We start from the raw sequence: 71388 nt of genomic DNA, 5'->3' as shown, positions 1-71388 counted from the left end.
CTAGTTAACCCTAGTTTCGGTGTGTAACCCTAGCTAACCCTAGTTTCGGTGTGTAACCCTAGCTAACCCTAGTTAACCCTAGTTTCGGTTTTTAACCCTTGTTAGCCTTATATTGATACCTGTTGCTATTCACACATTGAACAAATTATAACTCTCAACCATGAGATTGTTTTTCCTTCCTTAGGCTTCAGAGGCCGTTGGTGTAACCGTTGCCGCTTCACCTAGCTTTCTTGCACTCCCATCCAATCATAGTGAGAGCCCAATATTGTCTACCTTCTATGCTCGACCGTAGCTCGATCTCTTTGAGCCTTGCGATGGACCTTTACCGCCATCCACGCAGTGATATCTGCTGCCAATGCCTCGTCGTCTGCCTTCTGTCCCACCTTCTCTTCAATCGTTTCTCCTATCACTTCTAGAGTGTCCACTTCGTTCGGTACACTTCTATTCTTCCATGTAACCATCACCCTAGAATGCGTTGCTTGACATTCGAAAGTCAGCAGGAGCCTTACACAGGGCTAGAGACGCGTTACAGATGTTATCTATATTCTGACTCATGTTGAAGTGCACACCTTCTACGTAATCTCCAGTTGTACAAAATCAGAGGTCAAACCAGATCCCAGGGGAGAACATGTATATGAGTTCCGGAAATATACCATCGATGAAATCAGGATCCTTGGCACCACGCATCTTTTCGTCTTTGTAATACTTCAGAAATATCATCTACAGGATTTCTGGAACCTGTAATTGCCAACTGCCTGTCTGAAGTCCATTGGAGCCTTCTAAAATGCTAACAGAAAACAATAAATCTTTACCGAATACTTGTCAGGGTCACTAATGAAACCGTTCTTTTCGAGTTAATATGTGACTTTGTTGGCCCATTTATCACCAGTAAGAAGCAAATTCATACCATAGAGGATACCCTCCGCCATATAGTATTTGATAGCATAAATAAGGTGTAATCTCACTTATAAAATACACTTTAAACCAAGTCGCACAAGCAAGGGCTCCCAAAACCTTCTAGAAGGCTTTAAACGTACTCACGTATGTTCTAGAACTTTTAGTCAGATTTGAAGTTGTATTAAAATGATTGTTTGCTTCTGGCCAAAATTTTCGAATATTAACTATAAGACAGTCTAGTTGTGGCCAAGGCTCCTCAAGCAGTATATAACACTTGAAACGCCCCCCGGTGTTTTTAATCATTATTTTGTATTCTGACAACGTTTCATCTGACCCGCCAACTGACTCTGGTACAGGTGTTCAGTGTTCAATAAAGCTCGTGAGTTATGTCCCTGTAGAGCACCCAGAGAAAACAGTGCAGCTCCAGAGGTTCAAGGGAGTAAGCGAGACACGAAGATCCACGGGGGATTTGAGGAGACAATTCACCTTAGCAGCTGTCTCTAGAGACAAGTAGAAATCTCTGGAGACATACGGTAGCTTTCTGATGTAATCTGATTTGTTGATAAACTAAAATTTCAAGTTCCTCTTGATAATTTATAGTTTCAGTTGTAATCATGCTTAGATAATTGGATTGATTTCTGCCCTTTAGACTAATATCCAGAGGGTACACCACTTGCTCGCTTTTTTAACCTTACTCCTCCTGTATTACTCCCGACTGCCCTGGTTGTCCCGAGGATAGATTAAGTGGCCTGACACCTCCTGACTTTGCCAGATCAGGTACGTTGCAAGCTGCCTCACGCCCGATGTATAACTTCCTATGTGTCGGTGCCTCATTCTCGCCTGATACAGACCTCTTCACTTAACCAGCCTCTGGTATTCACGATTCTCCCATGAGATTACCAAAACATCATTTAGAAGACTATCTCTACTGCCTCCATAGCATACTCGACTGCACCTTTAGCATTGGTCTATTCAAGACCTTGATACTCCACCTAATACTCAAATGATATGCTATTTAAATATCCTAACTAACCCTAATACCGTATACGGAAAAGAACAAATCCTCCACTATCTGCCTTATCACTCGCGATTGTTCTACACATCCTGCTCTCCCTTTTTTCCTAATTTCTCGCGACAGGTAATCCCGGCTACTCCTCTTACTCCTCCCCCTCCTCTTCGGTGTCAATACCGCGAGGTTGGGCATTAATCACTTTGTATTGGGTACTGTCGGAACCAACCCGACCTCCTGAAGCACTCGTGGGTGTTCTTTGAGCATCTTGGAATTCGGCAAGATCCGCAGCCAACGCTTCATCGTCCTCGTTAAAACCCTCCTCCGGTAAAACCTCAATAGTTACCCCCTTTTTATCTCGTATCTATTAGGGTCATCATTTAGAATACCACTCGCAATACCGGCATCTAGAAGTATCATTCCTTTTCTCAAACATTGTCTTTGATTAACTCCAAGGTGGCCTCCTGGTTCTGTTTATTCCTCACCTTCTAACTGTTGCTCATACTGTTGAACGTTTCTACTCGAGTTTGGATATCAGTTGGGCAATCCCGTATAGCCCTAATAGCTTCCGGCATTACTCCCAAGCCACTCGCCATACCAATGAGGGCATCGGGCCATACTTACTCACAACACTCTCATTCTTTGACTGAAAATTATCAGACTTCAAGTAGCTCCCTGTGGACTACGGCCGGTTGCCGTGCTAAATCACTGTCGATATCAGGCAAATAAGGGTAGGGGTTATGCGCTCTAGGAATTCGGGATCCCTAACTCCTAGCATTCTTACCCCATCGAAGTATTTAAAATAGAATATATCGATAATTCCCGTAACGGCTGCTCACAGAGTGCTTGCCAATTCCCTCGCTACTCGGTAAAGAACGATATGTCCGGTAAGTGGGAGACGACCTTCCGTTTCGAGAGTGCATGAAGGAAAAATTGATAGAGCGCATAGAAGAGGTATACTCATGTAGATAAATAAGTGCAGATCGCCTAGACTGTCAGGGTGTTGGGGGTGCTCTCTGGGATGCCCAGAGTGCTCTCTGGGATGTCGGGAGTGCTCCCTAGCATGCATTCTGACTGGGTTCTAGAGTGGGTGCTGCTCTCCTTTGTTTACGTATTACTTTAGCGCCCCGACGAGTTCCTCTCTAAACCGTTAACCACTAATACTAACATGTTGAAGAGCATCGAGGGGCGAGATAGAGTCGAACCTGTACCACATCCACCGATACGTCAGAAGAAGCAACTACCCCCGCTACCACGGCAGTTGGTTTCCTTTGAGCGTTGCCCAGTGCTCTGGCATTGATTGATTGAACTATATGAGGTCTCTTTCCGACAGTCAGAGACCTCTGGATGGAAGATTAAGGGGAGGGCTTGAGGTTTATCCTACGGTTCATCCTCATCCTCCTAAGAGCTCTCATGGCCGTTTTTCGGAGTATCATAATAGTCTGAGTCACTAGTATCAATTATTTGTTCCACCTCAGGTAACTAAATTGCCTCAGGCTCCTTTTGTGCTTCAAAATTGTCAGTATGATCCTCGGGGAAATGAAATTCTACCCTCCAAGGACTGCTCCTCCCAGTGGAGATTTCGGAAGAACCGAGAAAACCTTTCCAGGTTATTTGGGTAACAGTTGTCAATTGACTAGTCCGAGTGCGGGGCTGGCAGTGGGGTTAATAGTAGGAAGATATCTCACACTCATCAGTCTCTCCATCTTCTTCAAGCCGTGTTGGGAGTCATAGGCGCTTTAGTACAGGAGGTGCTGTACTGGAGGAGTGCTTGGAGGGAGACATTTTGATGACTGGTAGGAATATCCGCTGTGCTCTACAAGCACTCGCGATATCTTCAATTAGAAATCAATTATTGGCGAAAAGATTTGCGCCGCTGTATTCATATGACAGGGATCATCCGGTGTTACCATTATTTCCGAACTCAACCGAATCATTTATCATCACTCGTTCAAGTTTTACTGCACTTTCTGAAGAGGTACCGGGTACTCTTAGAGCAATCTAGGAGTTTGATTCCACTTTGAAATAATAGTAATGTAGTTACTACCTGCACTAATCTAACCACAACAGATAGTTCAGGTCTATTCTGGTGTTTGATTCCTAGAGGACAACCCTTAAGTAGATGTAGTAATATCGGGGTGCGTATTGTTCATTGTATGGGGTGTGTTCTGCGAGGATGAAGAATGGTTCATTGTTCAGTTGGATTTGTTCGATGATAGTAGATGGAGTTGATTGAGCTTGTTGGGTTTCGGCGAAATGTGGGGGGGCAAGAATTCCTGTGGTTAGGATTCTCACGAAGCAGAAGTTCAGTACGCCTTGTTGGGACATGACGGATATCCCGGATCGGTTGGGGGTAGGAGAGACTTGTGAAAGTCTTCTTTTCCTGCCTGCAGTACCCGGTGGGGTAGAGGTGCGTAAGGGGGTTGTGTATGCCAGGTTATGAGTGTTTTACTCCGGTTACGAAGATTGTTTCCATTTGTTAAACAAGTGGTTTGGGAGGGATAAGAGTTCACAATTCAGGGACCAGAGTGTCAATAACTTGCCGGACAAATAGATATACGATAAGATTTTAGTATATTCTGCGGTCTACTGACACACAGGATCGTGTTCCAAAAAATTTTATCGGTGTTGTTAGGATTGTAAGTTGTTAATATTATATATCAGAATTTAGTTTATGAGTATATTTGAAAATTTTCTTTAGGTTTCGGGGTTAGCGTCCTTCAGACAAAACTAAGATGTTTCAAAAGAATTCGGTGTTTGGGTCGGAAAAAATAATCCAGTAAGTTACCAGAAGTAATCCATTGCCTTAAAATTTTGAGCAACCCTAACAAGGGGATATATAAAACCAGACTGCAACAATACACAATATGGAATGTCGGTCATGGATTGTCACTCACATATTGGGTTTCAAGTATTGCGAATATCAAGGTCCGAGATTGAAATCCGAATTACTGTTAGAAAACACACCCGGGCGGTAAGCTGAAGATCAGAATCCGAGTCGGTGCAATAAAACACACCAGGGTCAAGGAGTGTCATTCGCCCGATGCGGTAACCCGGAGGTCAGAATTCGAAATTCATGTATTCCATCGAAGCGGAGGATGGGGAAACGCGGCATCGTTAAATTTCGAGCGCCGTCATGATCGTGGGTTCGAGACGGTGCATTCGGTACCATGGAGGCATCGATCGTGGTACCCGCCGGGTGAATGGCGGTGCCGGGAGTGAACCAGGACAGGTCGCCAAGACTCACAGGGAGTTACCCTACCCAACAGCTCCCAACCACCACCTCCACCCCTGCCATCACGACCACGACCCCCTGTACCCACATACCTGACGATGGGGGTGGACTCGGGGCGTCCTGTTCGACCCATAGCCACGGAATCGGGAATTGTAGGGCGACGGTTCTTGGCCAACCTCGAAATCCGGTCCGAGATTGCCCTGCCAGAGACTGCAACAATACACAAATCTGTATTTGATGGGGGTTGACATTTGTATTTGGGTGGTTAGGGTTATGAGTAGTAATCTGGAATTGAAATTCAGAAATGTGTATTTGGTGGAGATTCGAGCTGGGCTGTGGGTAGTTAGGGTTACGAGCATCTCTCTGGAATGGTAATACAGAAATGTGTATTTGTTGGAGGTTGAAATTGAGTTCAATTTGGGGCGCTGTCATGATCGTGGGCTTGAGCCGGTGCTTTCGGTACCATGCTGGCATCGATCATGGTACCCAACCGGTAAGTGACGGCGCCGGAAGTGCTCCAGAACAGCCCGCCAAGACTCACAGGGAGTTACCCTACCCAACAGCCCCCAACCACCACCTACCCCCTGCCATCACGACCACCACCCCCGGTACCTACATATTTGACGATGGCGATGGACTCTGGGCGGCCTGTTTAATCCGTAGGCACGGAATCGGGAATTGTGGGGCGACGGTTCCCGGGCAACCTCAAAATCCTGTCCGACATTCTACTACTAGAACCCTAACTAACCCTAACGCGGTTGGCCAGCCAACTTAGTGCGCTGAAACAGTCTTAGGTTACAGTTTCGTTGCAAAACCCCTAAACAGTTTTTCTCGGAAAACATAGCGATAAGCTATGAACGAGCGACGCCCGACCAAGCTCAGGTTACAGAGGTTAAAACCCCTAAACACACAGCAGCCTAGGCAGACAGCACCCGGGTTCTCAGAACTTAATCACCAGCAAAGCCCGTCTTCAGAAGACGCGGCACGAGAGAATCACCTCTGTAAACCGCTACTAGAGCAGACGGACCGCCAGAGGATCGAACCACAAGCCTTAAGCTAATAAGACAAGTTTGATACCGCTACGCTATCCGAACATGCTTTACCAGTCGGTGCAACCACTACTGAGCACAGCTGTGGTTAGAGTGACCAGGTACACGTTTAATGTTAGCACTAGACCCGACACCGTGGCCTGGCAACGTGGCCGGGCCGGATAGTATCGGCATCCGAACAGTGAAAACGTGTTCCCGGCACGGTGGCCTCACTCGGGTTTGGACAAGTACCTCACTCAAGACACTTTAAAACTGGACGGCATTTGCTCTCCTCTTCCTCTTCCCCTCGGAGATATGCTACACGGAGCCGTGTCACTGAAGCCGCACACCACCCGCGGTGCCGGGTACTAACAAAAACCCCTACTTCCGGTGTACCCGCTTTATCACCGCTACCTTTGATCACCCTTATTGACATCCGGCACTCTCGGACGTCTGGCTAGATACCATATAATTAATGCTTAGCGGTAACCTTCTTACATGTCCCTCAAGACCATTAACCGTACATCCCCCAAGACCAGGCACATAGGTTCGGAAGAGTAGGTTAAGTTCATGTTAAATAAACTGGTGCTATAAGCGAAGCGACCGTAAGGAGTTCTCATATTATATGCATCATGACAAACCTCTGGAGATATACCGTGTCTAATCAAGAATACTTGTGATCCGTGTTTCATTAGCCCTCTCTAACTCCATCGTACCAGAGGCGAAGGAAACAGCGAACCGGTTATTGAAGGTTAGGTGCCATCTTCCAGCTATCGGAGGTTCTCTTAACTAAACCTTACCGAAGGATGGTAATCTGATCAAGAATTTGGATCCTCTACTACATTCCAGGACAGATGGTAGAATGCTAACCTAGCTTTATGGTTGAATGAATACTCGTCCCTATAAGCCGTTGTTGGATGGCACAGGAATTAGTAGGGATCGGTTTTCTGGAATAGCTGATTCAAACGGCATCGCTGCTCTCTGACTGCGCCCCGGAACGGAAGATTAATGACAAAACCGAGTTTAGTGCCCTTCGCGAAAAGGAGATAGGGATTGAGATGATGAGAGGTAAGAAAGAGCATGCTCGAGAGTATATGAGGACATATTACCGCGATTGCTAACACCAGGCTTTAGGACCCGAAGATACGGTGCTGAAGTATTTTTTGTATGAGGGGTGTGGGATGAGACGGGAGAGGAGAGAGAGAAATTATAACAGTTATGGGATTTGTTATGCCCGCGATACGTATCACCTAAGTCTGAGCAGATGAGGCCATATCGTCAAGTGGACCTCGTGTTATTTTTAGGATGATTGATGTCACGCTGACCTCTTCTTTTTAGTGTGTGGATTTACTCGGGGTTACCGGAGGTCTAGACCCCCCCCCACTAAACCTTTGCGGGATCTCGTTGAAGTGGAGCCTAGTAGAAAGCCTAACTTCATCTTGCTTATTACCGGATAATGGGCGACGCGCAAATTCAGTAGGAAGGATGCCTCCTTTCCTACCTTGTTTCATAGGTGGCAGTAACTGCCTTTGAGTGTAATATACTAACAGGATTTGGCTAGGCGTTCATAGTGGTCATAAGGAACCGGAGATTTGCCTTCTAACTAGCGAATACTACCTTACGTCACGGCGATGAAGGGAATGAGGCAAAAATTAGAGTCCTGTGAACCTCTATAGACCTACGTTCTAGGTCTTGATACTGGTCGAGGTTGTACTTTCAAAATTGGCTTCCTGTAGCCATTTACTTAGTTGTGGCAGTAGTCTCCGGCCATTTCTGGGAAAGCCCACATCAAGAATACGGCGGAAAACTCATGTGGATATGCCATATATTACACCGGAGGAACAAGTTAAGGTATCCCTCGCAAGGGGTTCCGGCCTTATGCTAACGACTATAGGACGCTCTAGATACAGTAAGGTTTGGGTAGGTGAATGTTTTGAGCCATTGAGATGGTGTTACATGTTTAGGAATCAGTGTATTCCTCACAAGCGGAGAAGATATGCTGTGGCATTTCCCTGTTCTATTAATACTTACAGCTAAGGGAAATAACGCTTATGGATCTGGTAATATGAAGCACATTGTAAGCTGTTCCCCGCTGTTCGCCGGGGTCTAGTCGAGCCCGCCCATGAACCGAAACATATCACGAACGAGACGATGACGGAACCTACTGTGGGGGAGGACGACTTGATGGGAGGAGACTCGTCGACTGGGACTAAGGTACCGGGGGTTGAGAAGAATCTGATAAGGGAATCTTGCTGCGAAATAGGTGTGTTTATCTATCAGATTTTCGGTATTTATGGTTCACCCTAACCCACATTGTTTGTCTATCCTATCCGCTACTCATTCCGACCACGTTTTGCTCACTACAGTACTGTGGCTTAACCAGCACCACGCGTCAACGTGCCTCTTCACCGGGTTTCAGGACTAAATTGGTATGTTCACGCGTGTGGTTGGTCCCTTCCTGTCTTGTAGGTGATCATGGCATTGACAGAGAGTCTGAATATTGACAACCCCCGCCCCTCATTCAGAGGTTCTTCTGTTTTTCTTGAGTGATTTCAAGCGTGTCTGATAGCTTTCAAGCTCAGTGAGCCATGCTGTGGTGGTTTTCAAAGATCAGCTACTGAGTGGGGTAGTTATTTGTTCGTCTACTTTCCTGACTTGTGGCAGTTCGTGGCCGAGAATTCGAAATCCGCTAACAAGGTGTAATTAGTGGTTGATGATGTAGTATTGTCTCTACTCACTACACAAGGAGGGGAGTCTTAAAAATCTTTGTTAAATGTATTACGACATTTCGATGACTTTTCCCGGGCACAATTCCTTGGTCGGGAGGTCTGGTTAGTGTGGGTTAGGGTTTATTCCCACTTATGTCGCAATGCCACAAGGCCTCACCAGCTCGCTCCCACATCACCTCTCGATTCAAATTACTCTCGATAAATCAAGATTTTAATTCGTATGCCTCAGCAAATTTCTCTGGACTTTACTAAGATTCATTGCTTATCAGATTATGGTTCTTTGGTTAGGGAATGGCTGTTCGAGCGTTTTTACTACATATAACGACACCCGTATCAAGAGTTATCTACAATAACGGTTAGTGACGTATGCAACCTATGACATATTTAATCGATCTATAAGAATCCGCTAATAAATGACCTATTTCAAGCAGCACCACAAGTCTCTATTATGCTTCAAGCTCGGTACACCCGGGGCAACAACAACATGCGCGGACAGGGTTAGGGTTGGTGTGTTGTCCACTTCCCCCTTACTCTTGCTTCAAGCTACGAATATTTAGCCATTGTGCGCAGCAGTAATACTACATCAAGATTAAATTGTTTCTAGCGCCGCCCGGGTATCACTGGCACCTTCCTAGATATAGCGGTGAACGGTTGTGGCTTATATCCAACCTCTTCTGGGAGTCTTAGATTCCTACTTGGGGCGATCGCCAGCTCTAAAAAGTAGAGAAAATCCCGATGGCTTAAGGGATGCGTAATGGTACCTACCCAACTCTATTTCTGGACATCGCAGGTGGCGGTTACTAACCATAGCGTGGGGATGTTTAGTGGGGAACAGTTCTCCGCGGTCATAGATGATTCAATCTCCATGTGTCGTTGGATGTCGCCTAACCGAATGAGTTCAATCATTTAGTTATTATCTGATTCTTATCTGGCACGAATATTGATGGGAATTGTGAAGCGAATCGACCACAGCAGTGAAGGATGACTACCGGAATAGGCCGATACAGGCCCAGGGCTTCATGGCTAGACCTGGGGAGACGTAGCGGTACCCAAAGTGTCGGTAGCAAAACTTTTAATCCAAGTACGTAATGTTATCGCCCTCCTTGATTAAAATCGTATTCCCTGAAAACGACGGAAGGAATATATATATAATGAATCTTGGCTAACAACACTCTTTCGCCCACAGAGCAGTCTCAAAATTCTCCTTATATGATTTGTTTACTGTGATGGCCCACGTCTGTGAGGTTACCGGAGTCCGGGGTTGAAGTCCTTACCGCGGAAGGTCTTATACTGAGTCAACTTATAGGAGAATAAATGCTCTCGGCAATATATGGTTACTTTTTCAGTTTGGGGGTATTGTGGTCAGTTCCATTCTACTACTAATGTGCGTTTGGGGGAATTTATGTTTAGCAATACATTAAGGGGAGCCTCCTAAGCACATTACTAATTGAGAAATATCAAAGTTGCAGTCTACCAAACCTGGGCCAGGTGGGTGATTCCGCAACGGCCCGGCGGGGGCAGAGTGAGGGATTCCCGCGGCAATGAGAAAGAACATAGCCAAGTCCTTCGGAACTCCGTTATTGTAAGGAGGTTCCCTAACAAGGTGGCTTGTCTCATAAGCTGATTTTTGATATAACAGAGCTTTGGTAAAACTGTGTTTCACTACGGGATTCGGGGTCCTTGACCTCCATCCACCCAGCTACCCAACGCACCGCATAATGAATGAAAGATATCAAAGGCTCCCCACCTTTAAAATGAGAAATCAATGGGGTTTGAGGTCTCCGTATAACACCCAACCAACTTGAGGGACCCCTAGGTAAATTTCGATTCCTTGGTTCGATACCCTGAGACGCGAGGATGTGTTGGCCAGGGGAGCTGTCGGGCCTCTTGGGCAAGAAGCCTCGAAACAGCGATAGAGAAGAGATGAGGTATATGGTCCGGAGTCTCTTTGGCCTTTGCGCTGGATTGTTGCTGTGATGTCACGGTGAGATCAGTGCGACGGCATGAGGGACCCCCCTTTCACTGGATGATAAGACCGATGGCAACTACCCCATTTGACACATGCCGGTATGTTTCTCTAAAGGTGATTTCAGATGTCAACTAAATTAATACTTACGCAAAGAAAACATTAGCTGACTGATCTATGAGGGGTGTACGTAGTGGAAACATCAACGGGAGGAAATACCTGAGGACTCTTTTTGAAAAAACCAGTCAATGCCGGGGCGGGAGCTTGGCCACCGACTGAAAAAATAATCGGGAATAAACCTCATGGTAAGGAAGAAACTCAACGCCCAGAAAAACGGGCGCTGCAGCCGAATGGGGCCCAAATCTAACCGGAAGGAATCTCGTTAACAATACAACACTAAGGAGGATTATTTATTTAGAGGTTTTTAGAATATGTACTGCGGCTTCCAAGCCACCGTGACACCAGCTCCTCTAGATGGAAAGCGAATGTTTTATAATCAGTATCGAACTATTACGGGAGTTATGGTTTTGTGGTTGTGACGATTGCCAGCGCTAAAAACAATGAGGCCCCCGATTCTCAAAGGATTTGATTAGAGCTCGCCGGAGGAGTCTTTGTCGCTGTCTAACTGGTAACTTGTTGCTTTCTGTCGCACATTATAACAGAGGCCGAATCGAGGGAGTAATATTAGTGAGAGGTTAACGAATTACCCCTAACCCTACCTTCGTTACCGACCAGGGCCTAGCAGGAAACTAGACATTTATACTATATAAAAGGGCTTAAGCGTTGCCTGTTAATAGCATGGAGGACCAGGAACAGAGAAAAGTATATGGTTTTTCGGGGGATTATGAGTTAGGGCCCCTTAAATCTTCTCGGTATCAGATATTTCCCTTAGGGCTCTCTGTCGAGTGGCGGAAAAGGAGACTAGTGAACCCGTGGCTGCGTTCATATCCCCTCAGTATGGGTACCTTCACCTTTGTCCCGATATATTGATGGTTTAATTACTTTTTAGTACTACAGTGACCGACACAAATTCGACTGCCCACTTGAGATCGTCATGTATGGAAAACATATGGTACGATCAAAGACTTTCTGGTAAATAATACAGGCTTTATAAAGTATTCCGGAGATATATACCCAAACACTCCACCACCAAGTACATTGAGAGGTACTGATAAGAGACGAGGGATTGTTGATTCGAGTATATATACCGAGGGGACTACTCAAGAACCTGATTAACAGCATATAGCCTCGGTATGTAGTGATATGTTGTTGACAAAGGCACCCCGTATTACTAGACAGTATCAAGTACCATTGAGATGAACGCATATAGACACTTAGGAACGTAGTATTGACAATAATACAAACTAGGATAAAAGCATTCCGATTTAGAGCGACCTTTTGGGCGTTAGGGTTGTGCGGAGGGTTTTTGAGACGAAGGGATGTTCTCGGTGCGCAAATGCTCCTATCGGTTTCTGGTATATCCTGCCTCGATATAAGTACCCTCGCTTGAAGCTTTAACTTCACCAACTGTCCATTCATACATGAGTTTCCGCCCACTGTATCGCAAAATCGACATTTTATTGCGATCGTTACGGAGATTCAGCAGCGAGCGATTATTATATGGTGTAGGAGGAGGAAAAGTGCGTGAGCTGTGACCAATAGGAGAGGTAATTGCGCACTGAGCTTGGCTTTGGGAAAGCACTGGGACGGTGGGAATTGTTATAGAAGTAAAAAATTGAAAAATTTTCATTTCGCTAACGGACCTGTACTTTGGTGATGGAAGAGACGCGGGGAGAGTGCAGCGGAAGATGCCACGATGGACTGCCCCCACAGGTTCATATTGGTATAGGTAGCGTTAATCAATATCTTTGAGAGGGAGCAGGACTGTGTAAACCCTTTACTCACGAACTCATTTACTTTACTCTCTTCTCTGTCTAGACGGATGCGGGGATATTCCTACTTTTGAAACCGAACCAAAGGCGGGCTACATGTCATATTTCCCCCCCCATTCACCGACACAGATGGCGGAGGACTGCAATCGACTACATATGACTGTATATGACATGTATCCTTCTCTTTCTCTGCAATGTAAAAGATCAGGACGAGGGATATTCGCAAATGACAGGTGATAATTGGCCTAGTGCGTAACCTTACACACAGGCTCGCTACATAGAAAGTTAAGGGTTTCCTGTAATACGCCGGAACACCGCCCTAATAGAATAATCTGTTTACCTCACACCGGAAAGCTCTCCCAAAAGCAAAGAAATTCCAGGCGTGATTAGCAGGGAACAGAGGAGTGTAATGCTTTGCTTGATTCACCAATCCCGTTTGAATTGGTGGCATAAATATAAATCGAGGTAGTCTATTATGAAATTATTCCGGTTGGTAATGAACGGGAGAACCTACAGTAAAAGATATAAGGATAGGCTATTCAGGGATGTGAGCCACCCTACCCCAGTATTATTGTCTTACGCGGGGACTGTTTGCCGGTGTGCTAGCCGTATGGGGGGTTTGGGGGGTTTGTTGGTAGTGCACGTTGCCTTTTTTGCCGGCCAGAACTTATGACTGCAGATGAACAACCGGTTTATAGCGGTTATAAAAACGCACATACTATGCTTTTGCAAGCAGTTGCAACTACGCACGGCTTGATACTGAGTCTATCTGGCCCCGGGGAGGGTAAATATGCAGGTGCAGGTATTCCCAAATGCCCAGGGCTGCAAGATATAATGTACAGATATGAATTCAACCAAGCGGGGTAACAGGAAATCAGGCTCTCTTATTATCTTTCTAGTTTGACTGGGAGCCTTGCTGTTTTTCTAAGTTTCATCTTATATCTAGTGTTCTCCATGAGACGAGACGGCTTGAAGTCTTGTCTCGAACAGCTCGACACCAAATATTTTTTGTCTCGAGACTGGCTTGAAATTTGCCAAGATATATATTAGTGTCTTAGGGATTGGTATTAAAATGGTTAGTGAATGAAAATTGGAAAATCTCTTTTTACTAGGAGTAAGTACAGTCGAATCTCCCTATAAGGCTACAAAAGTGGCGCGAACTCGTACCCTTATAGGCCGTGTACCTTTATACACAGGGTGAATTTGTACCTACCAAGGCGATTATAGCCTGAGAACCCATACCTTTATAAGTTGATTACGCTTATAAGAGGTGCTCTTATACGGAGATTGGACTGTATCATGCAACCGGTTCTTTCTCCACTCCTACGGACTCAAATTCAAGATATCAAATCCTGGAATATCTCGACAACCAGGCAGCGTAGACACGATCCGGTTGGAGATTTGGAATCTGCGCAAAATCCGGTCTCAACACGCTTATTCAATGTTGGTAATGATGAGCTTTAAGTTTCCATATTGTGGGATCGAGATGATATCTGATTACAGATTCGGAATCTAGGCAAAAAAGTCGTTTTAACGCAAGTCCTCAGAGTATGTAACAACCCTAAATTTACATTTTCTCCGGTATCGATTCGCTGATTTGAAATGGCCCGGAGGTTCATGAGACGCATATCCTATAGTAAATGTCTACTTCATTCTCGAATCATCTCCATTCAAGCCCGCCAGCAATTGCTTTGTATGAGGACCTTCTATAGGATACTCCACCAAATGCCCCGATATTACAATGGAAGATGAAATACAAAGTCTGCGGAACCGTTTAGCAGGAAGTTGGGGTAGGACCAAATTTCCCATAGAACTCTGCCCGTTGTACTGAAAGATTATATAGATAAATTGCAATCTACAAACACGGTATCGGGTAGGCAGAACTCGCATGGGAGATTCAGTGCATATATATATTCGCGCAGGATGATTATCAGAGAATCTTGAATTTTACCTGAACCACACCTAAGAGAATTTCCCACAGAGAGTGAGATGGCCCTCAAAAGACACAGAATCCAATGCTGCCATTGTAAAATCTCAAGGGGCGAGTAACGAGTATTCAGCAGGGTATGTGGAGTGGAAGTAGAGGCTGGCAGGTTAGTCCTGTGATAGCAATCCGAGTTAGGACTCTAGTATCGGTGAGGGTAAACGGGTCAAGGAAATAACAGTGTGATGGTCTCCTTGAGATGATAGAGGAAGTAGTAATTGTATAGTGATAGATAGCTTAAATACAGAAGATAGATAGATAGATAGTTTTTATATTGCTTTGAAGTACAGGACCTGTCGCATGCCCTCCTCTGCCAAAAACAAAGGGAAAGACAAGGGAAAATCGAAAGAAACAGAAAGGCAAAGAAAGTCGTTAGATATGAAAAGTAGTATCATGAACGCGAGCCATAAGGAAAACTAACCCTCCTCTCCTTCATCCAGTTCGTACCAGTTAAGTAGTTGTGTTTTTGTTGCGAATTGCAATATTAGATCGATGTTTTGATTTGTGAACATCCAGTGTTCCAATGTAGCTGGGCCTGGGATTTTGTCGATGAGTGGTCTCAAATTTGGGACCATTGTGGACACTCGAGGAGAGTAGGTTTGGCTGACTGTTCTATCCCACATTGGAATGATTCTGGTTCGGTATATGCTGCATGTCTGTCCATCCCGGTGGTTGATATCGGATTCTGCATACGAGTTTTGCTTTCGATAAGGGGAGTTTCAAGATTTTGTGGTGTGGTTTTAGGTTCAAGTTGCTGGAGTGGTTGAAGTTGATGGTAGGGTGGAAATTTCATTCATCCAACATTCATTTGGCATGGAGGTCATTTTGTATCCATAGTTCACTTCTGTTTTCTGCTTCCTGGAATGGGAGCATGAGGGATGCAATTTGGTAGAGGCCTGTGCCTTTAATGTTGCCAGAGGCTCTATTGGGTGGTAATAGGCTCATGAGGTTTCGTTATTTGGGTTGTCTGCTGGGGAACATAGTTTTCTCATGTCATATTTCTTGGATTTGTGGTGCAGGAGGTGTTCTAGTCGGGGGAGGGCTGCTTCTTTGTATAGTGGGGAGAATGAGTGGATGATGTGGTCTGTGCCTGTCCAACATGCCCCTGACCCACAGTATAGTTGAGAGGAATCTATGTCTGACCAGGTTATGGATGGTCCGGACGGTGCTCCCTGGGGAGAGGGCAATATTTCTGATTTTATAAAGGCTCGGAGGCCATTCAAGTTTGAAATAGTTTCTTCGATATGGGTTGGAATGAGAAATTGGCCTCTAGCCACACTTCCACATACTGGAGTTTGTTTTTTGGTTGTACCGTTGTTTTCAAACCAGTGACTGTGTTTGTTGTTTGTCGGGCTTTTGATGGTTTCAAGAAGACCAGCCTGAGGTCTGATTTCTGGTTCGTATTTGATATTTAGCGGTTTCGCTTTGGTGATTCTCTCTATTATCCTCTCTTCTAGTCTCTTGGTGATGAAAGTTGGGGATTGGCTATTTGCACAAGGGCATTGTCATCGATGTATGTTGTGTTGAATTCTTTTAGTGATGTTGAGGGTCGGTTATTACTCCCGCGTATATCATGAACAGTACCGGTGATATATATAGACGGCTTCTTGCTGAATTTATAGTGGATACAAACTCACCCTTCAGCATTCTTGAGTCAAAGTCATTCCGATCTTTATTACAGTACTGTAATTCTCAGACGGTATCTGTCAGTTCGAATACTCTTCGCCGCGATATACAAAAAATGCACGACCAACTCCTATCAGATATCAAAAGCAGACTTCAACGACATGTTGGCAGCGGTGGTAATGTCAATTTGACTCTCGATGCTTGGACTTTAAGTAATAAATACCATACCTTGGTATAACAGTTCATTGTATGGATTCGGCCTATAATTTATATGACTGTGTTCTCGGATTCCGACGTTTGAGAGGGTCACATACAGCATATAACCTGGCTGAGGTTGTGGCTGATGTGTTAAAAGAATTCAATCTCACCGGGTATCTCCTATGTATAACGGCGGATAATGCAATAGTAAACGACAAACTGTTTAAAGTACTAGAGAGATTACTTTTTCGGAGATTGGTTGAGGAAAGATGGCCAAATACGATGCATGGCTCATATTATTAACCTTGCTGCGCATGCATGCAATTAATGAATTACACAAAAAAAACAAAAACCTTGCCGCGCAGAAGATTCTAGTCATTCTGAAAGGGGAAGCAGATATACCTGAAGTTGTTCTAGCAGGAGGTGGGGAAATATCCCAGTTGAATCCTCCCCCTCTGGGGTTTTTAAAAAGATCCGACGTATTCTTTCAAAAGTTCGGGCTTCCAATCTGCTATTAGAAGCTCCACAACGGGGTGTCTTGTTATGAACCTCAAAAATCTAAAGCCACCATTGGATATGCGCATGAGGTATATCTATTCTTATATTATTTTACGAGTACTTTTGGAATGATATTTACTTATCGTTTGACAGATGGAATTCTAGATATACCATGTTGGAACGATTTATTTACCTACGTCCTGCTATCGATCGAATGACAGCCCTCGAGTAAAAACTGAAACCATACACACTTATAGAAACCAAATAGAATACAGTAACACAGCTACCCAGGACCTAAGTGGGAAGAAGTATCCTACTTTAGCTCTTCAACTGCCATATTATGAGATGCTTCTCCGGGATATCAAAAACGCGAAAGATAGAGAGGGAACATCAAGAGACAAATCTCTCTTTAACGCATGCTGTGAATCATGGAAATTATTGAACAACTATTGGAATAAAACTGACGACCAATCTGCACCCGCTATTGCAATTCTTTTTGACCCCCCGCTGCAAGACTAGCGTACTCCGTCAGCTTGTATGGTCACAACCATACATTAATATAACAACAAAAAATCTAGAACGAATTTACACAGCAAAATACTCACCTCAGCCTGCTCCGAACGAGAAAGAAGACCTAAGTACCCGGGAGTCTTCAGTACCTATATGATCAAGTATAGGTCTGTCCGATCTGATAAATCTTAACAGATCTATCAATATCCTAATATACTTTTCAGGTCTGAAGAAGAGGATGAATTTGATGTAGCGGAAATAACTCTTCCGGAATCCACTCAGTATTTGATTGAGGCAAGAGCAGATAGAACAGCAGATCTGACAACATGGTGGAAGGTACATGAGGGCAGGTTCCCCAATCTGTCTTAAATGGCCCGTGACTACCTCTCAATTCCTGCCAGTAGTGTTCCAGCGGAGCAGCTGTCCTCAAGATAAATCTTGCATTTAGTTCCGTATCCTCATCATTTCTAGAAACTAAATTATAGAAATTAGAGCCGGAGATATTATCACTAAGAAGAGGAATAGAATGGAGGCATCAGCCCCAGCTCTGCTCTTAATCAAAAGTTGGCTGTGTTACCAGGGATACAAGCTTGGGAGATTGAGGAAGAGGGATTGGATGATGCAGATCTGACCCGTATTTTGATAGATGAGTAAAGCCTGACATCTATTAGCGGAATGTTATAGAATCTATTACAGAAATTGAAGTTCTCTTAAACTAACTTATGAGGTTTGTGCATTGCCGCAGCGGAATAATCCTTATCATGATCGAATTCAGCTCATAAAACGGGCCATAACAATATAACGAAGCATTGGGGCCTAGTTGGACAGCTCTGCATAACGACGATCACCCGCAAAGTATAGGATCATACGCGATGTATATGTTCACAGGGTCTCACTGGGTTTCTCAAGCCCATCTCGAGACGGGCAAGATGAGACGAGACCGGGCTTTGGTATCGAACAGTGTTGTGGAGAACACTACTTATATCATACATCAGCTGCAGCAGGGGAGCGATTCGGGAATGTGCACCTTAGGGGGTTGCGATTGATCCCAGGCTTATCAAAGGTTTCGGGGACAGCAGTTAAATACTGGAGAACTTGACGATGCAGGAATAACCTTCTCACATTATTAACTCGTCAGACTACCTCACTCGGCCAGTTGAGGGCTAATGTTTCTTCGATGCATTGTTTACAAAAATAGGTAAAGGATTCATTGCCGGAGCTGAAAAGTTATAAAAAGTACGCGATTTACAATCCTGACGGAGAGTTTGAAATATAATTCATCTAGAACAAGATTTACTGGAATCAATGAGAAGAACCCCAGTTCTAACCGACGAACTCCGTGTAATATCTCTGCCTGGGTGTGATATGTAGCCCGTCTGTATCCCTAAACGCAACTCCACTCCTATTCATACCCAATCCACACCCATCTCTTATCCACAGAACCCCCCCTGCCATCGCACACATCCGCAAAGCGTGCAACAGAGCTAAGCGAGCACTGTCTGAGCTTCGATATCTTTGATGTAAACATTCTTCTTCCTGTCAGATGAAAGAAGCCGCTCCCTTGTTGACAGCGCAGCTATGTGACCCTCCATATACTTTAAGGAATCCGCAAGTCTCTCTTCTGATAAAGCCACATCATCTAGTTGCAAAGCTCCACTGAAAGATTCAACCTGGTTTCCCTCCTCAAAAGCCATGATATCTCCTGGAAGCACCTTAGGAGAGGCCCCAATGCTCAACTCTTCAGAAAATATAACTCCCTTCTCGCCCCGCACACTGAGCAGACCGTCAATACTGAGCGAAATGCTTTTTTTGGAAACGGGTTAGATTGCTTGGTCGTTGTGATATCTTAAATTTAGTAAATATTCCTAGGCGGGAATATGTTGCTTACTGGTTAACTCTCCTCACAGACATGGAGTCAGTATGTAGAGCACATTGGATAAGATGCATGTATCTATCTGTGCAATCGCCAAAATAAACTAGGGAGTTATTTCCTATTCGCAGGGTAGGTTGAGAGAACTGTTGAGTTGCGGGCGTTGGCTGCGTAACACTAGCACTGACCCCTGCTACACGACATAATAATTCATCGTTTCTTAATCTCCCTATTGCGGAGAGCATGGAGGCAATAACCCCGTATATTGCCGGACTGCCGGAGAGTAACCCGCGGTGAATATCAGTTGCTCCATCATTATAGGATCCTCTGATTATCATGTAGTGCTCGCAATAGTCAGGTTGGTTGTTTTCCCACATAAATAATAATGGTACTCCCCCGAGGGCTATAACGGCCAGTGTTTGTAATCGTAGAAACCAGTATAAAAACGTCATCGTACTTTACTACCTGTACCACGAGGGACTCCAATCGTACTAAATGTTTAGCTACCTCTCCCAAAATCGGTACAGTCGACTCTCCCTATAAGGGTGCGAAAAGTGCGAGAAATGGGGTATGGCGTTACCCTTTTAGAGGGGGTACTCTTATAGGATGCAGGGTTAGGGTTACCTAACCAAAAGTCACGAAGCAGGTTTCTTTTGGGAATATCTCAACAACGAGAGGAGCTATTGATTAGCTACGAATTAGGAATGATCCAGTAGGTATTATAGAATTATATGGAGGTGGTCACTAGTAAAGCGAAATTATTCGTGGTTATTTATAAGGGGTAAAGGGTGTTGAAGATAAGGTAATGCTGGTATGAGCAAAAGCACGGGTGGATTTCTTTTGATGATAGATGAACAAAAATAGAAACTATGAATTAGCTGATATTTGTGAGTGATTCAGTAGATACTAAAGGTGTATTTCGGGTATCTACTAGCTAATTATAACTATTATTGTTTGTTAGTAGAGGTAATATCAAACTGTATATGCATTTCTGCTTGTATTTTCCTTACCAGTTCTAACTCCCGGCCACTATTAAGCTTTGAAAAAATTCGAGATTTTCTTCTGCTCCTGCGCCCCCATTGATTGTAACCGCATATTCTCAGTACTGCGCTTAAGTTTCTTAGATGTGTGAGAGTCGGGTTATTGCCATTTTGCTTGTCATGGTATGGGTCGCCATTCTTGGTATAGAATTGCTCCAAGTGCTCGAGTGATTCAATTGCTTCAAAGTGATTGATACAAGAGTTGGTGGATTGCAATTGATTGCTAGTATTTCCTGTATCAGGACTCATTTCGGGTTCAGTATTGACTGTCGTTGTAAGTTTTGTTGAATTGTTTGAGTTATGCTTATTGATTGAACCGTGAAGTTCAAGAACATATAACTAATATGATTAGCTGATATCATTTTTCATTTGAATAATTCTGTCTTACCTCTAAGTCCTCTATGCTATCATCAAAAATCTCTTCGGATGGATTTAGAAAATGATTTAGATTGATTTCACCTTCCTCGATGAGATTTGCTTGTTGTAGGATTTCAAGATTTGTCTGTACCTCGTTCCGCAAGTGTTGCATTTCTTCATTTGCTGATGGATCTTCATCTATATCCAAACTTTGAGTACGGAATGAAGGAACAGGTGGCTGTTCGTTCTCAATTTCCTCTTCTTCAAATTGTATGAACTCTGTAAGGATTCGGCCAGGATTGGCAATTTTGATTGATTCCAAATTCTCGGGAGAAAGAAAGGAAGGTTCAAAGAACTTGACAGTACTTTTTGTGAAGCAGTTAAAGATGGTCGATGCTTTGACGTCAAAATTCCATGCCTCAATAGCCCACCGAATAGCCTGTAGGATATTGACTTTTGGCAGCTCATCAGATGATGCTGGGCCTCCTGGTAGTTTGTGAATCTCTTTGACAAGATAGCGTACATAGTAACGCCTGGTATGTGCTTTCCATGAGTTGATGTCACCTTGGTACAAGGGTTGCCAGACCGAAGTAGTATTTGCTGGAAGCCATACAATTGTTGTATTGCGAAGTGCATGTTCCCCTAATTGTTTAACAGCGAGTTCATGTGCCGAAAAGTTATCCATAAGTAAAACCACTCTTCTACCGTTCATGCAACTCTCAAACCATAATAGATACTCCATCATAATTTCATGCTTCATCCAAGCAGTCTTGTTGTAACGATAGAAGACACCAAGCCATTCAGCAGTACGTGCAAGTCCTCTGAAGCAATATGGGTTCTCCGCTGTACCAATCACCCACATTTTCATCTTATGGGATCCGGTACCATTGCAGGTGAACCATACAGTAATTCTTGATTTATCTTTTTTGACCCCCTCCAATACTTCAGTGCTGAGACGTCTATCTGGTTGCATGCGGTAGTAATAACCTGTTTCGTCGAAGTTGTAAACGTCTTCCAAGTCATATGATCTCAATATTTCCCTGACGGAATTCATTTGATTGAGGCCCAAAACACAGCCTTTTGCAACAGCATCGCCCGATTCACCATGTTGTACGAATTGTTTGATACCATGTCTTTTTTTCCAAGTATCGAGCCAGCCTTCTGAAAACATAGGAGGTGTAACGCCTACCGTCTACAGTCAGTATCTGAAATAATTTCACTTTTGCACTTTATAAACATACCAGGGTAAAGAACTTCAAAAAATTCCCGAGCCTTTTCCTTTAAAACTAAACCGGTTATGGTTGTCCTTCTCTGTAATCTTTCATACCATTCAAACAAAACCGAATCCAGTTGCGGCCAGGCGACATTCCTGCGCCGTTTTATTTCTGGGCCAAAGGCAGGTTGACTGAGCAGAGCTGAATCGGCGGAACGCTTCAACAAAACACTGCTAGTCGTTGACTGAGAGATGATCTTTCCCTTATATTTTTCTTTAAACTATTGAGCAATACACTGCCATGTAGGTTGTTTCCTGGTTCTGGCGTACTGGTCATTCACTCAAGCGCAAATAGCATTTTTTTCCCCTTCCGTAAAGGCTTGCCTTTTTTTGGCCTAATTCGGTACAAAGGTGTCCCTCTCAATAGAATTGGCGGGAGTGACAAAAGAAGACATTTAAAAGAGCTTTGGATGTTGAATGCGGCTTTGAAATGATGTTTTACTTCTAACTTTTTCAATGTTTAACACTGAAAATATGTTGGGCTGGGTAATTTCGCCCTCTCTCAACCTAACCTACTCTACTTATAAAGGTAATCACCAAAATCCGTTAAGGTACTCTTCTAGCAAGTATTTGGGGATTTACCCTTCTTTTTACACAGAAAATATATGAAACTCAAATTTCTACCCTTACAAGACGATTACCTTTGCAACCAGTACCTTTATAGCGAGAGTCGACTGTAATACTATTTATTTGAATGGTATGTGGGTTAGGGTTCTTGACGGTTGTTTCAGGGCAAATGCTCTTTTGTTTTTTTGTTTAATTCATTAATTGCATGCAACTTTACAGTTATGGCAATACCCCTGAACTGCCCCTTCTCTTCCGTCTCCTCTCACGTATTTCTAACATAGGAAATGAAAACACTAAAGCCCTCTTTTTGTTCTATTCCTCGTTTCCCGCATCTTTCAGCGTCCCCACCGTACCTAGTTCCCTTCTCTCCTCTTCTGCGCTCTAGTCTTGTCAGTTTCTCTCGAAAACTGTTTCCAAATTTTTGTAGCTGCTTCTATGCCACTTGCCTTCCAAAGGAGTTTAATGACCGTATTGTGTTCTTTAAAGGTTTTGCGGTTTCGGCTGCTGCATCACATTCGGTGAGTATGTGGGCCACACTCTGCTCTCCTTTGCCGCATTCGCATTCGGCGCTTTCGATTTTTCCTATTCTTTTTAGGTATCTATTGATGGCTATATGGCCTGTTCTGAGGCGGCTGATAATGACTCTGTCGGTTCGGTCCGTCAGGGCAAAGGCTTTACCTAGGGCGGCGGAAAAAAAATATTCCGTACCATCCACTCAGTTGGTTTTGTACGGGTTTAGGGTGCATCACCATTGCCTAAAGCTCTAACTTTACTAAATGTCTATTATTTAGTTTTGTCCCGGTTTGTACAGCTAAACCTACGCCCTACCGCAAACACAGATAATGGTATGACCCACCCTGTTCACAGACAGGTAGTGACAAATGGATAGGTTGCACGTTTACCGATATTAGATGAAATACCTACCCGGTTCGCAGATGCAACTTATTTTTGTGAATCACTGATGCTCCGTATGGTATCAAGAGCTATTACATCGTATCCGTCCGGTCAGGACTTAGTTTGCGTGTCCATTCAGCAACAGTGAATGACTCGGATATATAAAATATAAACGGAGATCTAGATGTCCTTTTCCACGCCACCAAAGATCGCCGGTCCAAACTGTAATGTTATCAAATCCTTTAATATCGCCCTCACCGTACCGCGTGTCTGCTTCAGGATGCGCCGCCCGCTGATATACACAAGAATTACTCAGCAGCCACCCCCGCCGCCTTTTGGACACCCAAACGGTAGTTAATCTGGCGACGAAACCGAACGAGGGTTGATACCGTACGGAGCTTAATGAACTTTGACAATACGGGCCAGGGAAAACCTATTGGCTGACAAGACAAGACCCGATTTGGAAGTCTCGAGGTAATGCTCGGGACCTGTTTTGACCCGTGGATTTCTCACCTCGTCTCATGCCCATCACTATTATATTGACAATGACCAAAAACCTACTGTGCCACTCCCGACCCAGCCCCAATGACCCCAACAGAGGCGTCATCTTGGATAAGAGCATGTTAAAGAGAAAGCAAATCTTGTTTTTTCTGGACCTCGTATTGAACAAATGGGTAACCCATCCACTCACTATTAAATTATTGCGTTGCCCATCCGCCCTAACTACCCATTGGCGAAGATGTAACGCTATCTGCTTATGATAGTCAATCGGGTGAGCCTATATCTCGACATCAGTGGGTGAGGGGCGACGGGACGGACTATATGGTCGTGCACAGCTAGTCCCCCATTCTGCCAGGACCATAGATAAGTCGCCGGACTATACATATCTAAAGGGTCATAGGCTATCACTCGGTTTTGGCGACTATACAGTTTTTTTCTTCTTTTTTTCTTTCTACTCACTAACTGTATGCAGACCGTAGTCTATGACAGTACCACACTTCTCAGTCTCTTCCCGCAACCATATCGGTGTACAAGTGTTGGAGACTTAATATATTGGGCTTATATACGCAAATTGTGCGTTGGAAAATTGTTGAGCCTTGCAGACAGTAGATAAGTACTAGGACTACATGTGGATATCAATCCGAGTTTGTAGATGTCTATGCAGGACTGTAGATATCCAAATAGCAACACCGTACTCTATGCCAGGCTATATCCCTGTAATCCAAGTAGTCCTAGTCCCATAGTCAGTGGTCCTAGCCCCATAATCAGTAGTTAGTCTCTGGGACCTACTTAAGATTAAGTAGGGTTTTTAGTAGACCTGGCTCTGACCTCTGGGACCGACGGGACCGACGGGCCGACGGACTACTCTGTTGCGAATTCTGACATTGCCCTTGGAGATATAGATAGTGATGGGCACGAGACGAGATAGCTTGAGACTTTATCTAGAGACCGAGCCCATGTAATACCGGCGAGAATAGCAAGGAGACAAAACTGAAAAGACTCCCACCCAGTTTTGAGACCTACCACAGGACATAAAATCTGCCCAAATAACTCGAGAATAAACTCAAGCAACCCTAACCCTGGCGGGCACCACATGTTCAGTATTTTTCGATTGTTTTAACAGATGATAACACTGGGTTGAGGTTTATGGATTTACTCGCTCTAATCGACGGGATTCCTCTGCGATGTTTAACATCGTGCAGTTCAGTTACTGAAATACTACTTTGTCAACATACAGTCCTTCCGGGAAAGCTTAGACCCCTCCCACCCGGGGCTGTTCCCTTTTGTTGATATCCCTTCCAGAATGCGAACATCTTTGTCTGAATATGACCACATCCTGCCGCAACAGTCACTGTAGCGAAACGATTTCTATGTTTGAAATTCGAGTGCTGCTCAGAATTTCAAAACCGAGTGAGACTTGAAGATCCAGTATATTCGAGTGATACTCCATGATCCCTTTTCTCAGGACATTGTAGAGCGAAATGAACTACTAGTATAGCCACTGAGAGTTCTTGACTCAAGCCGTGACTCTGTTAGAGTCTGTATAGAAGCGGAAACATAATCAGAATTATTAGGACACCTTATTCGCAGTTAGTACATTTCGGTATTTCAATCATTTACACTCCGTGCGCCCCCCCCCCCCCCCCTTTTTTTTTTAATTCAATAAGAACCTCCGTAAGCACAGCTAGAAGAAAAGTTTTAATGAGGCAAGAATATTAAGAGTTGCCGCCCTAATTTATGGTTCATGGACGATATTTCCTGTTACTGCGAATCGTTGGTTTATTGAAGGATATTCCAGCTCCGAGGGCACAAGCTAACTTATTCCCGCTCTGTGATATTATTAATATATAAACATGTTGTCCTGGGTTCTGTCTGTGATAGGTTGTACTATTGAGGTATGCTCGTAGGTAGATTTTTTGGATATGTATAGCTTTATCCTTTTGCCTTCTTTCCCTTTGCCTTTGCTGTGTGTTTTGGCCGCGACCTCATTTGTGTGCTTTTTGTGTTCATTTACCGTTCATTTGCTATTTTCCGTCTGAAATTCCTTTTCCTTATACTCTATATTGATTCTCCTTTTCGATCACTGTTTGGTACTTTGATATTATTTCAGCGCTTGCTGTGTTTGGCGCTCAGAGAAACCCTGACCCTGAAACTGTATCACCCCAACAAAAAGACACCGACGATATCCAATGCCAACCGCTAACGGTAAATGTCTAGAGAGGAATCAACGAGGGAGTATTACTGGGCATTATCAATGGGCTAGGTAGGTATTTTGAACAGGTGGGGTGGTCTTTACAATCGAAAGACATTCGTGTTCTCATGGGGAAAAATAGATGCAATTTAATTGATGTAGGAGTTGAGTATGCATTGAAAGGTGAGCCACTACTACTTCTAATGCCCTTACAGCGTATGCTGTCTGCTTGCCTCTTGCTGGAAAGCGAGAGGTTATGGGTTCGAATCCCGTGTCCCCCACCCCGGTATACCCATCTTACCGATAGGGCTAAATTTTAGAAAGTTTTCCCTGTCACTTGCAAAGGTTGCATGCGAGTATGAGAGATTATTATTATTACTATTATCTAACTCCCTTAATCTGTTCGCGCTCTGGAGCGATTGGTTGAGAACAGAAACCCTAACCCTGAATAGCAACCTCCCCACCTAAAACGCCACCCAAAATGTCAACCTCCAATGGCATACCTAATTCCACTCTAAATTTAAACGATATCAAACGCGTAAAGGTTTTAGTTCCCTTTGAGTGGTAGACTGAATAAACTTTTATAATATACTGGATGGTATTGTTACCTATCCAGTACTATCGACCGAGTGTCGAAAGTAACAGTTAAATTATAAATCTGTAGAGGTTAGCTCACCTAACCAATCAACTAACCGTCGGGACCCAGCCCGTTCCTGTTTGAAGAGTGCAGGTAGGGCGAGTGGATGATCATGTTGACACCATCGAGTCAGGTAACCACGCAAGCTAGCGTCCCGTCCCCGGGTTCGTGTAGAGTTCACCGGGTGTCTGGGCGTCTCGCCACTCGACCGAAGGCAAGTTGGCAGTATCGTCGTACCCCGTTCCGGGCGAGGATTATATTATCTGCACCACTCGGTCGAGCGTTGGCTGCTTTGTTGGCGATGGCCCCAAATGCTTTTCGATGGTAGTCCCATCCACTCGCCGGCAAACCATCGAGTAGTTTTACCAAACCCTGTCGTTGTTCGGTTGAGAAAGACTAAGCGAGATTGTGTACTCGCCTCGTATCCTTCCAGTTCCTCTGCTAAGTATCGTCAGTTTCAATTCATTTAATTTCGATGAAATAAAATAATAAAAGAAAAGGCTCGATTACTTTTAATTCAACTAGTTGCCCTGTCGGGGTGGTTGAGGCGTCGACCGTTGAATCGTCTAGCAGGGAGAGAAGAGTATTCTCACGATAATTGTTCTATACTCCGGCAGAGGGTGTCACCATGCCTGGTACTAAACCCGTGTTGGTGTTGAGTGGGTAGTTGTATGAGTGTTGTAGGTGGGATGGTTTCTGGATCCACGGTCGGATAATTGACTCCTGTTGTACTCTCTGTTGCCTGCGGTCAGGTAACAGCATGTGCCAGGACCGAGTGTATTGTGGCCGATTTAGGACTTGCCTTGTAGTACATGTGTCAGAAGCTGAGAACATGTTATACCGCCAAAACTCGAAAAATTGGCTATCTCCGTCCAGGGACTACCGCTTGAATAATTGGTTGGATGGCATCGATTTACATCAGAAGTATCCCATACAAGTAATTCTGATCTAGCTAATTCTTCGAGTTATGGCTCGAGAAGCTATGGTGGGTAGGTGTGTAAATTTCGGCGTTTGCAGCCAATCAATCTATAGGAATTGAGAGATCCACCCTCATAATGGTACTAGCGCCTAGCCTGACGGTGGAATTTTCTCTAATTCCCATACAAAAAAAGTTCCTCTGAAGTTGACACCCCCACCCCCTATGCCTTTTCGCGCCATATGTCGGTACTGGTTATGATATGCCGACTGCACATCCTCTTTCAAGGCAAACGACAGAGGAATCCGTATCGAAATTAGCCCAAATGGGGCTATAGACCGAACCTGAACTGAAGGAGCCAGGACGGAGAGGAGGAGGAGAAAGAGGCATCATTAGAGAAGAGGAGACCGAAGAGGAGGAGGTTACTTGGTCTTGGCGAGGTGGGGCCGAGGAGAAGTCTTTGGAGAGGAGTGACCCCACACTTCACCAACTCTTGGCGGAGTTGAGAATGGTTTGTAGCCATGTGCCAGCTTTTGTATAGGAATCAAATAGATGGTGGTGCATCCTAGACAAAAGCATGTACCGTTCTGGTCTCCGCGCGGGCCTCTGCTGTATTTTATTATTCAATCTTATATAATCTCTTGGCGTTTGGCACTACCTATCCCTTGTACGGATGTATTACTAGCCTTATATGGTAACTGATGCTGATTTTTGATTCGCCGTATTGTTATTACCACACATAAAAAGAAAAAAAGTTACCTTACTAAATGAGTGCACGGTCCATATCGCGAAGTTGAGAGTTTCATCCGTCCAAGGGATAGTAAATCGTCCACTTCCAACGCACTCATCACACTGGTACTGTTCGCCGTACATATACGCCTAACAATATCTCCAACGGCCGCTTAAATACAAGTTGCACCCTCGTCACCTTGTTTAGAAACTCGAAATCTTTATTAGTCTGAGACTTCAAACCTTGCAGTCTCAGACTGATTATAGCCACTCCGGCATTCCCCGTCGCGGGCTGTTGTCCACCAAAGTTCAAAGTCCTCATCAAACTATTTATATGCAACTCTTGCCGAAATAACTTTCGGGTCTTCTTCTCCTCACCTCTTTTCCATGCCAATCCCTTTCCTACCAGCGAATTGGCATATCACCAACGGAGTATTCAAAGTGGGGATAAAATGAGGAGGTATATTATTAAATGTTATTACTGTTTGGTTTTGATAAATGCTTTGGGGAGGTATCATTAACGAAACCAGAGAGGTATTATCAAAGGGTAGAGATACATAAGCGGTGCACCAACCAGGTTATACCGTGAGGCCCAGCAATCTGGTACGAGATATTATTAAAGGGTACAGGCTCAGGATTAGGGTAGAGAGTGGGTCCGGGAGGGATGGTATATAAGCAAGTGTATTAGTTGGAGGTTTTGGAGATAGAGATCTACCTCGCCGGGAGATGTATAATTTAGTCCCGGTCGTGAGGTCCGCCACTACAGTCTGTTATATTCCAGGCGTCAGGATTGTGGAACCCTAACCCTGCACATCAATCAGTATACCCGGTGAACCCTAGAAGTGGGCTGCTATTATAACAGTTCTCCACTGGGATACCCGTTATCAACCAAGAACGAGGGACTAGTTATACGTAAAGCAGTGGACAATTGCATGTACTTGGGGTGGATGGGTGCTGGATAATTCCATGTACTTGGGGTGGATGTGTGGTGGAGTGGAAGGCGGAGGTTGGGGTGCGGTTGGGGTGCGGGAGGTAAAGTGGCAACTATTGTACGTGTACAGGAGGTTGGAGGAAGTTGACATTCCTTGAGTAACGCCTCGCGGTCGCGTTGGCTAAGTTCGCTTAATCTTTTTGCGCCTCGGAGGACTAGTGGTCGAGAGCGACAATCCTAACTATGGCGTTTAACTGCATATCACCAAACCTGTTACCTCCGGCATATATAATTCCTCCCCCAAATTGAAATGGTATGTCAAATCTGTGGGGGGTTTCCCGCATTAGGGGGTTGAGTAAATCTTTAAGTTACCCGATACTCAGTAATCTTGAAATGTATTAGGACCTATTATATTTATTACGAGATGTACATACATGAAGTAAGGTAGTCGCAGGAGAATTTTAAAGCGGGAATCATCTACGGAGGTTTTGCACACCCGTACCTGATGTGAGGTATGTCTATATGCTCTGGGACTTATGCAGAAATAAATATTCAATAGCAATGAGGTTTTGCTCTTTAAGTGTACCTACTTAGCGTCCGGATATGTGACGAGAACTCGATACCGGCGATCATATTTATTGATATGATATCTGTTTCAGGTTTCCGTAGTTGAGGGGCGATGATAACGAAGTAAGAAATAATTGGAAAGTGAAGTTGAATATATAGTGACTAGAGAGTTGTACTGCCGCTGCTCTCTTCCGCTAAAGGTGAAGATAGAGCAAAAACTATACAGTATATAACAACCACAAAACGATCCAAATTATATCGATGTATCACAATCACGGCAATGTAACCTTTGTTTTTAGCAGACTCGTTAGTTAGCTCTAGAAAAAGAAGTACCAACTCAGCAGAATAAAACAATTTAAATTCATATTGCTTACCCGGTATATCTACATAGTTCTCTTATGTGTTTGTAAATCCTGTAACAACGGTGATTATCGGCACAATTAGATTTGAGCTGGATTGTGAGATTAAAACTAACTGAACAGGACTCACAAACTCACGCACACGCAAAAAAAAAACGGATTTAGCTGATTCAAACGAGACTTGTCCCTTTCTCGCCAATGTACGGCCTGTACTATAATACGTTAATAGAATTGATATGGGGTACTATCAAGCGATAAGGAAGGTCATGGGATCTGTTAATTAAGCAACACATAATGTTTTTTTTTTTTGGATTACCAGGGGTGTGGCAACCCATAGCTCTATATTAATTGTATGTTTGCATCTGCATATGCCTTTTCTAAATGATCCTTACGCGTAACAAACGAGGGGTAAAAGAGTTCTAGATTTTTGAAATATCATATACAAAATCAACAGGGCGGGGTAGATTAATGTGGTCGGTGCTTCCTAGGTTATATTGCATATTACCAAAAGAAACTCCGGTTTTGGCTCGCAAATTGGAAAAGTATTGAACCTTTATGTTCATGGATTATCATTAGGCTCATGAAAAATAGCACCCGCACGTTTTTCTTTTTCTTTTCTTTTTTTGTTGAATTGATTAGTTGCATACAATCATACCATAACTCACAGCACACTCGACAGGTAACTTCTGGTTTAGAAAGTGGATATTGTTTATTTTTCCGGACGTGGTTGAAATTTCTTGAATTGTTTTTATTCCTACATTCTTCTCTTTGGTATTACGACACATTGGGATGGGCACTATCTAACGGTTACTTTTATGACAACCAGAATTGAATTCTTTTGATGCATGTTTACATGTGTCTTTCCCGCGCGGAATTTGATTGAATTAATATATATACACGCCTTGATAAAAGGATCTGTAATCTCATTTATTGACTCAGGTAGTTTAGTCTCTACTCGTCATGGGTGACGGAGAGTCGAATTTTGTGATATATACTAGTATATATAGTTTCTGTTGATTGCCGGAAGACTAGGATCGATACATTCCTACAATAGGTTAATCCGTGCATGTTGTTTCCACTCAGGCCTACTGAAATTCTATAACTATAAAGCTCAAGTACGCTGAATCTATTAGGAATCCTTCCCTGGAAACCTGCGGGTTGTGGGTGCTCTACTCGATGCTGATCAGGGTAAAGAGCAAGATATTAATTATTAATGAGCATGTTATGGGAGGAACATTGAAAGTGGGATCGAGGTATTAATTCACTGAGAGGTGAGAGGATATGAGTCTATGAGTATACTTGATCGAGCTTACAAAACAGGACGATACTTAAGAATATTCATAATTTCTCGTGAATTACAGGAGTAGGTTTTGGAACTGACAATACTTAGGCTATCTATTGTGCAAAATCTTGAAACTTAGAGTTAGGGGTTAGGATAATCAGGTCCATACATGATATGATCCCTTTACAGAACCAGATTTTCCCCAAAATAGATTTTTTTACATGACGGAATTCCCCTCTGGAAAACCAGCAAAAATGTATAGCTTGACCTTCAAGATATCAAGATCACAGACTATAACCCATATATTTTCGCAAAGTTTCGAGACTAGACACCCCGCGTTATGTATTGCCCCGCCCTCTCTCATTTCCGTAATGTTTTGTTTTACCACTGCTAGTCTTTCTGATAGCGCGGAGAAGGTCACTAAGAGCATTATGTCCGTGAATTGGGAACGGTATTCGAATATGGTACCAGGAGTGGTGCCGTGGTAAAGAAATGCATGAAGAAACGCACCTGGTAAATGCCTCAAATCAGCGTGTAAATGAAGCATATCTCCTCTGTTGTCGGTAGACGTATTCTTCAGAAGTGAAATAAGTATGAAAAAACCTGTGATAACCCAAGCCCGTTATGGTCGAATTTCACGGGATTTATTGTAGGGGTGGAATTTAGAGAGAAGTACTTGTTAACAAACTACAGATATTGTTTCCTCCAACCGCTGGAGGTTTGGTAGGGACGGAGCCTCAAGAGCCTGAAATTATGTTAGGTTTCTCTGTATCTTCCGATTTCCAAAGCTGGTATAAATCAAATATACCGAATATTTCTATTTCTTGGGAGCTGTTTACTCAGCCGAGCCGGCGCAGGTCAGCGGGAGTGTGGGATATGTCTATTATAAAGAACCCTAACCCTAAAGGCGTTGAATTAGGGAGTATCATTCGACGTAGAGAGAGCGACATCTGTACTGGGAAGTCGCGCCTTGGGAATTATATCCCCAAAGTGTCTGGATGGGTATCAGGAACAGACAGGTTAAGGTTGACTCCTGTCCGTTGCAGTTTTCTGTAGATGCTTCAGGTTTATAGCGAAAGTTTGCTATAACGGTACTTTCTATAAGTGTAATCTCTCTATAATGGTACCAAATTCCGGTCCCGAGTGTGCCGTTATAGCAATCTTTCGCTGTATACAGGTAGCATTTATAGAAATACGGGAATCAATGAAAGTTAGTAGGAAGTGGTAGTAGTGCATTCAAGTCAGGTGAACAAGTACATATAGCTATTTTTGAGTCTATACTCGGCTGGACGTCAATATCGTACTGGCCTTGATACAGCGCAAAAGGACGGTTTGTATGTATTTACATAGAACTTGGGTATTCAGATTTACAATGTCGTGGCAATCCTGTATCCCTATGTTATCTCTCTTCATTCGGTGTGGCTGTGTGTATGGGCCGAACGAGTGATCGTAGAAGATTAGTCGGGTGTTGTGTTTGACAGTGTTTTGTATGTTGTATGAAGGGGATGGAAGTGGTCGGAAGGTCCTACTCCGACATTTGTCAGGCGCGCCGCAAGGCGGCACACTGGTGTCGTGAGTAGGGCGAGTGATTTTCCATGATTGCGTGGAGGTTGCACAGCTGCTGATGTCTTAGGGCCCGTTCGGATAACCCAATAATCTAGGTTGTTAGCGATAATCTGACGGATTATCTACTTTTGGATTATCATAATAATCTATGCTGTTCGTGCAATTGAATAATCCAACATTCACAACTCCCGATTATCCCAATAATCCGCCAAGAAAACAATCACCTTGGGAGGTGATTATTCACATACAACACAGATATCCTGACATGTAGATTATCCACTGATTATGAGTATTATAATTATCATTTTCGCTACCTGCCAATCGAGTCTGTCCAATAATCTGAAGAAATAATCTGAAGTTATCCGAACGGGCCATTAGAGACAACTGTTGAGGCGATACTGCTGAGGGAATATGGTAGGCAAAGCGTATGTCAACGTGTAGTGTTGTGGTCGGATTGGGTGACATGTCAGGTTGTGATCTCTGTATATTACCCACACATTTACAGTGACAAGTAATAAGTCATTGAGAGCCCGAGATGCAGCTATACCTGCAAAACACTGTTGGTGGCGTTTTACCCAACTCAGGCATCACCAAGTGATACATGCAACACGCCGTTGGTGTTTTACGGGATTCAGGTATCACTGTGTCCGTTCCATCACTTATTACCGCCGCAAATTGCGAGTTACCCATAATATGTTTCGCGTTGATCGCCAAGAAACGATATTTTCGAAACACAAAACTACTACTTTTGGGTTTCGAAAATATCGTTTCTTGGCGATGGGCTTAAATATTTGGAGATAAAAGAGTAACGGCTAGGTCGAAACGTTCGCGTAACGTGTCTTTCTCGGCAGAGAGGAAAGATAAGTGTAGGTATGAAACAATTATTGTTTCGTGAGTGATAGCCTATGCCCGAGTGATAATTTGTGACCGTGAATGGACTCCGGCGCGCAGGAGGTAAGTATTTAATGTCGCCAGAAGAGATAAAGAAGCATGGAGGTAGCCAAATGAACACTAGAATCTTGGAGTATTTTACTGTATTTACCGTACACAAAGCGAAATTCTGCGGGCACTTCTATACACAGAGGTCCAGCGCATTGTTCTCCCGTAGCACTCCAGCGGAGACTGACTATCTGTAGTACTCACAGGAAAAAATTGACTGACTGTTCATTCCGGTGTACAGTGTATAGGTGATTAAAACTCGGTGAGCCAGAAGAGGTAAAGACGAACGGATTACGTAGGCCAATGAAAGCTTAAATTTTGAAGAATTTTACTATATATGCCATGTACAAAGCGAAATCGTTGGTACACCTCTCTGTGCGTGATTCTATCCTCTCCGTTACGATTTGGTGAAACTGAGTGACTATATACTGACTGTGGACTCCGGTGCACAGGGTAATGTGAATAAAATCTATTGAGCCAGAAGAGGAAGAGACAAACGGAAGAGGCTAAATGAAAGCTAAAACCTTGAAAAATCTTACTGTATTTACCGTATACAAAGCGAAATTCTATGGAACTTCTATACGCAGAATCCGGGCAGATTCTTCTCTCCCGTAGTACTCCAGCAAAGATTAACTGACTGTGTATACACTGGAGGTAGGTAATTAAAATCCAGTGAGCCAGAAGAGTTAAAGAGGAACGGATGAGGCCAAATGAAAGCTAAAACTAAAAATAATTTTACTGTAGATGCCATATACAAATCGAAATCGCACAGGCACCTCTGTGTGAATGATTCTGCCCTTCTCATGACACTCCGGTGGTAGATCCGGCGCGCAGGTAGGTAGTTGCAGTCGAGCTCACCAGAAGAGATAAAGGAGAACGGAGGAGGCCAAATGGAAGCTAAAACTTTGAACTTTTTTACTGCAGGTGCCATATACAAAGCGAAATCGCATAGGCACCTCTGTGAATGATTCTATCTTCCCAGTTACCATCCGGTGCTGCTAATTGTGGACCCAGCGCGCAGGATGTATGCGTTTAAAGTGGAGCTCGCCGGAAGAGATAAAGTAGAATGGAGGTAGCCAAATGAACGCTAGAACCTTGGAGTATTTTACTGTACATACCGTATATAAAGCAAAATTCTCGGGGCACTTCTGTACGCAGAAGTCCAATGCATTCCTCTCTCCCGTAGCACCTGCAGGCACTGTCCACGCACTGGAGGTTGATGATTGAAATGTTAGAATGCAACAAGAAGAGTTAGAGAGAAACGGAGGCGACCAGATGAAAACTTAGGTCTTGGAGGATTTTACTGTAGATGCCATATACAAAGCGAAATCGCCTAGGCACTTCTGCATAGATGGTTCTGTCCTTCCCGCGACGATCTGGTGGGACTGACTATAGACTCCTGTGCGCAGGAGGTAATTAAATTGAATGAGCCTGAAGAGCTAAAGAGGAACATAGAAGGCTAAGTGAAAGCTAAAACTTTGAAGAACTTTGCTGTAGATGCCATATACAAAGCGAAATTCTGGGGCACCACTGTGCGCAGGCATCTCGTTCTCTCCGTAGCACTTCAGCAAATACTGTGGACTCTAGGCCCGTCTCAACCTACGGCCCATTGACACCCCTGGTGATCTCATTCTGCCAGCAAAATACTAGCGAAACCGTTAACCAGGCCAAAGATACCATTAGCGCGGAGACATATCTTGTCGCGACAACGTCTTCGAGGTGGTCTCCTCGTGTGCCCAGTGGGTCTACAGATAAGAAACAGTCTTGGTCGTCTGATTCATCTGGGGCATGGCATAGAGGCACCCAAAGACGAAACCTATTTTAGCTAATGTATATCTACTATGTACTAGAATACACTTTTTCTTAATTCGTTGCGGTCTGATTGGTCGACACCGACATGGGTGTTTAGTAAGCACGACACATCAAATTCAGAGCGGTTACCCTGCCTGCTTTGGTGCGGTTACCCTGCCTGCTTTGGTGCGGTTACCCTGCCTGCTTTGGTGCGGTTACCCTGCCTGCTTTGGTGCGGTTACCCTGCCTGCTTTGGTGCGGTTACCCTGCCTGCTTTGGTGCGGTTACCCTGCCTGCTGCTGCCTGCTGCTGCCTGCCAGCGCTGCTGAATTTGAAGTGTCGCGCCCGTTGCGGAGTTGCGGAAATGCACCAAAAAATACACGTTTTCGACCCTGAAAATAACCCCCGGTGCGTCAAGTCGCCGGAGCCCTCCTATTTTGCACCGGTTGGTCTATGAGAGCTGGGTGACAACACAAACAACTCTCTGAGACCAAACTCTACTGAATAAAATATACTGAATAAAATCTACTGAATAAAATCTACTGAATAAAATCTACTGAACACAATCTAGCAAAATAAATTCTATTACATACTGTTCCATAGTGTTCTCACCCAGCTCTCTCAACAAAATGTCAACTATAAAATGTATACAATGTAAACGTGATAAGGAAATCGCGGATTACGATCTTGATAGGCATGGCCGGCCCCGTAAATCATGTCGGACATGCTTGGTGAGTTTTGAATTTTACTACGATTAATTGAGCTCTACTGATTCAAATCGAATAATTAGTCTCGCGCGCGTGAACATACACGTCGTCGAGCGGAAGCCAGACGGCAACGAATTGCGAATAATGAAGAAGTGAGTTGGAATATTTCTTTTAATATCCACTAATACTTGGGCCGTTATTCTAATAGATACTGTGACAGTCATTTCTCCCCTCAATCGCACCTGTAGTACCATTAGCATTCCAATCTGCTCGGGCACGTTGGAGGCCATTGGAGTTGGGTAGAATGAAAGTGATTTGTTCTTCCTGTCAATCGTTACATTGGATATGCGAACGCGTGCATGGAAGTTCAATTGCATTACCACGTTTTGAAAGTTGTTGCAAGAAAGGCGACATTCAGTTGCCGGCATTGGGACAAGCACCCGAGTACTTACAATACCTACTTGAATCTACTGATTCTGTACCCAAACAGTTCCGTGCCAGGATCAGGGAGTACAACTCCGCTTTAACCTTTACTTCTGTTAAGTACAACTCAGATGAACGCGTCGGCGCACAAGTTGCGGGTGTTCGATGCTTTCAAATTCACGGCGAGCTTTACCATCTTCAAGGACCATTAACTGCAGCGGCACAAGATACACCCAAATTTGCTCAGTTATATTTCTACGACCCAGTCTACGCAGCCTATTTGAGGCAACAAGAACATCCCAATCTGGACCTCGCTATCCTGGAACGCTTGACAAATGAACTGAACATTGTAAATCCATTCATTTCATTATACAAAACGGCAAAGGAACGGTTAGACGCTGCATCACAAGGGGATGGAAATGTACGCATGTTGCTCAATCTTCAGCTAAGGTTGGTGATGGAGCATGGGGCGGACAAGCGTCGGGAAAATCTGCCTACCAGCAACGAAGTCGCCGCAATAATACCAGATGAATACGGTGATTCAGGATTCAGGGATATTGTCCTAGCTCATAAAAATCCAGATGTCAATAGGCAGTTTAGTGTGATTGATCCCAACCATGCCGCATATATGCCATTGCATTATGTTCTACTTTTTCCTAACGGAGAAAACGGTTGGCATTGGGGCTTGCGATTGCGGGATGAGTTGAACAGACGGAAGAATTTGAGGTTACAACAGCGAGAGTTTTACCGGTATGTTTCAATACCCTTTGTTCTGAATAACCTTTTGACGTATCTGACTTTTTGATTGACAATTCTGTGTATAGATACCGAATACATACGAGGACCACTGAGCCCATGACTTTGTTCCTCTCGCAACGACTTTTTCAGCAGTATTTAGTTGATGCTTGGGCTGTCTGTGATCAGAATAAGTTGAATTGGCTTCGATTGAATCAGGCAAACATCCGAGCTGACCTGTATAATGGACTGGCAGATTCCATGCGGCAAGAAGATTTTAACCCGGAGCAAACTGGGAAGCGCATCATTTTACCACGAAGTTACACAGGTGGAGACCGGTATATGCTCCAGTTGTTTCAAGATTCCATGGCCATCGTTCGACATTTGGGGCGTCCCTCACTGTTCGTTACCTTTACGGCAAACCCAAAGTGGGAAGAGATTACTGCGGAGCTACTACCGGGGCAAACTGCTGTTGATAGGCCAGATTTGGTTGCAAGGGTATTTCATCTCAAACAACAACAACTTCTCCAAGAAATAAAGCGAAAACACATCTTTGGACGGTATCTTGGCTCAGTTTGGACTATAGAGTATCAGAAAAGAGGACTGCCACATATGCATCTACTGATCTTTCTGCATCCGGATGACCGTTTTTTGACAGGGGAGAAGATGGATGAAATTGTGTGTGCAGAGTTGCCAGACCCTGCGACTGATCCTACTGGGGAGCTTACTGAGGTAATCAAAAGCTGCATGGTACACGGTCCATGTGGAGAGGCAAATACACGATCACCTTGCATGGCTTCAAAGGAAAACAGTGGACCAAAATCATGTTCCAAACGGTACCCAAAGGCCTATCAACCCGAGACAGTTGTACAGGAGGATGGTTATCCCCTGTATAGAAGGCGTAATGATGGCAGAACATGGACAGTGATGGTAAGGGGATCGGGGTTTTCTAATCAGTATACAATGGATAATAGATGGGTCGTACCATACAATCCATATTTGTCTAAGCGTTATAAAGCACACATTAACGTAGAAGTCTGTGGTTCAATCCATGCGATCAAGTATATACATAAGTATATATATAAGGGCTCAGATCGAACAACACTCCAGGTTGGGAGTGACTCGGATGAAATCAAACGATATCTCCAAGGACGTTATATAGGACCTACTGAGGCTGTATGGCGTTTGTTTGAATATGGCATGCATGAGGAATACCCGTCAGTTATTCACTTGGCTGTCCACTTACCAGGCGAGCAACCGGTGTACTACGGTAACGATGCGAACCGGGAAGAGTTGATACAGAGGATGGAAAACTCGAGAACAACGTTGATTGCGTATTTTGAGTATAATACAGAGCACGAGGTTGGTATACAGTATCTCTATCAAGATTTTCCTGTACACTTTACCTATGACGCTAGATCGCGGAAGTGGGCACCTCGAAAACAGGGGGTCGCAATTGGACGTATGTGGCATTGCAACCCTATGATGGGGGAGAAATATTTCATGCGTTTGTTGCTGACTGTTATCCCCGGGGCAAAATCTTTTGAACATCTTAGAACTGTAGAAAACATACCGCATCCTACTTTTAAAGCTGCATGTATTGCTCTTGGTTTGCTTGAGGATGATCAGGAGTGGGTGCAATGCTTTACTGAAGCGAGCTTATTCTCAAGTGGATATTCCCTCTGTACACTCTTTGCTACAGCCCTACTCTTTGGTAACGTGACTGACCCTTTGGCATTATGGGATAAATTTAAAACAAACATTTGTGATGACTTGCCCCATGCATTGGAGAGAAACCCAGGACTGATTGTACCTCCTGAACTGCCTGATGCCTATCTGGACTATGGTCTTTACCTGATATCACAAATTCTTGCGGACTCCAATAAATCACTTTCAAACTTTGGGTTGCCCTCATACATGGTAGATTGGAATCGAACGGGTGGGAACGAAATGGTTGCATCTGAACTGCGATATGACATGGAAATGGAGGCCGCAAGCCTACAGTTGAGGATTCCAATGCTCAATACTGATCAACTCCAGTGCTTCAACACTATTACACACAGTGTTGAAGAACGTTCATCAGCCCTATTTTTCATACAAGGGCCTGCAGGTACTGGAAAAACATTTCTCTATAATGTTATCTGTAACCATCTCCGTTCTCAAGGTAAAATTGTTCTCTGCGTGGCTTCTTCCGGTATTGCAGCACAGTTACTCCCTGGAGGCAGGACATCGCATTCAAGGTTCAAAATTCCAATTGCGATACATGAGACCTCAACCTGCGACATAAAACGGGGCAGCCTCCTAGCCGGTTTGATAGAACAGACTGCTCTGATAATCTGGGATGAGGTACCTATGCAGAATAAGTACTGCTTTGAGGCTGTTAGTCGTACCCTGAATGACATTTGTGGAGTTGGTGATGATTCTCTGTTTGGAAATATTCCGATCGTACTCGGAGGGGACTTTGCACAGATTTTACCAGTTGTGCGGCGTGGTAATCGAGCTCAGATAGTGCAGGCCTGCCTTCAACGATCATATTTGTGGCAGCACTTCAAAATCTTGAGACTCAAAATTAACATGCGGGTTCGTGAAGGTGTTGTTAATGAGGAGTTTGCGGATTGGCTTGGTGGAATGATGCATAATGCTCAATGGTACGGTAAAATCTCTTTACCGCCGTTCATTCAAAGCTGTAAAACAGTTGAGGATCTCTGTTCGCATGTCTTTCCACGGCGGATAATCGAATCGGCAACCGTAAATTACGCTGCGTTTTCAAAGCGCGCGATTCTAGCGATGCGAAACGATACAGTCGCTGAGTTCAATGATAGGGTTTTACAAGAAATTGAAGGCGAAATTCATACCTACTACTCAGCTGATACAGTCGACAGCGAAAATTCAGAAGATAATTCGAACCTACTACCTCCGGAATACCTGCAGAATCTGAATCCATCTGGACTTCCACCGGCAATTCTCAAACTAAAAGTGGGGGCGCCAATAATTCTACTCCGTAATTTGTATCCGAAACAGGGTCTCTGTAATGGGACGAGAATGACTGTGACAAGGCTTGGTAGACGGTGCATCGAAGCTAGAATTCTGGGTGGTGAGTTTGATGGCCAGCCAAAGGTTATTCCACGCATCCAGTTATCATCCGCTGAGGGTGATCTCCCTTTCATCATAATAAGAAGGCAATTGCCTATTCGGCTTTGTTTTGCAATGACCGTCAATAAAGCACAAGGTCAATCATTGGATGTTGTTGGAGTTGACTTGCGGTCTGATTCCTTCACTCACGGGCAGCTGTATGTAGCACTATCAAGAGTTACCGACGTGACCGGCTTGATGGTATTGCAAGGAGAGGAAATGCAGCCACAAACCGATAACATCGTATACCCGGAAGTGCTGTTGTAAAGAGGGTATGGTATTCAAATCTACTTTTAATAATGATGTTAACATTGATGTAGCATTCTGATCATAAACGGCTCGGCAACTTGAAGCGTAGTAGTACGGTAATTTTGGGATTTCTAGGAACGTTGTAGGTAATGGTAATAATCATCTCTATCTCAATCTCAAACGAAAAACTGATATTGATATAGATACTTGGTAGCAGAAGGCTGAGGGTTTGGGTTAGTGTTGCGGTTAGGGAAAGATAAAACTGGGGGTTACAAAACGTAAAGGTAAATATCTCAATCTCAAACGAAAAACTGATATTGATATAGATACTTGGTAGCGGAAGTCTGAGGGTTTGGGTTAGTGTTGCGGTTAGGGAAAGATAAAACTGGAGGTTACAAAACGTAAAGGTAAATATAATTTCTGTTTCCGTTGCTTGCGAAATACTAACTTACTCATAGATTTAGATTGGGATTGCGGGCGGTGGAGAGTAATTTAGGGTAGTTTGAAAGGGGTATAAGAGTTTATTGTTATGAGTTAGAATTTTGTTTTTTTCTTTATCTCTCTCTGTATTTTCTTTTTTTTTCTTTATCTCCATTTGTATTTTCTTTTATTTTCTATTTTCTTTTTTTTCATTTTTTCTTTTATTATTGTAACTAAATCGCAATGCATCTATTTTCCAAAATTGCAACACCTCGCGGTCGCGAGGTGGCCCACCCCTAGTATAGTAGTACAATGAGCTTATCGAGTGCAGTGACGTAAGCACTAATGGAATTGAGGTTCGATGCACTGTCTAAAGGTTACCATTAACCTCTCAGAAAAAGGGCAACCATCGCTACAACTCCGACCTGAAGATAACCAGCTGGTGTAAGTCAATGCAGGTTTTTTTTATAAGAACCGAGTGATGTCCCATGATGCACACCCGTCTCAATCTCAATACTTGGCTGCATGCGTCACGCCTACAAATTGCCCCCATCACCAGGAGCACCACTGCATACCTCCACGTCTAGATCTTAATGCCCTCAACGCCTCCACCTTGAGCGAGTGCGTCATGGTATATCACTCGGTATACGCGGAACAAGCTCACCTCTGTACGTTTTTTTGGTTTTTTTAGTTTAATTCATACTGACATCAGTAGGTTCCCGTCGACTGTAAGCATAATTCACCACTATATTAAGCTAAAATAAGTTATGCTAATCTACGATATGAAGAGGCCTAATGTAACTCAGTCTCAGTCTTCTTTCTTTTGATCGGTCTCCCAACATTGCCTGTCTTAATAGGCAGCCTGTGGGCTGTGTTCTTCGGATCCAATTTTCTCCTTTTAATTTCTTTAATAGTGTCCATGAAGGATGCTATACCGATCTCAGCCCTGTTACTCCCCAATCTCCGCTTCATACCTTTCTCATCAAGGACAGTCCCTGTTGCTCCGCGAGGTTGTGTATAAATTCAGGTATAGGTATAGGTCTTTCTGCCCCCGCCTCCCCCTGCACCTCCCCCTGCACCTCCGCCTGTGCTTATGCCTGCACCTCCCCCTGCACCTTCACCTCCACCTCCATCTCTATGTACACCACCGCCTACACCCCTGCCTGCACCCCCACCTCCCCTGCCGCTGCCTAGCTGGATGGTGTAAACAGGGACGAGCTTTTTCTTTTCTTTTCCTCCTTTTGTAGTAGCAACTTCCCAACCCTCTTCTAAAGGCTTACTAGTTGGATATAGTAATCCGGCCTGTTGAAGTTCGTGATATGTTTTGAGAGGCAATAAGGTTGAACCTTTACGGGTTCGGTATTAGCGTCAGCTGCGTGCAATAATCTTGAATCCAGAAGTAATGAAACTATGACCAATTGTAAAAAGATAGGGAAGGAGTGTTGAACCTTTGCGATACACTTTAGTGAACTGAGAGTTGTAATACCAGGTTACTGCTGGTGAGAATTCAAATGTATTCTTGCTAGTCTTACTCGCTGATACCCGCTGGCAATACTCTGCAGACTTTGCTTTGAGAAAGAATTGCCTGATAGCAAGTAGGAACCGGTCTCTGATATGAGTGGTTCTAGTAGCGGTGTATCGGATAAACATGTCTCTGATATCCCCTTTTGAGAATATATGGGAGGTTAGAGTCTCAGGGTGTATGTTGGCTAGGTGCAGAATCTCGGCAGCATGTGAAGTACCGATGCCATTCCAGAGATTATTCTTAGAGGAGTTTGTGATTTCTTTATAGATAGGTGTGTTTCTTGAGGCGAGTGATTTTTGATTTTGATACAGGTTTTTCTCGTAGAGATCGGGTTCTCTAATAGGGCAGGGAGCTAGCTCAGTATCATACCAGGGTATAGTGCCTCCTGTAGCTATGGTATCAACAGCCGTAATAGTCATAAGGCGATTGCTGTAGAATTTAGTACAGCTAGGGTATAAGATTAGGTTATAAGACTAGGTTTAACCTACCGATCCACCAAAAGAACGGTCATTTCTTCTCCTACTATTGCACCCAATACGGTTGTGTTGAACTCCGAATTCGGATGATCGTCCCAGGCCTTGACCATGGATAGATATTCTTCAGTGCTAGCAGGTAGGCCGTGACCATGGAGCGCAAATTGCACGCGGAGCCAAATACCATCAGCTAGAGGGATACCTAGTGCCTTGCCCCAATGTTCGACACCAGCTCCTGAAAACTGGAAGGATCTCCCCTTCATGCATTCGATCAAATTTGCATTGAAAAGAGTGCCATTGTCGGCTCTGAACCACCTTGGGTGAAGGTCAAGTCTGTAAGTGCCAGCTGGAACTTGAGCTTCAATCATTCGCTTCATATCGTAGTAGGTAATTCCCTCCGGCATTGCGAGAAAGCGGTCTGATGACAAGCACACTGGAAGTGTGGTCGGTGAAGCGGTGTTTAAGCAGTCCGACCTCAAGGGCGCTGGAAATTTGGTAGTGAACCGGTGCTTAATTGGTGGAGAGATAGAATGCGTTCAGCACACTGGAAGTGTGGTGGGTAAACCGGTGCTTAAGTATATAGATAGAACAGGTTTGTACCTGCACCATTAAATCCTTTATATCACAATCACAAATGTCGTGCGACACTCTCTTCGCCTTGTGAATCGTGATGTAGGAGCCTGATAATCTAATTAGTAAATAGCTATATTCAATATGCAATGTTATTTTGATGGTTTTGATTGGTTGAGTTTTGAATGTTTCTTTTTTCTCGAGCTATTGAATAGGGTGAGTCAGCTAAAAAGAAACGTTATGTTGGGGTTTATGGTTTCTTGTTATTCTTCGGTGATTGTGATATACCTTTGGTGATTTTGATATGTTTTCGGCATTGTTTGAATCTACTAAGAAAAGGTTAAAAAAATACATTGGTGAATCTGGGGGTCTTTATGATATGTGTTTGGTGGTTGTTATATGCTTAACTCCCTACCATGGCGAGAATACACCTCTAATGACGTATAGTTCATTATCCTTTCCCGCCCGAAGGCAAGAATCGGCTTGTATGCTATAGAATGCCGACAAGATGATACAAAAGCCGACTTTTGATATAAAGCCCAAATTCCATGTGATTTGAGGTCAGAACAACGCTTGATTTTGGTGTCGGAGCTGAAGAAACAACATGCCGCATCTATGCTAGGGACGAGCCTAATACAGTGGAGGTAATAAATGATAGGCTGGGTAACATATTAGGTTGTTATCTTTTAATATCGTCGGCACACGGTGACAGGGAATAAGTCATTGAAAGCCCAAAAATACAGTTATACCTGCAAAACACGGTTGGTGTCTTACCCAACTAAGGTATAACTCTATCTCACCCTATATCACATATTACATTAATGGTTTATTTCTTGTTGGAACTATTAGTGATAGTCTATGATCGAGTGATAATCTGTGACTGAGGAAGGACTCCGGCGTGCAGGATGTATGTGTTTAAAGTCGAGCTCGCCAGAAGAGATAAAGGAAAACGGAGGAAGCCAAATGGAAGCTAAAAGATTGAAGTATTTTACTGTACATACCGTATACAAAGCGAAATTTTCGGCGTATCTCTGTACGCAGAACTCGAGCGAATTGTTCTATAAATGAATCAAGCAACAGAAATAAAGAAACAAACCCAAAGCTTCGCGAGTACGTCATAGTGTCTCACTTGGTATACATTGGAACAGCTCGCCTCAGTATGTTTCTTTGTTTAATTCATACACGCATACCGCCTGGGAGCTGTTTTTTCCACGGCGGTGAGTGATAATTTGTGATCGAGTGATAATCTGTGACTATGAATTGACTCCGGTGAGCCGATAATAATTGATTGAAGTTGAGCTAGCCAGAGGATAATAGAGGTGGTCAACTGAAAGCGAAAGCTTGGAAGAATTCTACTGTAGATACGGTATACAAAGGGAAATCGCTTAGGTATGATTCTCTCCTCTGCCGTGGCGCTCCGACAAGAATGTTAGTGAATTAAGTCTTGAAATGCCGACAGAAGAGGTAAAGAAGAACGGAGGAGGCCAAATTTAAGCTAAAACGTTGAACGATTTTAATGTAGATGCCATATACAAAGCGAAATCTCGGAACACCTCTATATATAGTTTTAACGTCCGGGACTACTGGCGTAGACTGCGGTATGCAATATGTAAGTGATTAAAATCGAGTGAGCGGGAAGAGGTAAAGAGAAACGGGAAGGTCAAATAAAAGGTAAGGTTTTGAAGAATTTGACTGTAGATGCTGTATGCAAATAATATTAAGATTTAGTTTCTTTAAATAAGGTATTTACAGGAGGTAAACGGTATTAATGGTATATGAGGAGTTATCAACTGACACTAGGACAACTTCACAGGCGGAACGGGCAATCGTTACGGAATTCCTACGAAAGGCACAGTTTATTGTATTGGTAAAAGCAATTCAGGAGCGAAAGTAGCTTTTTGAGTAGGCCTAGCAAGTGCAGACTTCTTCCTCCGGCTTGTGTACAGCACTATATAACACCATAAAGCGAAAGTATCGAACACCCCCTCCGTGTTTAAAGAAAACATGAAACTGCACCGTATAATTGAAGCCAAAGACATTCCTCGTAATTCCAGTCACATATCGTCACTCGCTTGACCAAGCACCTCGCTCATATATTGTCACTCGCGCCTCTAGTCATGGATAATCACTCGTTCACAGTTCTGTGCTACCAATACGGCGACGCTTATAGTCAGGAGGTATTCCTGCCTCGTAACCATCCAATGCAGTCAATCCATGCTTAGCAATAGTTTGTTTGAGAAAGTTTTCCGCCGCTGTCCTTTCTGGGGTGTTGTCGCTGTCTTTGTGTGTATAATTTTCGGGTAGGCTAAACATCTCTTGAATTGTGAAAAGCTCAATATCAGGCTCAGTCTCGGTATACTATCCTCACATTAGTTGATTCAATAATAGTAAGTGATGTCCTCTTACATCATCCTCAGGCCATGAATCGGGAATGACTGTCGGCTCGGTTTCTGGAAACTATTTTTGGTGTTGGTGGATTTCATTGAATAAGGATAGCTTTCTTACATTATCTTCAGCAAATGAGTTTGGTCTAACTGTTGGCTCCGAGCTGTGCTGTCTGGAGGGGTGGTGCAAGTGACGGTTGCGAGTAATGGTTGTTGAGATAGCTGGCGGAGCGTATTGGAAGACAATTGTTACCTGGTTGTCGAGACTGGGATACCAAGAGTGAAGAACAGACTTGATGGTTCGAAGAGATCTGACAGAAGGGGATAAATGATGTGGTAGTTTAGCTGTATCGTCCCATCCATGCGTGAGAAAACACTCTCGCATTTGAGGGGCAGTTGAATAAAGCTTCTGAAAATCTTTCTCCCATTGAGCCCATGTAGTAGTCGACCTGAGTAGTCGATCTGTCAGAAAGCTGTCCCATGATTTTCTATGAACCCTTTCGGTTAGGAGAGTAGCTGATGGTCTCCAAGTCTCTCTTCCTATAATAACAAATTCATTATAACGGCGGTGTGGCTGCTGAAGCTTTGCGGGAGTATAGCCACAGATGATGTTTAAGACACGTTGGTAGGGATGGCGTGGAAGATCAGGTGCAGGGTGGTCATCGTCGGTAGACTCAAAGTAACTAAAGGAGGTGTTGGAGTGGTTGCCGGAGTGGTTACCGTTGGTTCCGCCGGGGAGGTTGACAGCAGTGCTGCCGATTGGGCTGCCAGAAGGGCTGGAGGAGATATATAATAGGGGAGGCTTTCCCGGGTTTGAAGGGGATGGTGGTGAGTACCTACGAAGCCTGTTGGAGTTTGGCATCATGCTGGATAGATGAAACAAGAGAACAATAGAGAAGTGATGATGAGGTTGGAGAAGCAGTGAGAAGGAATGAAGGGAGTGAGTGGAGTAGAAGGAATATATCAGAGCGGTTTATCGACCCAGAAACTTGACAGCGTACGTGTTATGTTCACCGAAGGACACATCTCCTGCCGCATATAACCGGCCGCCTGTATAGGTAAAACTCGGTGTGTTTTCACTTGCTGACCATTCTCTACGACCACTCTCTATAGCGCTTTTTCGATACTTGTGCAGTCAGTAATATACAATGGAGAAAAAAGAAAATAGTTTCATTCTGCTCGTCAGGTTGTGGGCAAATATAATTAGATTTATTTATAGCAAGCGATAGCAAGTACAACAATTCTTTCTCCGCCGGCACAGGTGGCCCTTTGACAACAAGTACTAATAGTATTCTGGGAATGTAAGTTAAACTACAGCATCATGCTTTGGTTTTTGGAAGCCGAAGTTTGTTAAAGGCATCTGTCCTTCCTTTAGTTTCGGCACTGGTTTCGGGGCATTGAGTGCCTTCTCCTTCCTACGCGCCGCGGCTTTGGCCCTTCTATTCTTCTGGCGTTCCATCTCTTCGACTTTTTTCCTATCCTGTTCTTGTTTTTTGAACCACTGATTCAGCTCCTTTTCAGTCATACGAGGGCGGTTGAGGTAACGTCGATGGCTTTCGAGCTTTGCCTGTCGGGAGGTCATTGGCCTGACTGGTTTGTATGACGATTCAGGTTCGGGCTCAGCAGGCGTCTTGACTATGCGTGGGAAGAATGTAGAGATGTGTAGCTGATGAGAAGGATGTTTGGGGCCATCACATTTTTTTTTGTTCTTATTTGTAGGAGCTGCCGAGAGTTAGATGCATGAAATCTTGGAGGGGTGATTGACATACGAGACATGATGAAGGTAGCGTCGGGTGGGTTGTGAGTGATTAAAGGAGACGAGAGTTCCAGTGGTATTTATATGAGCGATGGGACATACCTGGCGGTGTTTCTGCATGCTGGTACGTTGATATGTACACGAGAGGATAGAGAGAGCCAGAGAAGTAGAAGTAAGAAGCAAGCAATGTTTCGTGCCAGGTGGAAGGCATCGGATAATACATGTATGTTAGCTGGCTATAGATGGAATCAAAAGCTGCATTCAAGATCTGACTGGGTATGTGTTGAACTGGGAGGGACAGCGTGTTTTGGCCTACAGCTACCTGATTAGAAACAGTCTAGAATACGACCGGAGACATTGCCTGATGGATGGCTTCGTACAGGAGGAATATGAATAGCGTCTGAATACATGTAGATTTGGAAGTATTTTCGGGGTGCAAGGTAAGTTCGTTGGTGAGGAGGAAAGAGTTCTCTGTCTCCGGGCTGCGAGTGCCCCACTATAACTTTATGAGAATTGCCCCACTATACAATGTGTACATACATATGCTACACTAAGTATACGTAAGAATATGTGGCTCTATTCGTGCGGCTCTGCTAGCATACGGCTCTGTTAGTGTGCGGCTCTGTTAGTATGCGGCTCTACGGGCATGCGGCTCTACTCGTGGCACTCTGTCAACGTGAGGCGATAGCACATGGTTCTCTTCATGAAGCTCTGGTAGTATATGGCTCTATTCCTGCGGTTCGGTTCCTGCAGCTCTGCTAGTCTGCGGCTCTGATAGTCTATGGCTCTACTCATTACATTCTGTCAGCGTGAGGCTCTGCTAGCATACGGCTCTGCGGGTATGTGGCTCTATTCGTGTGGCTCTGCTAGTATGTGGCTCTACCAGCATACGGATCTGCTAGCACACAATTCTGTTTATGTTGCACTGTTCGTCTGACTCCGTTCCTGGAGCTCTGCTATTCCATTCATGGGTATCGCCCGCGTCGCTAGCTCAATTGCAAGAATCTTTGTACTCAGCTACTCATCCCAACCGGACATCTACTTACTATATGCTACTCAATAAAGTTTCTTATTCAACAAACAATAAATAAAAATACAAACTACTATAACGGTCATTTGCAAAGCGACAACAAGTGTCACGGCCACCTTAGGACCGGCAGTAAATATTCCAAAGCTTTCTATATATAGTAATCCATGGCGTTCTGTCGCTATCAAGATTCTTTCAGTCACATATAATAAGAATACGTCTCGAAAATATGGTAGATCCTTTCCAGTTTGGGTGCACTGGCATCTTTGGCAATTGTTGCTTTCTCAGGATGAGTGTCGTTAATGGGGGGTATCACGTGAGACAAATCATCGCTTTCCAATTGCCTGGTACAGTATTGATCGATGAAGGCAAACGGGAGGTAAGATTGACAGTGGAGGAGCCTAATGATCAACAATGGGTAGCGGGTAAGAGGGACAGTGGGCGAGAAGATGACACGGAACAAAAGAACAGGTGTCGATAGCGAGTATTAGGTACTGTGTTTTGATCAACACTACCCCACCTCACATCACCATCTACACGATTTACTGCACAACGCTTCTTGAATCAAAAGTTTCATCGATAAAAATGACAAAAAGAAGATGTGCAGTTTGCACAGTCGAGTTCCCTGATATGAATGCGTACCGGAGGCACTATAGAGTAGGTACACAATGATGGTGACTGGTGGGTTTCTCTACTGACAGCGTGGTAGTCAACTCATCAAGCCAGATCTACGGTAAAATGCATAGGAGGTGTAGTGACATTTCATCGGCATACCATTACCGGCTACTTCAAGTGCAACTGCGGGTACAGCAGCAAGGTGCCAGATAGTATTGGAAGGCATGCCCGTGATAAGCCACTGGATCATTTTGGAGATCTTCCTTCGGATTCCCATATGAGTCCTGGTGGTGTCATGGTTGCTGAATGGCCACCAGCGGAAGGAAATCCGGATAACGGGGATATTGTGATGCCAGATGCCGTTCAGGTAGAAAGGGTACCAAAGGCACCAAAATCAAAAGGTATTATGGTACCTCTAAAGTAGCTTACTATTGTACTAGGCACTAATGTGATTTTCGATGTTATGTTAGGCGGGAGTGTCCCTCTCCCTGAGACTGTGCCACTACGCTTGAGTGACGCCGTTGTGCCAGATAGCAGTAATGCAATTTCAGATGTGGCTATGTCAGAGGGGAGCGGGCTGTTGCCTGTTATCAACGCGATGCATGGGAATGAAGCTATAATTCCGGAGAGCAGTAATGCAATGTCAGATATTGTGATGCCAACTGTGGTGCCGGCGAGAACCGAACCTCCAGGCAAGAATACCACCACTGGAAATTTAATGTTGGCCATTGTCGTACCGGTAAGGAGCAAGCCTCCAGCGGAGCTTGTGGCAATAGGGAACAATGTCATTATTGCCGACGATGTTGTAATGAAGGGAGTTGGCGAAGTAGTAGAGGTGTCCCCAGAGCGTGAAGCAGAGGTAACGGGGTACCCCGTTGATGCATAATTCATTTTTCTAATTTTGCAAACTGCTGGGCAGGATCTAGGACTTTTCTTCCTAAGGAAGTATCGGGTGATACTTTGCCTTGACTGTCAAACAGGACTCGATCCCGACCATGTTTTTGTCCATTTGAAGCGGGAGCACGAACTTGTCAAGACAGAAAAAGCAAGAGTTGATAAGCTTGTGGCTCGTCTTATGCCGTTGCCCGTTCTTGAAGTTAGCCTACCACCGCCGCACCAGTCACCAGTTGAGAACCTGAATATAATCGATGCGTTCTTTTGCCTCGTGTGCTTCTATACCGCAAAAAATAAAGGATCAATGAGAACTCATATCAAAGCGACCGATTGCTTCACAGAAATACAGAAGAAAGACCAAGGGTATGCCAAAGTCAAGGCGTGTAAGGCTCAGGCTTTCTTCCTGTCTCTTGGTAGAAAGTTGTTTCCCGTCAGCTATACACCCAATGATCGTGTGGCCATACAGCTTCCGGGCCTCACCCAAGAAATGATTGAGAATGAACAGCTGTCATTCTCGTCCTTTGTATCACTGGTGGAGGAGAAGAGGGTTGTCGGGGAGATTTCTTCAGATGAGGTTGGCCCTTGGTTGGGGCGCACAGGCTGGATCAACCATTTTAGGTTAGTCAATCCATAACCTCTTGGGGTAATTTATTAACCGAGTGTAGGCTCGTGAATACGGAAACCATACGAGGCTTCATGGACTTTGCTGGTACATTTGAGGGATATCTCAAGGTATTTTCAACTGTGTTGGACACGATGTTCAAAAATTGCAGAGCTGTTTACGACCTCCGGGCAAGTATTCACACCAGGCGTTGGATGAATAGCAAGAGTGGTACGGAATATGATAAGGTTGCCTTTTCACATGTTAGCGACCTCACAGAGGAGAGATATAGGACCACAACCAAGCATTTAATTCTCTACCTACTTCATATGGTGATGTCTAGGAATTTCAACAAGACTCCGTATAAGGACCTGATCATTATGACGCCCGAGCAATCGGAATGCTTCAAGCCAATTCTTGAAATATTAAAACCTTCTCCTAAGCCAGATATGGAGAAGCTCGAGGAGCTGGCATATAAATTATGCATTAGTCTAATTGAACAGCGGTTTGATGAAGGTAATTCATCAAAGACACCCATCATGCACGCATTCGGTGTTCTTGGAATCAGCAAAGATGGGACTTTCAGGCCTGCTTCGTCTATGTCTTCTGATATTGCTGCAATAATTTATTGGTCAAAGCTCCTGCTGGTACGGAGAGCCTATGAGCTTTCAAAAGAGGTTCCGAGTGGTGAAGGTGGGGGCTCAACTGTGTGTGAACAGTACCAACATCTGCATTACAATTATGTTGCACCAACAGGCCTTGCACCGCTTCCTGAACTGATAAATTTATTGGGCTGGGCAATGACAATAGGAACAGGCGAGTCAGCGGTACCGAATATTATGTGGAGCCAGAGGCCCGGAGTCGAGGAGTTATCCTTCAATGGCCTCAAAGTGTCGACAGACCGATTTAGAAGCATGATACAGAATGAGATTGTGAAGGCGAATACACTCCTGCTTGAAACATTCGGTATAGATACCAGTACCAGCTTTTCTGAGAAGGATATTTGCGATATCTACGACGACACATCTAACCGAAATGCTGGTTATTGCTTCTTGAAGGACCCGAGTAATGAGAATATTTTTCCGACCGATAATATTCTGAATTTGGTATTTAAGCACGAACCATTGTGCAAAAGGCTTGTGAGAATTGTTGATCACCGCGTAGTATACATGAGCTCTGGGAAGGCTGTGGTAATATCGGAGGCACGGAAGCTGCTGCATTTGCTTATGGGATTGTTCCACCTTATAGGGGGGCAGCCAGCGAGATCGACAGAGTTGGTAAAGTTGACCTGGCGCAATAGCGCATTATCCAGCCGGAACATTTTCATATTTGACGGCGGTGTCCTTTGGATAACCGACTACTTCAAAGGAAGAACCTCTCTCGGTTGGTCCAAGTTCATTCCCAGATTTATTCCACCTCAGATAGGCTCGATCTATATCAATTTTGTCTACAAAATTCTTCCACTCTATATGTTCTTCCAGGATCCTTCCAGTGATAGCTTAACAGTCGATAATCGCTACTACCTGTTCTCGGATGATGGGGTCAAACCATGGCCGGGTACCATGCTAACAGATCTACTAAAGAATATTAGTACCTATGAGTTTGGCGAGAATAATGCATTCAGTACCGCCGGATACCGCCATATGGCTATCTCCATATCCAGACGCTACCTTGACAGTGAATTTGGAGGAGAGGTTTCAGCCGACACAGAGGACCCTATGGATCTGCAGGCAGCGCACTCTTCAAATACTGCAGATAGAGTGTATGGCGTTAGGGCTGATTTGGTGTATGGAATATCAGAGCGTTCAATACAAGTCTTTCAAGGCCTTAGTCTTACTTGGCATAATTTTCTCTTTTCCAAGCTGACTGCGGTGAGGTGGATGAAACGAAAGCGCGAGAGCAATAATAGGAGGAGGGGAGCCATGCTTTGCCCCTGTGGTGGAATAATCGATTCCACAAATGCTCCCACAGTTGCCCCGGCAGAGGGGACAGAGGCTGATGCTACCACACTGTCAGCTAATGCTGATATTCCTGTTTACAGTAATGGATTTACCTACACTGTTCGGGCAACCAAAACACCTGAAGCCTTGTCACTAGCGAACACAGCCTTGACTCGCCTCTATGGCGAAGAAGCATTCTTCAAGAGCCAGCAGCAGCTCTTGGGATTGCGCCTTGTTTTTGAAGGGATTTCACCCCTGCTTGTAGTTTTACCAACGGGCGGTGGTAAAAGTATCCTGTTTGAAGGACCTGCTAAGAAAGGTGGTATTTCCATTGTGATTGTTCCACTTATTGCCTTGCGTGCCGACTTGAATAAACGTGCGCTGTTGCATGGCATAGATAGCCAGGAATGGGGAGGGAGAATAAACAATGATACTCCACTGGTTTTTGTTACAGCTGAAGCATCCATGAAACCTAATTTTAAACAGTATATTCGAGGACTGCTCGTGCGACAGTTGCTTCAGTGAATCTATATTGATGAAGCTCACATGCTTATATTTGGCTCTGATATCCGGGATGCTTATAAAGGTGTTTTCTGGTATGCATCTTTGGGTGTTCAGATTGTGTTTCTTGCCGCTACTATGCCTCCCTACATGCTGCGTGAGTTTGATGCCGCACCACTTATTACACGAACGGTTGTAGTAAGAGCTTCTTCAAACCTTCCCAATATGATTTACAGTTGTTACAAGGTGCCTCGAGGGGAGGTTCACAGAAAGGCTCGTCAAATTATCCATGCCTACCCCATTGAACCTCAAGAACGTATTTTGTTATACACCAGGAGTGTGCATACCTGTCAGGTAATGGCTGAGCATTTACAATGTGGGCTCTACCACTCGGGGAGCCCAAATAAAAATGCTGATTTGAATGATTGGTTAGCTGGGTAATCCCAAATTTTGGTAGCGATGACTGCCCTAGGTGCAGGTGTCGACATCGTCAATATACGCTTGGTTTGTTTTGTTAATCTCCCTCATTCATTTGTCGCCTTTGCACAGGGTAGCGGCAGAGGTGGGCGAGATGGGAGGACTTGCATTACGGTAGTGGTGTTTGGTTCCGACGAGCTTTATAAATCACCGGAGAATAATTTCTTTGAGCTTGATATTGAGAGTCTTCGTTCATTTTTAGCAACGGACTCATGCCGGCGTGCCTGCCTCTCTGAATACTTTGACGGTAAAAGAGAGAGGTGTGACCCAGATCATGATGAGTTATGCGATAACTGCACAAAGAGATTGAAGGGAAAGCGGAAGCAAACTTTAGATCAACAAGTATCTGTGCGACGCAGTCATACATCTGTTCCACAAGACTACACTCTTATTCAACATGAACAGGAAGCGGAAGTCCTCACTAGAGCAGAGGCTGTAGCTCCTGCCGTACCGCAAGCTGTAGCACTTCGTACTCCTGCTCCATTCCCTTGGCAGAAAGTTAATGAAGTTATCGAAATTTCCGATGCAACACAAGATATCCCTGCTGCAACAGCAACACCGAGAGCTACAAGGCGCAGAGCGCGCAGAATTATAGAGTCTAGCTCTTCTGAAAGTGAAGGGGATCTCCCTAACTTTGAGCAAAATGGTGAGCCGATATGCGATTCGCCTGTGCCAGTCGCTAGCCGGAGCTCTACGTGGACAACCAGAACCACCAAGAGCAGTGGTATATCTAAGTTGAGGGGTGGAACGCTATCTGTATCTTCTCCAAGGAATAGAAGAGTTGATCCTCTGACTAGGAAAATAACCTACTCAAGGAGGATTAGTCCGAAGAGAGCGCACACTACTATAGCAGCCACTACCGCTGCTACCACCATTGCTACCACCAAAGTGAAGCCAGAAAGTGGAGCTCCTCGTAATTCAAATACAGCGGACTCAATTACCGTAGCCATTACCAGCGGTCGTTCGCGGATTGGTCCTTGGGATAAATTTCAGAGCAAGCAGAAAAATGAAGACTGGTGGATAAAGGCTGTTGCCGAACTTGAAGCAATGAAAGGTCAGTGTACATTTTGCTGGGTTACCACCAGGAGCCGGATTGCATTAGATCATAATATTGAGAATTGCACCCAACGCGTACCACTTGAAGATTTTGGTCCATATAAGCCCACTTATTCCGAATACAGGAGCTGGAGGAAGGCACTTCAATTCAGCGAGTACACATGCTGCTATCAATGTGCATTGCCGATGAACCTTTGCAATCCGGTCAGGGTGGTAAAGTGTTTGTATGGCCGTAATATTGTTGCACCAGTAGCGTATATGGCTCAGTATCTACCAACATTCCGGGCAGAGGTGGAGGCTTTAATGGGTAAGCCATTGCACTCATCAGAGTACCTGATTTGGCTTGGGCAAAAGACCGAATTGTATGGTAAAAAGTGTTCAAACTTGATGAAAGTCTTCGAGGTGGGACTTAACCTTGAGCCCATTAATCAGGTATGTATTAGTTCTGATATAGTAGATAGGCTATACTGATGGAATCTAGTAATTTTTCTGGTAAGAATATTTTAAGCTTGTTGATGTAGCATGGTGTGTGTGTGCTTTATAGCCTGGTATGTTTAGGATCAAAACAGATGCTTCTGGGTTTTGCTGACATATTCTAGCGGAATCCTGGATAATTTGAGGTTTTTTATCGCTTTTTATATTGAGGCAACCTCGCGACATGGTGGCTAAGTTTCTTTTTATTTGTAATGGTATAGAAGGTAGATGTGACGAAATATATCTAACTTGCTTAATCCAAATTTGTGTTTTGCTAAACTATTGTCGCTGTTCTCCAGTGAAACTAACCGCTCCGGGAAAGATTGTCCGCTACGGTGTTTGATGACAGAAGTATTTAGAGCCAAGCCAAAAATATCTAGAGAGAAGTAAATGATACCAAATGAAAATTTAGCTTTTGAAGAGATTTACTGTAGATGTTATATCCAAAGTGAAATCCTCAATACCTTTGTCGGGATTGCTCTATCTACTGTATACCATAACCGACTATCTATAGTTTTTAGCAGACTACGGTTGGAGACGGAAGCAGGATGAAAATGAAAGCTTTGCAGAATTTTGTTATATAGAACATATACAAAACAAATTGTCGAGATTAGTATTGGTACCTAGAGTCAGCCTATCCACCATGCAGTGATTAAAGTTGCGAATAATTGTTCAGAAACCAACTATAACATGTGTTACTAGTACAGATAGGTATGGCCACGCGTCTTTCTTCGGACAAGAAACATCAGCAAGTTTAACAATTTCTGTAAAGTGTCTCCTGAGTTTCCAGAGAATCAAAATCCGTTTTGATGTCTCAGGAGAACCTCAGGAGACCCAGGAGACTTTTGAGAGACTCATGAATATGTACAATCTTGCTGATGAATCAACAGCATGCATTAAACCTGTACATACGTATATGTATCATGTATTCCATTTGAGTGTACGTGGCATTAACGGCATTTGTTAGGTCGTTCTTCATTCAACTTCATTCAACCTCATACCTCCGGACAGACTCCATCTTCCTGCACACTCACTCCATCCTCCAAATCGATCCCCTAATACGATCTTCATCCTTCTGCAACACGAAACAGTCAAAAGTCATCACCAAAAACAGCTAGGATGGCAAGCCAGGCAGCAAGATATGAACGGATCTACCCAACAGATGATTGCATTATTAAGGAGTATGAGGAGCAGTTGATGGCATTGAATGAGCGATTTAGAGTCCACCGATACAAGTTACGCGATAACGGGAAGGAACTGCTCATTTTGAAGGATAAAATGACGGTTGTCCAATACAAAGCCGAGCTCATGCCGGAGAACTATTTGATGGAACTTGAGGAGCTCAATGGAGCCATCATGGCTATCGAGCTTGAGAATAATAATCTTCATGGAACAATAGACTTTATTGAATGGTTGAAAAATCAAGCTCGTTGCTCCATTCTGTATCTGCAGAATGGAGAGGTTCCGGATGGGCAACATCATCCTGCTGCTGGTAAGTCTGAAAGCTTCTAATTAAATTTTGTTTGCTAACTTCATCTCGTGACAGATACTACCGAAATCGATACAGTGACTACCGAGACTGATACAGTCACTACCCAAGTCGGTGCAGTTAATGTTGAGGGAACGAAAGCTGAAGAGGAGGAAATTAAGGGCTAGAAGGTTGCTGAACGTTACCGAATGTAACCCCGTAGTTGGAGGATTTCTGCGATAAATTGCTTGTCTTGTGAACATAACTTACCAAATATGATGAATATTGCTTTGTATCAAACTCTAAATACTTGCTATATTACTTATTTACTGTCGGAAAGGCTTCACATATTACTTTACCGGTACTCCCAAGTACAACTGCGAGACTCCCGCAAATTGAAGTAAATTAAAGTTGGCCGGGAAAGCAGATGAAGGCAAATAATGTTATAGAACGATATTGTCGATAACACATGCAAAGTGGAAACCAACGTCTCAGAACTGTCAGAGTAATTTGGGACGTCAAAAGAGATAGTTGAAAATACCCATAAATTTTAGTTATGTAAAACTCTTTCAATTGTTACATCATAGTTCCAGCTTTACTTTGTACCAGAAAAAATGGCTCTGCTTTTTTTTTATAATATGATGCAAAAAGAAAAAAGAGATTTACCAACCACACACTCAATAGTGCATCGTCGGCGGCCCAGTGTTCGCAAGGGGTGGACCGAAACGGACCGTTTAAGTCATCCGTCTTTGGTGAGCCCAGGCTTGGCATTAATTGACTCAATGTAAAACGAGTCAGCTTTTTGATCCACAAGAGTAAAAAAGTAGATGTAATTAGGAATGACTACTCATGATTCTAGTGAGGGAAATTTCTTACCGTCAACGGCGGCGGACGGCTATTACCTACCAATGACTGCAAATTACTGCTTGTGACTACGGGACCGCGGTTGCCTAAATGTTACATGGGCCAGCTGACCGGCGGCCAGACGGTTGCGAACACTACCGGCGGCGGTCCCTAAACCAGAGAAAAAAAAGAAAATATGGTTACTCTTCTACCACATTATATCATATATAATATTCTTATCTGAATATTAAAGAAGGTTTGTGTAAGTATCAAACATCACATATCACAAATTTGGTATAGTAGAGCTCGATATAATTTGACAACGAGAGTAAGTTACAGGCTATGCCCAACATGACGTATCATGTATCATATATATTATAGGTACGGATAGGTTATGTGTTGCAATAATTGAAAGCAGCAAAGAAAACATTGAAAGCAATGTAAGTAAAACATTCAAAGCGAAGTTATATGGTTACCCCCTAACCACAAGTCAATCATCTACGATGTGTAGAAAATGATATAGCAAAAAAGAAATGAAAAAATTGAGCAAACTAGTGAGCGGTGCTTATTCTTCTTTATCGGCGAGGTATGAGTCTGTATAGCAAGGTATTTTTTGTTAGATTATATTGATATATACGGGCTGGATGAAGACTTACAGTCAGGACAACCGGGGTGGTTATTTATGGCTTGTTCCTTGACGTAAAGTTTGTGGTACATAATCCACTTCTCCTGAGCGTAGCGGAGGTGCTGGATAAGATCCTTGACACACTTCTCAGAGCGAGCAAGCTCTTCGCACAACAATTCAATGAGTTCTACGTTCCGGTTCGCTAAAATAGAGTAGCTCTTGTTGATGCCATTGCTGCGGAGTAAGGCGAGCTTGGCCTTTCTGAGTTCCGATTTGGGTGTATTGCTCGGGCCAGCTTTGGGACTGTCTTTGGAGATGACATATGTCTCAGGTTCAGGAGTAGTTGTTAGCGGGACAACATGACGGCAGTGGCTCCCTTCACCATAGGTGTATTCATCATAGTCTTCGGCCTTTATCTGTGTATCGGTTTCCTCTATAGGTGCTGCACAGTATCTAGTCAGTATCATTTAGCAGGTATAAAGATAGGCGATGCTTTACCAACTGACTTGGATTTGGACATTATGATGGTATAGTGATGATGATGACTGTAGACAGCGCTTTTGGTGGTTGGTGTCACTGAGTTTCGTATTGAGTGCAATGCGTGATGATGACTGAGGGAAGAGGGAGGATCGTGGCTATTTATACACTTCACTAGGCTTAACAATAGCTGTTCGCTTTCTCGTGTTGTATAGCTGTCTCGGTGTACAGTTACAGTATCCGGACAGATAGTGTTGAGCCAAGAAGGATGCGTTGGTCATGTTGGATGAGGAAAGATATGTTCACTGTATTGTTATGAGCTGCGGTAGAGGTGTTTAATTAATGTTAGCAGAGCCTCATATGTTTAGTTGCATTGTACAAATGTTACGAATGCCAGATAACAGCCACGGTAAAGCCTTCAGCAAAAGCCGTATGCATCGCTACAGATGAGCCACACTAGCCGCTATTAAGAGCCATATGGAATGTTCAGAGGTGTAAGCTTAGATTTAGTTCACCAAGAACAACACTCGAGTACCGGATAAGGGCTGCGTGGGGGTCAATGTATACGAATGAAAGAGCGGTTTGCTTTCTGAGTTTTTTTTGGTTGGGGTATATAATCAATAAGAACAGTATTACAAGAGTGCGATACAAGAGAGATCATACGGTTTGATAAATGTTGGAGCTCTAGATCTGAAGCTTTGAACGTGCGGTTAGGTATAGAGTTGTATAGAAGTATTCAACTAGTATTTTGTCGGGTATCCATATTATTCTAATTATGAATCTATCCACCATTGGATATTGAAAAGGCTTGATTCATTCTTACTGATTCTTTATTTCCCAATCAGGTAATTTTACCAGTCAGTGCTTGTATACCAAATAGTGAAGTAATACTCGCTTGTAAAATTTGTTCAGAATTAAGCTACAGGCCCAAGACTCTGAATAGGGAATGCATTTCTGAATGAGCCGAACTTGTCTAAATATTTGGCTTTCCAGGTTTTGTGTACAGGTATATTAAGCTTACCAGTAGTGCATATTCATACTTCTAATGATTTTCGCTTTTCATTTTGTTGCTATTATTTGGAAATATTACTGTTAAGTCAATTCCTGAAATCGAGTGATACTTCATGATCACAATGAATGTAACCACCATGAGATTCAAAGCCTTGCCTGTTAGATATTTTCGGCTGTAATATGATTTCATAATGTTGAAGTATTCACGGGATATAGTTCCCTCACTGGTACAAGATATTGAGCTATTGAAAGGCATTTTATCTTCGCTGTATTAATTTCCTGAATCGAGTGATACTTCATGACTCGCAGCTAATGTTATAAATTCAAGAGCTACGAGCCCTTTAAACTGAATATCAGTACTATCGACAGTAGAGGTTACGAATATGCTGATATTATTCGGTACTTGTAATTGTTATTAAAAATTACATGTGCATGATTAGGGGAATCGAGAAATACTTCATCAGCCAGCGATTTTAGTCGGTAGGTTGAGGTGCTCTAAATGGTCCTCGGATAAATAAACACTGATATCCCTAGTGCAGGATATGCATATAGGGAAGGAAGCATTTCAATGTTTACGGTACTAGTATGGATAATGGCATCACTGGCACTTGGAAGTGTACGAGTGATAACCTATGATCCGGGATTGGCATTGACGAATAAAGCTCGTGAATAGAATTACTCTTGATAGGGTTACTATGTAACGGGGATCTATGGGCGTAGGGGCTATGGTGCCAAGGAATACAACCGAGGCGAGGGCGTAGCGAGAGGTATTCTTGGCTATAGACTATGGGGTGGCTCTACTTGGTATGACAACCAATTGAACCCTATGACGAGACGTAGAACAAACGTGGTATTCGTAAAGTAGATACAAGAGGTTCCGTGAAGAGAAAAGGAAAGGAAGAGAAACATGAAAAGACACGAAACAACGCCCCTTTATATATCCAACTCCTAGTCCGTTGGTGACTAATACCTCGCGTAATGGAAACCGAAAGAACATAACAGAAACCTCATTACAAATCCTCGTTCAATTGCGCAACCGCTCCTCCACACGACCCAATCTATCGTCTTAGTCGAGATACAATATTGCCGTTACAGGCCACGCCCCCCTCTAAGGCCTACCTCCTGGTAGGCTTAGGCTTTCGTGGATAACGTTCATGGAATCGCTGAACAATATCAGGTGAATGCTCAAAGTCCGATAGCGGTTGCCAGGAGGCATCGTTGTATCCTTTGTATTGTACCAAGTACTCAAATTTCCCTCTTCGCTTTCTAGAATCCAAAATATCCTCGACTTCCAATTCTTCTTCTCCTTCGATCTCAACCGGAGGTGGTGGTGACTGCTTCTGTCCAGGTAATGGGTTACCTGCTTCAGGTGACAATAGCGAAACATGGAATACTGGATGGATATTCATAGAACGGGGAAGTTCTAGCTCGTAAGCATAGGAATTGACGATTCGTTTGATACTGTAAGGGCCAATCAGTTTCCAGTCGAGTTTCTTGGAGGGTCGTTTTGTCAAAACATGACGCGTCGATAAGAAAACTTTATCTCCGATACGATAACGAGGGGCGGGAGAACGGTTTAGATTGGCTGATTCCTCTTGTATTTTTTGTGACCGAAACATTTCGCTCTTTAGAAATTCCACCATATCCTTCATTTCTTTTGCAATACTATTGGCCTGATCTTCCGCTGTCGTTTTACCATGTTCTAAGGGGCCAAAAGTCATCCGTGGATTTCTTCCCGAGTTGGCATAGAAAGGAGAGACCTTTGTTGTTTCCGACACGTGATTGTTTGCTGCGAACTCAGCCATTGCCAATAGTCGGACCCAATCATCTTGTTGATAAGAAACATAGGTTCGAAGATACTGTTCCATCACGGCATTGATCCTTTCAGTTTATCCATCAGTCTGAGGGTGGAAGGCGGTGGAGAATCGTGGGGATATTTTCAGGCGTTTGCAAAGTGACTTCCAAAATTCCGCAACAAATTGGGTTCCTCTATCGGACACAATCGTATCAGGTAGTCCATGTAGGTTCCAAACATTATCGACATATAGCCTTGCTACTTCCTTCGAGTCCACCTCTTTAGTTGTTGGTATTAGGTGTCGCATTTTGGTTAGTTCATCAACAACAACTAGGATCGCATTATAGCCATCACTCTCAGGGAGGTCAGTAACAAAATCCATCGATATATCCGTCCATGGTCCGTCGGGTATTGGCATTGGGCGAAGTACTCCGTAAGGCGCATTGCGTGGTGCCTTGCTACGGGCACACACATTACAATTCCTGACATATCGATCGAGATCCTTTCGCATTTGTGGCCAATAATACTCCCGACTCAAGAGTTCCAATGTCTTCGCTCTACCCGGATGGCCTGCTGATGGTTTGTCATGATATTCTTGTAGGAGCCTCAACAGGAGATCGTTGTCATTTGGTACATAGAGTGCGCCTCGATAAAGTAGCCGACTATTGTTGACCTCAGTACATTCGGCAAGTGAAATTTTATTCGAATGGTGAACATCGTTCCGAAGCATAGCGAGGATTTCATTTGGGAAACTATCGACTAGGTAAGCTTTTGAAAATAACTCCTTCACAGTAGACATTCCTTCAGCGGATTCATTTGATAAAGAACCCGCGAACAAACTTAGCTTTGTATCCAAATTTTTTCGCTTCAGAACCACTTGGCTCTGATGTGTCAACCGTTCATCCCACTCTTTAGGTAGGTCACCTGACCTTCTAGTTAATGCATCCGGTTTCGCTCCTTGTTTTCCTGGTCGGAATTGTATAACAAAATCGAAACGTGGAAGGAATTCAGACCAACGAGCTTGTCGACGATTTAACAATTTTGTTGTCATGAAATATTCTAAATTACGGTGATCGCTAAAAACTTCAATAGGGAATTGTGCTCCTTCCAGATGATGTCGCCATTCTTCGAAACATCGTACGATTGCTAGAAGTTCCTTATCATAGATTTCTGTAACGGGGTCTATGGACGTAGAAACTATGGTGCCAAGGAATACAACCGAGGCGGGTACGTGGCAATAGGTATTCAAGACTATGGGCTATGGAGTGGCTCTTCCTAGTATGACAACTAGTTGAACCCTATGACGAGGCGTAGAATAAAAGTAGTATTCGTGGAGTAAATACAAGAGGTTCCGTGAAGAGAAAAGGAAAGGAAGAGAAACATGAAAAGACACGAGACAACGCCCCTTTATATATCCAACCCCTAGTCCGTTGATGACTAATACCTCGCGTAATGGAAACCGAAAGAACATAACAGAAACCTCATTACAAATCCTCGTTCAATTGCGCAACCGCTCCTCCACACGACCCAATCTATCGTTTTAGTCGAAATACAATGTTGCCGTTACAGACCACACCCCCCTCTAAGGCCTACCCCCTGGTAGGCTTAGGCTTTCGTGGATAACGTTCATGGAATCGTTGAACAAGATCAGGTAAATGCTCGAGGTCTGATAGCGGTTGCCAGGAGGCATCGTCGTATCCTTTGTATTGTACCAAGTACTCAAATTTCCCTCTTCGCTTCCTAGAATCCAAAATATCCTCGACTTCCCATTCTTCTTCTCCTTCGATCTCAACCGGAGGTGGTGGTGATTGCTTCTATCCAGGTAACGGGTTACCTGCTTCAGGTGACAATAGCGAAACATGGAATACTGGATGGATATTCATAGAGCGGGGAAGTTCTAGCTCGTAAGCATAGGAATTGACGATTCGTTTGATACGGTAAGGGCCAATCCGTTTCCAGTCAAGTTTCTTGTAGGGTCGTTTTGTCAAAACATGGCGCGTCGATAAGAAAACTTTATCCCCGATACGATAACGAGGGGCGGGAGAACGGTTTAGATTGGCTGATTCCTCTTGTACCTTTTGTGACCGAAACATTTCGCTTTTCAGGAATTCCACCACATCCTTCATTTCTTTTGCAATGCTATTGGCCTGATCTTCCGCTGTCGTTTTGCCATGTTCCAAGGGGCCAAAAGTCATCCGTGGATTTCTTCCCGAATTGGCATAGAAAGGAGAGACCTTTGTTGTTTCCGACACATGATTATTTGCTGCGAACTCAGCAATTGCCAATAGTCGGACCCAATCGTCTTGTTGATAAGAAACATAAGTTCGAAGATACTGTTCCATTACGGTATTGCTCCTTTCAGTTTGTCCATCAGTTTGAGGATGGAAAGCAGTGCAGAATCGTGGGGATATTTCCAGGCGTTTGCAAAGTGACTTCCAAAATTCCGCAACAAATTGGGTTCCCCTATCGGACACGACGGTATCAGGTAGTCCATGTAGCTTCCAAACATTATCGATATACAGCCTCGCTACTTCGTTCGAACCCACCTCTTTAGTCGTTGGTATCAGATGTCGCATTTTGGTGAGTCTATGAACAACAACTAGGATCGCATTATATCCATCGCTCTCAGGAAGGTCAGTGACAAAATCCATCGAAACATCCGTCCATGGTCCATCAGGCATTGGCATTGGATGAAGTACTCCATAAGGCAAATTGCGTGGTGCCTTGCTACGGACACACACATTGCAATTTCTAACATACCGGTCGACATACTTCCGCATTTGTGGCCAATAGTACTCCCGGCTTAGGAGTTCCAAAGTCTTCGCTCTACCTGGATGGCCTGCCGATAACTTATCATGATGTTCTTTTAGGAGTCTCAGCCGGAGGTTATTGTCATTTGGTACATAGAGTGCGCCTCGATAAAGTAGCCAACTGTTATTGTCTTCAGTACATTCGGCAAGTGAAATTTTGTTTGAATGTCGAACGTCGCTCCGAAGCATAGCGAGAATCTCGTTTGGGAAACTATCAACTTGGTAAGCTTTTGAAAACAACTCCTCCACAGTGGACATTCCTTCAGCGGATTCATTTGATAAAGAACCCGCGAACAAACTTAGCTTTATATCCAAATTTTTTCGCTTCAGAACCACTTGGCTCTGATGCGTCAACCTTTCATCCCCCTGTTTAGGTAGGTCACCTGACCTTCTAGTTAATGCATCGGGTTTTGCTCCTTGTTTTCCCGGTCGAAATTGTATAACGAAATCAAAGCGTGAAAGAAATTCGGACCAACGGGCTTGTCGACGATTTAATAATTTTGTCGTCATGAAATATTCCAGATTTCGATGATCGCTAAAAACCTCAATGGGGAATTGTGCTCCTTCTAGATGATGTCGCCATTCTTCAAAACATCGAACAATCGCTAGAAGTTCTTTATCATAGATTTCATAGTTACATTCCGCAGGGGAATGTTTCTTGGAAAAGAAAGCGACTGGATGTAAAACTCCTTCATCATCACGTTGTGATAGGATTCCTGCTGAAACATAGTCGGATGCATCGGTTTCCAACACAATTTTTCGATCTGGGTCGAAGTGAACTAGTATAGGTGCTGTTGTGAACATCTTTTTTAGGGTTTGAAATGCTTCTTCCCTTTTATCCGTCCATTCGAATTTAACATTTTTCTTTGTTAGAGCTGTTAGCGGGGCGACAATCTTTGAATATCCCAAAATAAACCGTCGATAAAAATTTGCAAACCCCAAAAATACTTGAACATCATGAAGGTTTGTCGGTGTCGACCATTCTAGAACATCAATAACTTTCTTTGGATCCATTCTGTTACCGTTTGGAGTGAGAATTAGGCCGAGATACTTCGTTTCTTGAACCATAAATTCGCATTTTTCGGGTTTGAGATGGACATGATTCTCATCAAGTACCTTTAGTATCTTTTGAATGTGATCTTTATGCTCTGCAAGGGTTTCAGAATAGATGAGAATATCATCTAGATAGGCCGTCACGAATTGGTCTAGATATGGGCGTAGGATATCATTGATCCAATGTTGGAAAGTAGCCGGCGCATTCGCTAGTCCAAAAGGCATTACCGTATATTCAAAGTGCCCATATCAAGTCCGGAACGCCGTTTTCCATTCATCTCCTTCCGCTATCCTGATCTGGTTATATCCCCAACGTAAATCCAACTTAGTATAATATTTTGCTCTCGACAGTTTGGCTAAGGTTTCCTTCAGTAACGGTAATGGATAATGATTCTTAATCGTAATTGCATTGAGGCCTCGATAGTCAACACATAAACGAAGAGTTCCATCGGCTTTCTTGACGAATAGGATAGGTGCCCCCGCTGGTGATTCACTATGACGGATAATTCCTTTAGATAGATTCTCTTGAAGGTAGTCCCAAAGTGCCTTCAACTCCGTTTGGGATAAAGCATATATTGGTCCCCATGGTGGTTGTTTGCCTTCTTCTAATACTATCTTCATATCATGGAACGGTCGATGTGGCGGAAGCGCTGAAGCATCATATTCTTCAAACAAGTGGACATAGCGGTGGAACTCCTTCGGTATTAGTTGTTTAATATCGATAGTAGGTTTCTCGGTTGCTGAGACAGTAACGGTATGAGTTTCCGGTAAGGGAGTCGATATACCATGAACTGTAATTACGGTTCCATTGAGCGAGCAATATTGACAGCAGCTTCGAGAGTCGAAAATAAGCAAATTTTCCTTTGGTCGAATTGTAACATCATGACGTCGCATCCAAGGTATCCCCATCACGATCGGATAATGTCCCAACTTGGTCACAAAACATTACGCAGTCTCTCGATGGCCATGAATGTCTAGCGAGACATCCACAATATGGGTAATCTTTCCTGACTTGATAGGTCTGCCGTCTATAACGTCTACATGCCGGGGTATTTTGAGTGGGGTCATGGTGAGATTGTTGTGGCGTGCAAAAGATTCATCGATAAAAGCATATCCTGATGCTCCGGTATCAAGAAGGGCGTAGGTGGGTACGAAAGTATTTTTATTCTGTGAAATTGATCAAGTTACTACAAATTGGTTCCCATCCATTTCCTCCTCAGATACCGAAAACCCAGAAATATGCATCCTAGAAAAATCCTTAAATGGTCCCTGGGCTAAGCCACTTAGTGCAGGGACAAATCTTTTGCCGACTCGTTATCGCTTCCATCAATTTTCTCCACCCTCAACGCCGCTCCCCTCATCACTGGTCTCCTTGGTTGATTTCCAGTTGTCCTTGCTTGGGGACAATCCCTAACCATATGTTTGACTCCTCCGCAATAGAAACATCGGCCCTCAGCTAAGCGGGCATTTCTTTCGGTGGGGGTAGGGCGACGACGTCCCCCGGACAGATCCATCGGTACATCACCTCCCGGGCGAAATGAGGGGTGGTTCTCGGGGGCAGGTGCATTGACAGCTGGGACGGCAGCGCGAGGAATAGGGGCAGGATTCCCTGGTGGGGGGCGAGGGGTCGGAGTAGCAGTAGCATTTCAAGGCTTTTTATTTCCTCGCTTAGCTTCTGCCGCTCGTCGTCGATTATCCAACCGTTGCAAAAGTGTCGCGCAGGCATCTACTGTTGCGGGAGTTTCATGGTGTATCATCGATTCATCGAGTTCTGTATGAATACCTTCCATCAAAGCTTCAATCCTAGAGACTTCATCCATTCCTGACTCGGCAGCATACCGTTGGAATTCGGCGAAATAGTCGGCAAAGGTTCGATTTCGCTGGCGGATGTTCCTAAGGTTCCTCCTAGCCGTACGCATTCGATGAGGATCCCCAAAAGCAGTATCTAAGATTTCATAAAACCGTAACATGGAAGGCAAAGCGATGCCTTCTTCCCCGACATATTGTAAGAACTGATTGGCGGCAACACCCTCCAATCGACTGAATGCGTAAGATAACTTGGATTGTAGTGTGGGGAAGCGGTCGGCATTTCCCAATAGTTTAATCCTCATCTGTTGTTTAAATAGGTGTAATCTTTCTCGATCGCGATCTCCCCTAAATACCTCAGGATCTGGAAGCTTTTCCGACCGCTGGGTAGTAGCCACAACGGGTGGTATTGGAGACGCGGGTGGAGCATCATCACCACCAATCGGCTCTTCATCAGGGGCAACTACTTCAACAGCAACCCGTTGGGCTCGAGCAGCAGCAAGGTCTCGTTCGAACATCTCCCTTGAATTTCCAGCCTCTCTCTCCACCTCTTGTAAGTCCGTTGCATACTGAGCGAGGCCATGTTGGGCCCTTTGAAGGAGTGCGTAGGCTTCTATCCCGACAGTGTTATCGACCTGTGGATGTTCTTGGAAAAAGGTTTGAAGGGTGTCGCTTAGTTGTTGGTAATCGATAGGAACGTGTTCCGACATTGTAGGCTATAGTGTTGTATTGGTTGGCGATAAGGGACGGAACCTAGTGTAACGGGGTGTATGGACGTAGGAACTATGGTGCCAAGGAATACAACCGAGGCGGGTAGATGGCAATAGGTATTCAAGACTATGGGCTATGGAGTGGCTCTTCCTAGTATGACAACTAGTTGAACCCTATGACGAGGCGTAGAATAAAAGTAGTATTCGTGGAGTAAATACAAGAGGTTCCGTGAAGAGAAAAGGAAAGGAAGAGAAACATGAAAAGACACGAGACAACGCCCCTTTATATATCCAACCCCTAGTCCGTTGATGACTAATACCTCGCGTAACGGAAACCGAAAGAACATAACAGAAACCTCATTACAAATCCTCGTTCAATTGCGCAACCGCTCCTCCACACGACCCAATCTATCGTCTTAGTCGAAATACAATGTTGCCGTTACAATTTCATAGTTACATTCCGCAGGGGAATGTTTCTTAGAAAAGAAAGTGACTGGATGTAGAATTCCTTCATCATCGCGTTGTGAGAGAATCCCTGCGGAAACATAATCGGATGCATCAGTTTCCACAATAATCTTTCGGTCTGGGTTAAAATGAACTAGTATAGGTGCCGTTGTAAACATCTTTTTCAAGGTTTGAAATGCCTTCTCCCTTTCATCCGTCCATTCGAATTTAACATTTTTCTTCGTTAGAGCTGTAAGTGGGGCGACAATCTTTGAATATCCTAAAATAAACCGTCGATAAAAATTTGCAAACCTCAAAAATACTTGAACATCATGAAGATTTGTCGGTGTAGACCATTCTAAAACATCAATAACTTTCTTGGGATCCATTCTGTTGTCATTTGGGGTGAGAATTAGGCCGAGATATTTCGTTTCTTGAACCATAAATTCGCATTTTTCGGGTTTGAGATGAACAGGATTCTCATCAAGTACATTTAAAACCTTTTGAATATGGTCCTTGTGCTCTGCAAGGGATTCGGAATAGATGAGAATGTCATCTAAATAGGCCGTCACAAATTGATCGAGGTAGGGGCGCAGGATATCGTTGATCCAGTGTTGAAAAGTAGTGGGAGCGTTCGCTAATCCAAAAGGCATTACCGTATATTCGAAATGTCCATATCGAGTCCGGAACGCCGTTTTCCATTCATCTCCTTCCGCTATCCTGATCTGGTTATAACCCCAACGTAAATCCAATTTAGTATAATATTTCGCTCTCGACAATTTGGCTAAGGTTTCCTTCAATAACGGCAATGGATAACGATTCTTAATCGTAATTGCATTAAGACCTCGATAGTCGACACATAAACGAAGAGTTCCATCGGCTTTCTTGACGAATAATATAGGTGCTCCTGCTGGCGATTCACTATGGCGGATAATTCCCTTAGGTAGGTTCTCCTGAAGGTACTCCCAGAGTGCCTTCAACTCAACTTGGGATAGGGCATATATTGGTCCCCATGGTGGTTGCTTGCCTTCTTCCAATATTATCTTCATATCATGGAATGGTCGATGTGGCGGAAGTACAAAAGCATCATATTCTTCAAACATATGGATGTAGTGATGAAACTCTTTTGGTATCAGTTGTCCCACATCAATGGTAGTTTTTTCAGTCGCCGAAACGGTAACGGTATGGGTTTCCGGTAGGAGAATTGATATGCCATGAACCGTAACTGTAGTTTCACTAAGCGAACAATGTTGATGGCAGCTTTGAGAATCGAAAATAAGCAAATTTTCCTTTGGTCGAATCGTGACGTCGTGGCGTCGCATCCAAGGTATTCCCATCACAATCGGATAATGTCCCAGCTTTGTTACAAAACATGACGCAGTCTCTCGATGGCCATGGATGTCTAGTGAAACTTCGACAATATGGGTAATTTTTCCTGACTTGATCGGTCTGCCATCTATAACGTCTACATGGTGTGGTATTTTGAGAGGGGTCATGGTGAGATTGTTGTGGCGTGCAAAAGATTCGTCGATGAAAGCATATCCTGATGCTCCGGTATCAATAAGGGCGTAGGTGGGTATGAAAGTATTTTTATTCTGTGAGATTGAACAAGTTACTACAAATTGGTTCCCATCCATTTCCTCCTCTGATACCGAAAAACCAGAAATATGCAATTCAGAAAAATCTTTAAATGGTCCCTGGGCTAAGCCACTTAGTGCAGGGACAAATCTTTTGCCGACTCGTTATCGCTTCCATCATTCTCCTCCACTCTCAATGCTGCTCCTCTCATCACCGGTCTTCTTGGTTGATTTCCAGTTCCCCTTGCTTGGGGGCAATCTCTAACCATATGTCCGACTCCTCCACAATAGAAACATCGGCCCTCAGCTAAGCGGGCATTTCTCTCAGTAGGGGTGGGGCGACGACGTCCCCCGGACAAATCCATCGGTACATCACCTCCCGGGCGGAACGAGGGATGGTTCTCAGGAGTGGGTACGTTGATAGCCGGGGCGGCAGCACGTGGGGTAGGGGCCGGATTCGCTGGTGGGGGGCGAGGGTTCGGGGCAGCAGTAGCATTCCAAGGCTTTTTACTTCCTCGCTTAGCTTCTGCTGCTCGTCGCCGATTATCCAACCGTTGCAAAAGTATCGCACAGGCATCTACCGTCGCAGGGGTTTCATGGTGTATCATCGATTCATCGAGTTCCGCATTGATACCTTCCATCAAAGCTTCAATCCGAGAGACTTCATCTATCCCTGACTCGGCAGCATACCTTTGAAATTCGGCGAAATAATCGGCAAAGGTTCGATTTCGTTGGCGGATGTTCTGAAGGTTCCTTCTAGCCGTTCGCATTCGATCAGGGTCTCCGAACGCTGTATCTAGGATTTCATAAAACCGCAACATGGAAGGC

General features: G+C 44.0%; 11 protein-coding genes across 11 annotated transcripts; 5 read left to right on the top strand and 6 right to left on the bottom strand.

Moving 5' to 3' along the window:
- Positions 1 to 19056: 19056 nt before the first annotated feature.
- On the bottom strand, positions 19057 to 19483 carry LAJ45_11581 (uncharacterized protein; the record flags this gene model as incomplete). The annotated part of the gene is made up of 2 exons (XM_046121065.1): positions 19057 to 19375; positions 19461 to 19483. The coding sequence occupies 2 exons, from the start codon at positions 19481 to 19483 to the stop codon at positions 19057 to 19059; spliced, it is 342 nt and encodes a 113-aa protein (XP_045965755.1).
- Positions 19484 to 20840: 1357 nt separating this feature from the next.
- On the bottom strand, positions 20841 to 21893 carry LAJ45_11580 (uncharacterized protein; the record flags this gene model as incomplete). The annotated part of the gene is made up of 1 exon (XM_046121064.1): positions 20841 to 21893. One exon carries the CDS (start codon positions 21891 to 21893, stop codon positions 20841 to 20843), a length of 1053 nt encoding a protein of 350 aa, XP_045965754.1.
- Positions 21894 to 36611: 14718 nt separating this feature from the next.
- LAJ45_11579 (uncharacterized protein) lies at positions 36612 to 37917 on the top strand (the record flags this gene model as incomplete). Its single annotated transcript, XM_046121063.1, has 3 exons — positions 36612 to 36713; positions 36773 to 36841; positions 36910 to 37917. 3 exons carry the CDS (start codon positions 36612 to 36614, stop codon positions 37915 to 37917), a joined length of 1179 nt encoding a protein of 392 aa, XP_045965753.1.
- Positions 37918 to 39797: 1880 nt separating this feature from the next.
- LAJ45_11578 (uncharacterized protein) lies at positions 39798 to 41246 on the top strand (the record flags this gene model as incomplete). The annotated part of the gene is made up of 1 exon (XM_046121062.1): positions 39798 to 41246. The coding sequence occupies one exon, from the start codon at positions 39798 to 39800 to the stop codon at positions 41244 to 41246; it is 1449 nt and encodes a 482-aa protein (XP_045965752.1).
- Positions 41247 to 43657: 2411 nt separating this feature from the next.
- LAJ45_11577 (uncharacterized protein) lies at positions 43658 to 44050 on the bottom strand (the record flags this gene model as incomplete). Its single annotated transcript, XM_046121061.1, has 1 exon — positions 43658 to 44050. One exon carries the CDS (start codon positions 44048 to 44050, stop codon positions 43658 to 43660), a length of 393 nt encoding a protein of 130 aa, XP_045965751.1.
- A 2299-nt stretch (positions 44051 to 46349) lies between these two features.
- LAJ45_11576 (uncharacterized protein) lies at positions 46350 to 47465 on the bottom strand (the record flags this gene model as incomplete). Its single annotated transcript, XM_046121060.1, has 2 exons — positions 46350 to 46574; positions 46722 to 47465. The coding sequence occupies 2 exons, from the start codon at positions 47463 to 47465 to the stop codon at positions 46350 to 46352; spliced, it is 969 nt and encodes a 322-aa protein (XP_045965750.1).
- Positions 47466 to 47906: 441 nt separating this feature from the next.
- On the bottom strand, positions 47907 to 48182 carry LAJ45_11575 (uncharacterized protein; the record flags this gene model as incomplete). The annotated part of the gene is made up of 1 exon (XM_046121059.1): positions 47907 to 48182. The coding sequence occupies one exon, from the start codon at positions 48180 to 48182 to the stop codon at positions 47907 to 47909; it is 276 nt and encodes a 91-aa protein (XP_045965749.1).
- A 2093-nt stretch (positions 48183 to 50275) lies between these two features.
- Positions 50276 to 53958, top strand: LAJ45_11574 (uncharacterized protein; the record flags this gene model as incomplete). Its single annotated transcript, XM_046121058.1, has 4 exons — positions 50276 to 50399; positions 50469 to 50857; positions 50918 to 51510; positions 51558 to 53958. The coding sequence occupies 4 exons, from the start codon at positions 50276 to 50278 to the stop codon at positions 53956 to 53958; spliced, it is 3507 nt and encodes a 1168-aa protein (XP_045965748.1).
- A 435-nt stretch (positions 53959 to 54393) lies between these two features.
- LAJ45_11573 (uncharacterized protein) lies at positions 54394 to 55951 on the top strand (the record flags this gene model as incomplete). Its single annotated transcript, XM_046121057.1, has 2 exons — positions 54394 to 55899; positions 55949 to 55951. The coding sequence occupies 2 exons, from the start codon at positions 54394 to 54396 to the stop codon at positions 55949 to 55951; spliced, it is 1509 nt and encodes a 502-aa protein (XP_045965747.1).
- Positions 55952 to 57060: 1109 nt separating this feature from the next.
- LAJ45_11572 (uncharacterized protein) lies at positions 57061 to 57597 on the top strand (the record flags this gene model as incomplete). The annotated part of the gene is made up of 2 exons (XM_046121056.1): positions 57061 to 57433; positions 57488 to 57597. The coding sequence occupies 2 exons, from the start codon at positions 57061 to 57063 to the stop codon at positions 57595 to 57597; spliced, it is 483 nt and encodes a 160-aa protein (XP_045965746.1).
- A 1220-nt stretch (positions 57598 to 58817) lies between these two features.
- LAJ45_11571 (uncharacterized protein) lies at positions 58818 to 59397 on the bottom strand (the record flags this gene model as incomplete). Its single annotated transcript, XM_046121055.1, has 3 exons — positions 58818 to 58846; positions 58909 to 59319; positions 59376 to 59397. 3 exons carry the CDS (start codon positions 59395 to 59397, stop codon positions 58818 to 58820), a joined length of 462 nt encoding a protein of 153 aa, XP_045965745.1.
- Positions 59398 to 71388: the final 11991 nt, after the last annotated feature.

This window comes from Morchella importuna (genome assembly GCF_003444635.1).
Source record: "Morchella importuna strain M04M26 chromosome Unknown Morimp01GS075, whole genome shotgun sequence".
NCBI classification, from domain to species: Eukaryota; Fungi; Ascomycota; class Pezizomycetes; order Pezizales; family Morchellaceae; genus Morchella; species Morchella importuna.
The sequence above is the reverse complement of the archived record's forward strand: the minus strand, read 5'-3'. Positions and strand labels throughout refer to the sequence as shown.